This window comes from Nicotiana tomentosiformis, chromosome 6 (genome assembly GCF_000390325.3).
Source record: "Nicotiana tomentosiformis chromosome 6, ASM39032v3, whole genome shotgun sequence".
Taxonomy (NCBI): domain Eukaryota; kingdom Viridiplantae; phylum Streptophyta; class Magnoliopsida; order Solanales; family Solanaceae; genus Nicotiana; species Nicotiana tomentosiformis.
In genome coordinates this window covers 97,740,506-97,812,594 of record NC_090817.1, presented here as the reverse complement: position 1 = coordinate 97,812,594, position 72,089 = coordinate 97,740,506, and the positions used below count along the sequence as shown (strand labels likewise).

The 72,089-nt window shown below is 38.6% G+C and overlaps 1 protein-coding gene and 2 long non-coding RNA genes across 4 annotated transcripts in view; 1 reads left to right on the top strand and 2 right to left on the bottom strand.

Annotated features, from left to right (window-relative positions):
• Positions 1-25,565: 25,565 nt before the first annotated feature.
• Positions 25,566-26,185, top strand: LOC138894468 (uncharacterized). Its single transcript, XM_070179164.1, has 2 exons — positions 25,566-25,846; positions 26,017-26,185. Exons 1-2 carry the CDS (start codon positions 25,566-25,568, stop codon positions 26,183-26,185), a joined length of 450 nt encoding a protein of 149 aa, XP_070035265.1.
• A 5,392-nt stretch (positions 26,186-31,577) lies between these two features.
• Positions 31,578-33,989, bottom strand: LOC117277717 (uncharacterized). Of its 2 annotated transcripts, none has more exons than XR_011408754.1 (2): positions 32,923-33,989; positions 31,578-32,185 (listed from the first exon to the last, which is right to left on the bottom strand). It is a non-coding gene; the product is annotated as an uncharacterized lncRNA (long non-coding RNA). The 2 variants fall into 2 exon arrangements; XR_011408755.1 differs by having other exon boundaries at positions 32,966-33,989.
• A 37,481-nt stretch (positions 33,990-71,470) lies between these two features.
• The window catches only part of LOC104090054 (uncharacterized), a 2,859-nt gene continuing 2,240 nt past the window's right edge, over positions 71,471-72,089 (bottom strand). The window contains exons 4-5 of the long non-coding RNA XR_684851.4: positions 71,691-71,752; positions 71,471-71,568 (exon numbers count right to left, since the gene is read on the bottom strand). This is a non-coding gene — a long non-coding RNA (uncharacterized lncRNA). The remainder of the gene's footprint in view (positions 71,569-71,690; positions 71,753-72,089) is intronic.

Genomic DNA, 72,089 nt, shown 5'->3' with positions numbered 1-72,089 from the left:
ATTTACTTTAGGACTACAGAACAGTATTCTGGGAGATCCCCATGTTTTGCATATTTACTTTGGGATTACGGAACGGTAATTCGGAAGATCCCCATGTTCTGCATATTTACTTTGGGACTATGGAACGGTATTCCGGGAGACCCCCCTAAACTGCAATTACTTTGGTACTGTTTATGATATATGAGCGCCGTGTACGTGAGGTGACGAGTGCGCACACGGACTATTGTTGCAAAACTCCATTTTTCATTAAGTAAAATACTTGTTTTCCTTTAACTGAGCTACACTAGCATATGAATTTATCCTGTTTAGTCTAGAACAACATGTCTACGTGTCTTAATTTCTTATGTGAAATCTGTGCAGCATGCTTAGTGAATTTTCTGCCTTTTTCCTTGACTGTTACTTAGTCTAAATTGTAAGATTTCGTGATGTAATTGTATTTCTATGGTTTGCTCTGCATATTTACTTTGGGACTACAAAACGGTATTCTGGGAGATCCCCCTGTACTGCATATTTACTTTGGGACTACAGAACGGTATTCTGGGAGATTCCCCTGTACTGCATATTTACTTTGGGACTACGGAACGATATTCTGGGAGATCCCCCTGTTATGCATATTTACTTTGGGATTACGGAACGGTAATTCGGGAGATCTCCCTGTTCTGCATATTTACTTTGGGACTACGGAACGGTATTCCGGGAGACCCCCCTGTTCTGCAATTACTTTGGTACTATTTATGATATATGAGCGCCGTGTACGTGAGGTGACGAGTGCGCACACGGGCTATTGTTGCAAAACTCCATTTTTCATTAAGTAAAATACCCGTTTTCCTTTAACTGAGCTACACTAGCATATGAATTTATCCTGTTTAGTCTAGAACAACATGTCTACGTGTCTTAATTGCTTATGTGAACTCTGTGCAGCATGCTTAGTGAATTTCCTGCCTTTTTCCTTGACTGGTACTTAGTCTAAATTGTAAGATTTCGTGATGTAATTGTATTTCTATGGTTTGCTCTGCATATTTACTTTGGGAATATAAAACGGTATTCTGGAAGATCCCACTGTACTGCATATTTACTTTGGGACTACAGAACGGTATTCTGGGAGATCCCCCTGTTCTGCATATTTACTTTGAGATTACAGAACGGTAATCCGGGAGATCCCCCTGTTCTGTATATTTACTTTGGGACTACGCAACAGTATTCTGGGAGACCCCCCCTCCCCCGCACATTTACGTTTGGGACTACGAGACGGTATCTCGGGAGACCCCCTGTTGTTATTTCAGTGTACTGAGCTGTTGACTTGCTATGATTTCATTCTTTGTTAAATTTCAGTACTTATTTTACTGCAATATTTTATTCTGTCTTAGTTTATTTTATATATTCCAGTAGGGCCCTGACCTGATCTCATCACTACTCGATCGAGGTTAGGCTTGGCACTTACTGGGTACCGCTGTGGTGTACTCATGCTACTCTTCTGCACATGTTTTGTGTGTAGATCTAGGTACTTCTTATTAGGCCTGCTACTAGATGAGAGTGCTTGTTGTTATACGGAGACTTCAAGGTATATCTGTCGCGTCCGCAGAACTCGGAGTCCCCCTCTATTCCCTCTTATGTCATTTACCTTCCTTACTTCTGTTATTAGATTCTGGTGTATAGAGATACTAGTTTCTTTTTGTAGATTGTGACTTATGATGTTCCAGGTTTTGGGATTCTTTGTATTTTTGTATAGTTGGTTATTATACATGCCAGGCGGCATGGTACCCAATTATGTTGTTACTGCTACAGTTAGTTGTTAAATTTATATTTTTATTTTGTTATTCCGCAAATGCTAGGCTTACCTAGTCGTAGAGACTAGGTGCCGTCACGACGTCATACAGAGGGGAAATTTGGGTCGTGACAGTTTTACTCGGATTGAGGTAAGTAACACTTCTAAACTTGGTTCTGAGGGTATGAATCCCCGAATTTGGTGTTATATAAATTGCTAGGAGGTGACGCACACGATAGTTAACGAGCGTGTGAACGTGCACCATAGAAATTGTGACTTCAATAAATTCTGTGGAGTTAAAAAATTAAAGAATCATGTTATTATTCGTGTATCCTCCACGTGTTAGAAAAATTTAGTTGAGGCTCCTATTAAAGATCATGTTTAGTCTACGTACCAATATTTTGGGACCCATGGGGTCGAGTTGCTGTTGAATTGATTGTTTTAAATTGTAACTCCATACTTAGTCATGTTCATTCATTTCATATCATATCTCAGTCTATATTGCTATTTATTGATACATTATATTATCATTTTGGGTTGATTTTCATGACATTTTGAGCCCAAGAGACTAGAGAGATTGATGACTGAGTGAGGTTGAGGGCCTAATTGTGAGGATATTTATGGGAGCGAGCTGCGCGCCGCAACAGGCTATATTGGCTCTTTATATATATATATATATATATATATATATATATATATATATATATATATATATATATATATATATATATATATATATATATTATTATATGGATCGGGGCTGCTCGCTAGCAGCAGACCTTATAGGCTTTATTATTATTATTATGGGATCGTACTGCACGCCGCAGTAGGCCATATCGGCTTTATATAGCGTTTGGGCTGAAGGGCCCCCCAGAGTCTGCACACCCCTCAGTGAGCGCGGTTGATTTATTGTGCTTAGGCTGAAGGAGCCCCTCCGGAGTCTGCACACACCCACAGTGAGCGCAGTTGATTTATATTGATGGATGGATCTTCCCTGGGCATGGATCTTGCCTGAAGCATTTATATTTGCCCGAAGCATTTATATTGAGGGATGGATCTTCCCTGGGCATGGATCTTGCCCGAAGCATTTATATTGAGGGATGGATTTTTTCTGGACATGGATCTTGTCCGAAGCATTTATATTGAGGGATGGATCTTCCTTGGGCATGGATCTTGCCCGAAGCATTTATATTGAGGAATGGATCTTTCCTGGGCATGGATCTTGCCCGAAGCATTTATATTGAGGGATGGATTTTTCCTCGACATGGATCTTATCCGAAATATTTATATTGAAGGATGGATCTTCCCTGGACATGGATCTTGTCCGAAGCATTTATATTGAGAGACAGATCTTCCCTGGACATGGATCTTGCCCGAAGCATTTATATTGAGGGATGAATTTTTTCTGGACATGAATCTTGTCCGTAGCATTTATATTGAGGGATGGATCTTCTCTGGACATGGATCTTGTCCAAAGCATTTATATTGAGGGATGGATCTTCCCTGGGCATGGATCTTGCTCGAAATATTTATATTGAGGAATGGATTTTTCCTGGACATGGATCTTGTCCGAATCATTGATATTTGGGGATGGATCTTCCCCTGGGTTGGATTGGCCATATACAGTACTGAGTGATTGAGTATTTTAGATTGTGAGTACATGGAGTTTTCACTAAGGTGCATCACATATAGTATGTATATTGGCATGTAGATACAGAGATGTCATATTCCTCGTATTGTTCAGAATTGATCTGTTTTATTTGTACTGAAAGCAACTGTTGAATTTGAAAGCATGCCTACATTTCTGTATTGTTATTAATTATACTGGACTGTACCTGCAGAGCTCGTCACTACTTTTCAGCCCAAAGGTTAATCTTGTTACTTATTTAGGTTGTTGTACTCATACTACACTCTGCAACTCGTGTGCAGATCCAGGTGCTTTCGAACACAGCGACTTTTAGATCTCAAAGTGCTATCAGTTGGAGACTATCAAGGTAGCTACGTGGAATCCGCTGACCTTGACTCCCTTTCTTTCAGTTATTGTAGTGTTCTATACTTTCAGACTGTGTTTTGTCAATCAGACTTTGTATTCATATTAGATGCTCATATACTCAGTGACACCAGGTTTTGGGAGTGTTTATATATGTAATTGTGAGATTTCTTCTGCTAAATATAAATATTATGTTTTCAAACTTAAAAGATATGGTGGTTTATTGAGATTGTCGGCTTGCCTAGTATTGAGATAGGCGCCATCACTGAGATTTTGAGTCAGTGACACTATATAACTGAAATTCAGATTTAATTTGGTTCACCCTTGTTAGTAGACACGACACCGTGTGAAGCACGTATAAATATTCGTATTTTACTCAACCTATAATAACATTTTCGTCCCATAATTTATACTTTTGGTCTGTTAATTGATCACTAAAGTTTGAAAAACTCCATTTAATTTTTGTTCCAATTTTTTTTATAAGATACCAATTTGCCTAACAATGACAGCTTAATGAAGCATCGTATCCAGACATGTGAATATCCTGCAAAACAAAGCAACCAATAGTCCGAGTTCTCAAGTCTTCTAAGTAAAGGGTTAATTTATGGCAAAAGGCTCTGAAAGTGAGCATTTTGTTTTATTTTACTTTTTGTTTATGTGCAGGCTCTTTATTTATGGTAAATAATTTGCAGCTGCTATTGGCTTGTTTATCAATTAAAGGAAGTCATTGAGAGAGATAGAGTAAAGGCAGTTATTAACTTATTGATAATTTATTATTTCAAAAGACCACTCAAAAAGTCAATTATGTGACTATCTTTTTTGTATGTGCATCAGTGTTTTGAGTTAGATGTAATGACTTCCTACGTACTTTAGTATATCGTAATTCAAAATATTCCGATAACGTTTTTGAATATTATATTATGCCCCTCGTGTCTGCGTAGACTTTATCCCTACCTTAGAGAGATAAATAAGTTATTTTCAAAAGACCCTCGGCTCAAGGAAAGATGAAAAAGAAATTGTAGCAACAAACAATAACACCAACACTTCAATAAGAAACCCGAAGCAAAAGAAAAAACAATTAGTATAGTAGAAAACCATGACTAAGAAAATACAAGACGAACACTAACCTTCTACCCTAATTCTCGACCTCCACACCCTCCTTTCACAATGTTTTGAATATTAATTATATTAAGTTAGTTGGTTGAGAATTAAATTCTTCAAGCAGATTAACGCTGCTAGCTGTTGCCCTTGTTGTGGCTTGAATACATCTTACTTTTGAGCAAAACTGAATGATATTATTTGTTCAAAAAAACAGGAAGATAATACATGAGTCACTAGATAATACATGATAGTACTCACCAATTTACCTTGTAGATTCGCTAAGGTCTATTGAGTAGTATACCTTGTACGTAGGTAATTTTCAGAAGTCCACATATAATCATATTTTATAACAATGCAGATGATATGATTAGATAAAGGCTCCTACAAGCAGTTCCTAATTCAGAAGTATATATGCTCCCATCATAGAAACATAAATTCTACTCTATCCTTCCGTTTCAAATTAGATAAGATACTTTTCTTTTCAGTCTGTTCCAAAATAAATGACACATTTCTAAATTTGGAAATAATTCAACTTTAAACTCTTCATTTTACATATTTTACCCTTTATAAGAAGCTTTTATAACCACACAAAAGTCATGGCCCCACAAAACTTTTACCCCTTAAGCTTTTAAGACCACAAGTTTCAAAAGTCTTCTTTTTTTTTCTTAAATTCCATGTTAAGTCAAACCAGCTCATCTAAATTGAAACGGGGAGTACTATTTGAAGCAATAATCCCGTCAATAGACACTGAGGTATATGCTATAATAAAATCTATGCAGAAAAAAAGATAGAAAAATGTATGAAGTCTAAGAAAAAGACAGCGTAAATAATGGTATAAGCATGCTTGAACATTATTCAAGAGATCAATAGAGAAGAATCCATACAACTTATTAAAAGAGCAGAATAAAACTGAATTAAAGTATTGGATACCATACATCATGTTTTTTCTTTGGAAACTGAGCAAGGGACAGAACACAACCTATTGGCCCAAGTGAAGGTTAGTTTTGAAGATTGACAAAGAAAGTTCAGGCATAAACCAGGTCCACGGGCAGAATCAAGTATGTGGAATGCACGTGAAGGAGGTAAATTTAATTTGGCATAATTGATATCTACTGATCGAAAATGTTGCATAATTGAGAAGGAGAATGACTCCTCGCTCAAAGAGAACATTATCCAAGATAAGAGAGGAGTTAGAAGTTGAGATCAACTAGAACTCTTCCACCAAGAAAGATTAGCATTAGAACTCTAGTTATATTTTACTCTACTAACTCTATAAATCGCAGGATGTTCTCATTCTACACATAACACACAAAAGCAGAAGTTAAATATAAATTGAGAGAAAAATAGCAAGGCATTTTGCAAGCAGTTCGTGCGTGATTCAAGTGTGCGAACCTGAAGCTACATGAACCAGATAGAAGAACCAGTTCCAAGTGTCTGTCTTTTATTCTAGTTCAATTGTAGTAAGTGTTTTCATATTGTACATTTCAGCTTTATCTAGAGGCAATTGTAATAGGTACTCAGAGTATTCAAGTTAGAGTTAACTTGAAGTTGTCGCAACAGTTAGAGGTTGTGTGCCACAACGGGATTAGAGTTAATCCTAGGTTTACAAAAGTGTTTTGTAAATGCAGTTTTTGGCTCAGTGATTTAGTGAAGAGTTTTGAAAAAATCCTATTGGGAAGTAGGTTGTGGTTTTTTTACCTTTTGAGCCGAGTATTTTCCTTATAAAAATTCATGTGTTCTTTAATTTCTGCATTTATTATTCCGCAACAGTAGTATAAGGAACATATAGAAGAACCAGGTCCTTCTATAATATGTGCACACGAAAAATTAGACACCACACAAATTACCTCCCCTCTTGTGTGGAATTGAAGTTAAAATATCAATTGGTATCAGAGCGGGTTATCCTTGAAGAGGCTAACAGCTTAGGAGAAGATCAAGATGAGTGCACCACCTGAAAACTGGGAAGGGCAATCCACTGCTAGGCTACCATTCTTCAACGGCCAGTATTACTCTTCGTGGAAAAACAGGACGAAAGATCACATCATATGAGAAGACTATGAGCTATGGGATATTGTCACAGATGGTCCACTTGCTACCATAAAAATAAATACCAAAGGAGAAGAGATGCCAAAAAACAAGAGCTGACTGCACTGCTGACGACTTGAGAAAATGGGAGAAGAATGTTAAAGCCAAGAAATGGCTTGTTTGTGGACTCAGTTCAGATGAGTACAGTAGAATCCAAAGTTGTACCACTGCTAAGGATATCTTGGATACTTTGCAAGTGGCCCATGAAGGAACACCTCAAGTGAAGAGGTCCAGAGGAACACTACTATATTCTCAATATGAGAATTTCACCATAAAGGAAGGGGAAACCATCCAATAGATATATACAAGGTTCACCACACTAACAAATGAACTTAAGTCTCTTGGAAAGGTTATTCTTGAAGAAGACAAAGTTGAGAATATTTTGACAAGGGTTCTGCCAGTCTCATGGGAGATCAAAATCACTATTATTCAGGAATCAAAGAACATTGCCACTCTTAATTTGGATGAGCTAAATGGAAATCTCACTGCTTATGAACTTAGAAGGCAAACCATGAAGATGGATGTACCCAAAAAGAAAAAGAGCCTGGCACTCAAAATCATTGAAGGTTCTGATCTAGAGGAAGATGAAATGGCTATGATCACAAAGGACTTCAAGAAGTACCTCACGAGAGGAAAGGGTTCTTCAAGAAGTGAAGGCTACAACAAACCAAGGGTTCCCAAAAAAAAGACCAATGAGGGCTTCTACAAGTGTGGGAAGACTGGTCACCACATCAAAAACTACCCTCAATGGAAAATTGAATGGAAGAAGGAAAGAGCTGAATGAAGAAACAGAAAGAAGGAACAGGTTCATCGCAAGAAGAACAAAGGATCAACAAAGGCTATGGTTACTGCTTGGGGAGAAAGCTCAGATGAGGACTCAGATGATGAAGATGGAGATGAACAAGCACTTATGGCCATTGGAGAATATGATAAGGAATCTGAGGTAAGTGTAATTCATCTCAAAGACAAGATTAAATTTTTGTCTAAAGAATGGCTATCTGAATTACTTCTAGATTTCATTGATGAATCTGAGGATGTAAACAATGAAAACGAACAGTTGTCTAAGGAATGTGTGATTTTGAAAGAAAAGTGTAAGAACTTAGAACTTAGGGTTAGTGAGACTATAAGTGAAAATACTGCATTAAAGAACCAGTTTCATGCATTTGAATCAAATATCCTAGAACTTAGATCTGAAAACCTAAAACTGAAATTAGGAACAGGTAAGAAGACAACTGATTGCAAATAACTCACACTAGAAGAAAATGTAGGTAAACTAAAAGATGAGTTGTATAAGAAGGATGAGCAGGTTAGAATTTTTAAGGAGGATCTAGGCAAGTCAAGCATGAACTATACAAAACTTGTAAATGGAACAGGTCCTCTCATACACTTTCATGGCTACAGGAACATCATAGTAGCAATAGAAGAGGACTTGGCTTTGGGAATCTGTCACCTAAATGGAATCCCAAAAGCAAGTACCTTACACTTTCTGAGAACAAGATTTGTACTCACTGTGGTAAAACATGTCACTATAAAAGTGAATGCAATACAAAAGATAAGGCAAGCCAAAAGAACAAAGAATTTGTTCAAGGTAAGAATAGGCTACCAAGTTGGGTTAAAACGAATCTGATTCATCCTTTTGCCTATAGAAAGGGACCCAAACTATTTTGGGTTCCTAAGACTAACCCCTGATTTCCTATGGTACATGGATAGTGGCTGCTCAAAGCACATGACAGGAAGCAAGAACCAATTTCTTTCACTTGAGGACCTCAAAGGAGGTAATGTCTTCTTTGGAAATGGGAAGAAAGGTGAGATCATTGGGGTTGGTAAGGTAGGTAAGACTGACTCTCACTCGATTTAGAATGACTATTTGATAGATGGCCTAAAATACAATCTAATTAGTGTATCACAACTGTGTGATAGAGGTAACCTGGTAGCATTCACCTCTACTAAATGCTTTGTGATTAATCTTACCACTAACAAGATTGTTTTGCAGGGAAAAAGAGTGAACAATATATATATTGCAGATCTGTACACACTGTCAGAAAATGAACTCACTTGCTTAAGTATATTGGACAATGATCCCCTCCTTTGGCACAAGAGACTTGGACATGCAAGTCTGAGTAAACTCAACAAATTAGTATCTAAGGACTTGGTGATAGGACTGCCTAATATCAAGTTCAAGGAAGATAAAGTTTGTGAGGCTTGGTGATAGGACAGCTACAAAGTTAGATATAGATGAACCTGGTTCATCTAATGATCAGAAGTTGTATAGGGGAATGATTGGCCCATTGTTGTATCTCACTGCTAGTAGACCTGACATTGTTTTCAGTGTAGGCCTTTGTGCAAGATTTCGGGCAAATCCAAAGGAGTCTCACTTGACTGATGTCAAGAGAATTTTGAGATATCTAAAAGGCACCACTGATCTCTGTCTAAGGTATCCAAAAGGTAGTAATTTCAATCTAGTGGGATATGATGATGCTGATTATATAGGTTTTCTAGTGGATAGAAAGAGCATCAAGGGTATGGCACACTTTCTTGGCTCATGTCTTGTGTTTTGGGCTACCAAAAAGCAAAATTTAGTGGCCTTATCTACTGCTGAAGCTGAGTACGCTGCTGCTGCTTCATGTTGTGCTCAATTGTTGTGGATCAAACAATAATTAATGGACTTTGGAATTGATGTTGGTTGTATTCCCATTTTTTTATAACACTAGTGCTATTAGTATGACCAAGAACCCGGTTCACCACAAGAGAACTAAGCACATAGATGTTAGGCATCACTTTTTGAGGGATAACTATGAAAAAGGGTTGATCACTGTGGAATTTTGTGCTACTGACAAGCAAATAGCTGACATCTTCACAAAAGCCCTAAGTAGAGATCACTTTTAGGGATGATTAAGATCACCTAAAAGGACCAGTTTAGAATTCACAACGAAACAAATTGAAAATTTGAAAAAAAAAATTGTTTTTGGCTAGAAAATCTGAAAATGTGTATATAATTAGATTATTTTTTTCTCAGACTCATACTTTCAATAGTATACTCTTGTGTCATGTGTTAAAATAACTCATTAATCTCTAATGATATTTTCTCTATTTTGGAAAATTTAGACTTACACAAGAGAATTATCGATGAAGAACCTGGTTCATCAAGATAACACAGTATATTTTCTACACTCTGCATAATTTAAAATAATAATATTTGGATCATGAGCAGAGTCCTACTTAATTCCAAACTCCTTTTGGACTTATCCATTACAAGTGAACCAGTTGTGTTCAAAAGAGTCCCAACCGAATTGAAGTACCTAGATTCTAGGGATACACTCCAAAGTCTTTTAAAAATTAAAATTCAGTTTGATTAGACTTTCACACCCACTATCATCCCTTCCACCACCCCAACCTCTAAGAAAAGATTAAAGATTCTTGCTCTCAAGGTTGTTGTGGGGAGAGAACAAATCAAGAAAATAAATAAAAAATTAAAAGCGGGTAAGGAAGAAGAACCCCAGAAATCTGATGAATCATTCAAATCTGCTACTGAGGGGGAAGAAACTGTTTCTTCTGAAATTTAACAGGTACAAATTTGGAGAATAGATTTGTACTAGTAGGGTCTATGGCAGGTGTTGAAAGTACTGAATCTGGAGAAGTTTGTGGTAAAAATAAAAAGGAAAAAGAAAAAGAGAGCAAGGTAGTTAAGAGTGCTGTGAGGGGAAAGGGTAAAAGAGTGGTTGATTCTTCGCCCACTCCTGTTAGTTTAACCAAAGGCACATGTACAATGGTTGTTTGGGGAGAAAAATCTACTGAAGTAGAGGAGAGTGTAAAGAAAACAGGGGGAAGTGGGTCTGGCGAAGCTGCTGAAGGGCTGGTTCAACTTGGAAAAAATATAGATGAACCTATTTCATCTGAACAGAAAACCCTCACAGACCTACTAAAGAGAGTGACTGAAAGTTATAATCTAAAGAAGAAAGGGAGGTTGGTACAAGCAAGGATCATTTTGGGGCAAATACGCTGCTTGCTTGTGACTATGAAGTCCATGCCACTCCTAAAGAACCTAGTTCATCTAAGAAGGTACCAGTGAATAGAAAGGTGTGAGCCTTGGTGCAAAAAAGTGGGGCTAAGGATGCTGAGATTGAGAGGCTGAAGAAGAAGTTGGCAGAGGTGGAGACTGGGAGAGATGCTCTCAGAACTGAGCTGGCAAGAGAAAAGGAGAAGAATGATGGCATTCTTCAGAATATGCTGAAACTCCTCCAAGCCAAAAACCAAGCACCTAGTCCTTCCAGCCTTAAGCCTCCTAGCCTAGTATAGATCAACCAGTGACCCAGTTCGGGATTTTTTATTTCTTTTGCTTATGTTTTCAGTATTTTTATTTCTTCTTATGCTTTGTGGTAGAATCTTATCAATCATCAATGAAATTCACTGTCTTTTGCTCTAACTGTTTGTTTATATTTCTTTGATGGTTAAAATTCTTAGCTTGATCTATGATGATTAACCCATGATTGCATTTGAAGTAGCCTCAGTGGCCATGAGTAAGTTTTAAAATCTGGTTATCTTACTTATTTATGCAACTTTTCGATGATGCCAAAAGGGGAAAAAAGGTTGTGCTTTACACTTTGAACAGTGATATTTATAACCTAATGAACCTGGTCCTTGATGATAAGTGATAAAAAGGAAAAATGGTTCTAACATGTTTCTAGCATTGTGTTGATGTTGAGCTAAGTTGAAACATGGCCTAAGCTTATGAAAAGAACAGAGTTTTGTCATCATCAAAAAGGAGGAATTTTTTGGCCCAAGTGAAGGTTAGTTTTGAAGATTGACAAAGAAAGCTCAGGCATGAACCATATCCACGGGCAGAATCGAGTATGTGGGATGTACATGAAGGAGATAAACTTAATTTGGCATAATTGATATCTACTGATCGAAAAGGTTGCATAATTGAGAAGGAGAAGGACTCCTCACTCTAAGAGAACACTATCCAAGATAAGGGAGGAGTTAGAAGTTGAGATCAACTAGAACTCTTCCACCAAGGAAGAGTAGCATTAGAACTCTAGTTATTTTCTACTCTACTAACTCTATAAATCATAGGATATTCATATTCTACACGTAACGCAAAAAAGCATAAGTTAAACGTAAATTGAGAGCAAAATAGCAAGGCATTTTGCAAGCAGTTCGTGTGTGATTCAAGTGTGCGAACCTGAAGCTACATGAACCAGATAGAAGAACCAGTTCCAAGTGTCTGTCTTTTATTCTAGTTCAATTGTAGTAGATGCTTTCATATTGTACCTTTCAACTTTATCTAGAGGCAATTGTAATAGGTACTCAGAGTATTCAAGTTAGAGTTAACTTGAAGTTGTCGCAACAGTTAGAGGTTGTGTGCCACAACGAGATTAGAGTTAATCCTAGGTTTACAAAAGTGTTTTGTAAATGCAGTTTTTGGCTCAATGATTTAGTGAAGAGTTTTGGAAAAATCCTACCAGGAAGTAAGTCGTGGTTTTTTCACCTTTTGAGGCGGGTGTTTTTCACGTAAAAATTCTTGTGTTCTTTAATTTCTGCATTTATTATTCCGCAACAGTAGTATAAGGAACACATAAAAGAACCAGGTCCTTCTATCATCTGTGCACGCGGAAAATTGGACACCACACAAATCACCCCTCTTGTGTGGTATTGAAGTTAAAACATCACAACCCTTTTAAAAAGACTGCATACAATAAGAAACAAAGGGAAAAAGAAGAACCAAAGAGCATAATAAGGGTTTTTCTGTCTTCTTTTAGCTCTACAGTGTAAATAGAGCTCCATTCACGAACAAAGAATGTGGGATGAGTCATAGACCGACATTGATGGATATCCATGAAAACTGAATTTGATTCAATAAGAGAATTACAAGATTTTGAGATGCACTTGAAACGCATTAAAGATCTAATAGGATGCCATGAAAATATTTCAAAGATTATTTCTCGAGGAATTGCCATGATTTTCTACACATGTAAAAGACGGTACAAGTTTTGTACATATATACCTAAATTATTAATATTTGGCAGAAATTTGTAGAGAAACTTAATTTCGTCTTTCTCTTTGTAAAGTTTGGAAAACGTGCGTTACAAGTCATGCTCACTACAAATTATAGAGATAAACCCTGTGGCTATATTCAAATTTAAACCTTAGGCTAAACTACATCCCGATTCCTGACATCCCCTCAAGCAGGGTGCGGTTCCACGCACTCAATGGTTATTAGGATGCAAACCTAATTGTTAATTAATGTAAATAAAGTCAAACCCTACTTGCTCGGCTGCTCCCCCGTCAAAATCTTATGCATTCCTTTTTTCCCTTACTATTGCATGATTTATATTCAAAAAACCTAATATTTAATTTTAATGTCATAAAATATGTCTAGCTCAATCTTGCCCATGCATTTATAATACCAGATTATGTGTTACGCATGTAAACATTTCACTCCATGTCCTATTTGTACACTGCTAGCTATTTAACTTAGATGCACTTTTATAATTTTTTATTTATTTATACCCGGTACAGTTTTATTATAAAGTTTAAAGAGCATCCACATATTATGTGCCATAGAGATGGTAAAAACGTGTCGATCAACAAATTGTGGAAGAGGACCGAACTGCCTTAGCACTATTATTAATTAAACTAGTATTTATACCCCGTTGTACAGAGAATCTTAAATATAATTTTTCATAAGAAAATATTACTTGAAAAATACGATACACACAAAGAACAGTGTAAATGATATTATTTTATGAACATGTAAATGCACTGGATATTCATACATTCAAGTCTATCCAAATTCTACTATTTTTTTTTGAATTATAATTTTATTATTTAAGTACTTGAAGAAATTAAAAAAAATTTAGGATAAAGTTTGCATTTAAAATATTTAAGAATATTAATCATCTTTTTTATTTTCTTCAGAAAATTCTAAATAATATTATTATATAAATCCGTCAACTGATAAATATTGGTTCAACAATATGAAAATAGATCAATAATAATATACTAATTAATATGTTGAAAAGTGGCATGTTTTGATAGATATATATCCCTTGGAGAATATTTTGTCCGACCAAGTAGTGTCACGATCCAGAATTTCCACCCGCGGGATTGTGATATCGCCTAACATTTCACTTGCTAGGCAAGCCAACATTAGTTATATCTATTAACCATTTTTAAAAATTTTAAATTTAATGACAATAATAAAATTGGCAGTCTGCAATAAGGTGATAACCTAGAAAATAACAAAATCCAAAAAATAATTCTCGGAACTGATGTCACGAATACGCGATCGTCTAGAGCACTACCAATAATGGTTTGCAATAAACATAACTGTATGCATCAAAATAAAAAGCTAAAATAATGTAGAAGGGGACTTTAGGGCTGCGGACGTCGTGTAACTATACCTCAAGTCTCCACTGATAGCTAGATCCGAGCAAACCTCACTCAGCGCAGCTGAGACCAACTCCGGTATCTGCACAAGAAGTGTATAGTGTAGTATGAGTACAACCGACCCCATGTACTCTGTAAGTGTCGAGCCTAACCTCAACGAAGTAGTGACGAGGCTCAGACGGGTCACTTACAATAACATGTTATAACGATCCGGTCGGTTGTTTTGAGTGTTGTAGTCCCGTTCCCCTATTTACCACTTATTTTATACTTAATTCTTGTTATGTGACTTGCTAGGGTGGTTGGTTCGGTTTCGGGGATGTTTCAAAATGGATTGGGACACTTAGTCCCAAGGTGGGAAGCTTAAGTTGAAAGAGTTGGCCGGATGTTGGCTTATGTGTAAATGACTCCGGAATTGAGTTTTGAGGGTTTTGATAGCTCTGTGTGGTATTTTTGGACTTAGGAGTGTGAAATGATATTGATTTGGAGGTCCGTAGGTGATTTTTGGCTTGTAATGGCAAATGTTGGAAAATTAGAAGTTTGGAGGATTGAGAAGTTTGACCGAGAGTTAACTTTATTGTTATTGGGCTCGGATTTTTTGTTTCGGAAGTTGGAATAGGTCTGTTTCGTCATTTATTATTTGTGTGCAAAATTTGAGTTCAATCGGAGTTGATTTGATAGGTTTCGGTATTGAATGTAGAAGTTAGAACTTCATAAGTTTATTAGGCTTGAATTGGGGTGCGATTCGTGTTTTTTATATTGTTTGATGTGATTTGAGGCCTCAACTAAGTTTGTATGATATTTTAGGTCTTGTTTGTATGTTTGGTTGAGGTCACGAGGGTCTCGGGTGGATTTCGGATGCTTATCAGAGCGGAATTTAACTTGGAAGTTTGCTAAAGTTTTCTGGTGTTACAGGTCTGGTTTTCTTATACGCGATCACGTGGGAAGGTCCGCGACTGCGTAGGCTTATTTTGGGCAGCTGTAATTTTTGTTCTATGCGATCACGATTTGAGGATTGTGTTCGGGAAGCTTTGGCTAGCAGTGCATCGCGAATGCGTGGATTAAGTCATGTTCGCGTAGAGGAGAGGAAAGAGCAGGGGATTCCGCGCGTTGTTCACTGCGATCGCGTGAGTCTGTCCATGATCGCGTAGGTCACGAATGTTTGGTCTTCGCATTTGCATGGGCCTATACGTGTTCGCGTAAAGTTAAATTTTGGCAGCTAGTTTTTGTGCTTCGCGATCGCGAAGAAGGGACTTCTGGGCAGATTATAAAATATCAAAAATGAGGGTTTGAGCCATATTTCATAATTTGATTTTGGGAGCTCGGATTGAGGGAATTCTTTGAGAGATTTTCAAGAGAGTGATTGGGGTAAGTGATTTTAACTCGATTTTGGTTAAATTAAATAAATATATTATTGTTTTTATTATTTAATTAGTTATTTGGGATAAAAAAATTTAAAAGCAATTGTAGAAGCTCCATAGGCTTTAATTTGGGGATTTGAAGGTCGAGTTGTGATTGGATTTGAGTAATTTTGGTATGGTTGGACTCATAGTTGAATGAGTGTTTGGATTTTGTTAATTTTGTCGGATTCCGAGATGTGAGCCTGGGATTGACATTTTGAGTTGACGTTTTGACTTTTGATTAAAAACTTAGCTTTTTCATATGGAATTGATTCCTATAGCTTGTGTTGATTGTATCGAGTTCTTTGTGGCTAGATTCGAGGCGTTTGGAGGCCGATTCATGAGGCAATGGCTTATTGGAGTAGAGATTTGTACGGTCTGAGGTAAGTAACACTTCTAAACTTGGTTCTGAGGGTATGAATCCCCGAATTACATGTTATGTGATTGGTGTTAAGGTTACACACATGTTAGGTGACGGGCGTGTGGGCATGCACCATAGGAATTGTGACTTGGTCGAATCCGTGGAATTGTGTAGTCATATAACTTATTATCTTCCACGTATTTCCCATGTGTTAAAGAAATTGGAACTGTGACTCATGTTAGAAATCATGCTTAGGATACATGCTGGTACTGTTGGGACCCACAGAGTTCATGTTGCATGTTGAATTATTTGCTTAATTTATAATTATGTACTCAGTCATAGCTATATTTGCATATCATATATCAGTCTCTCCTGCCATTTATTGATACATCATATCATCATTGTTGGGATGCTTATCATGATACTTGTGAGCCCGAGAGACTGGAGAGATTGATGACTGAGTGAGGCTGAGATCCTGATTGTGAGGATATTTATGGGACCGGGCTACACGTCACAGCATGCTTTATTGATTCATGCCATGATTGGCTTATTATAGCTCTTGGGCAGGATCCTCCCCTCTGGAGTCTGACTTATCAAAAGTAAGTGCATGTACCTACTGAGTGCGAGTGTGATTGCCGAGTACGAATGCCGAGCGTGAGTGCCGAGCGATTGGGAGGATTGAGTGGTTGTGAGGACTGAGTGACTGTTAGAAATGAGTGAATGAGAGGACTGAGTGATTTGATACTCTGAGAGTATGCATATGACTTCATCAATATTCTGCATTACAATTGGCATACATAATTAACATATAAATATTGAGATGTATCATTCCTCATTTCAATTAGACTTTGCATATTTTACCTGTTTGAGCTTTAGCTGTTGAACTTGAAAGCATGTCTATATTTCTGTATTGTTTTTCTATAATTGGATTGTACCTGTGAAGCTCGTCACTGCTTTCAGCCTAAAGGTTAGACTTGTTACTTATTGAGTTGGTTGTACTCACGCTACACCCTGCACTTCGTGTGCAGATCCAAGTACTTCTAGGTACGTTTGTTGCTGACTTTGGAGCTATTATTTAGTAAGGAGATCCTCGAGGTAGCTGTTTTGGCGTCCGCAGTCCTTGACTCTCCTCCTTTATCATTTAGTTCTATTTGTACTATTCTACTCTCTTAGATAGTGTTCCAGACTATGTTATTATAAAGATGCTCATGTACTCAGTGACACCCGAATTTTGGGGAGTTGTGTAATGAGTTGCGGTATTTTTCATATCAGATATTTTAAAAGATTTTTACTCTTAAGTTTCATTTATTATGGTTTCAAATTTAAAAAATACGTGTTTTATTGTGAATGCCGGCTTGCCTAGTATTACGATAAGCGCCATCAAGACATGTGAGATTTGGGTTGTGACAAGTTGGTATTAGAGCCTAAGTTACATAGGTCTCACGAGTCATGAGCAGGTTTAGTAGTATCTTGCGGATCGGTACAGAGACGTCTATACTTATCATCGAGAGGCTGTCGAACCCTTAGGAAAACTTCACTTTCTTGTATTCTTGTCGTGCAAAATTTTTGAATCCAGGAACTAAACTTCAATTATTCTATTCTCTCACAGATGGTGAGGATATATGCTACCAGACTGGGTGGACGACCACCTGTACCACCAGCTAGGGCCACGAGAGGTCGGGGCCGCGGTAGAGGCCGAGGTGCAGCTCGTACAACAGCTAGAGCAGCACCTGTAGACCCTCCAGTCGCTCTAACTCATGAACAAGTTCCAGATATGGTTGAGCCGGTGGGGCCAGCTCAGGCACCAATTGTGCCCATTGTGATTCCAGGCCTTCAAGAGGCTTTGGCTTAGATATTGACTGCTTGGGCTAGCCTTGCTCAGATGGTTTCTTTTCAGACCCTGCCAGCCACTTCTCAGGCAGAGGGAGGTACTCAGACTCCCGCTGCCCGTACTCCATAGCAGGTGGTGCATGGAATTCAAACACCGAAGGTACTACTAGCCCAGTCGGTTACAGTTTCTCAGGCCCAGGTGGGTCCCATTATCAGTGATGAGGAGCAGAAGATACTAGAGAGGTTTGGGAGGCTCAAGCTTCCATCATTCAGTAAGGCTGAGTCAGAGGATGCTCAGGACTTCATGGATAGGTGCCAGCAGATTCTACACATGGCGAGTATTCTAGAGACTAGTGTTGTCTCCTTTACTACTTTCTTGCTAACGGGGGCAGCCTTTAGATGGTGGGAGCACTATGAGAGGAGCAAGCCAGCCGATGCTGCACCACTTTGATGGCATAAGTTATGTGTTCTATTCTTAGAGAGGTTTGTGCCACCGACCCGCTGGGAGGAGTTGCGTATGCAGTTTGAGCAGCTGCGCTAGGAGGGCATGTATGTGACCTAGTACGAGATGAGATTTTCTGAGTTGGCTCGTCATGCAGTTTGGTTGGTTCCCACTGAGAGGGAGAAGATTGGGAGGTTTATTGATGACCTCAGTTATTAGTTGTGTTTTATTATGACTCGGGAGAATTCATCAAGTGCTAGGTTCGATGAGGTGGTTGATATTGCTCGGTGGCTGGAGTTGGTCCGTAGTCAGGAGCGTGAGGAGAGGGAAGACAAGAGGCTTCGTGGTTCGAGTAGTTTCAGCGATGTTCCTTTTGGGGGGGAGGCAGTCCTACCACAGCAGGGGTCATCCTTATAGGCTCACTCAGATTGCTCGTCTAGTTCATCGTGGTGCATCAACTAGCCATGGTTCATACAGTGCTAGTCCAGGTCAGTCATCTCTGAGTGCACTCCCAGATCAGAGTTCATCCCACACTCTATCGGTTTAGGGTTCATCTATGTCAGGTCCTTCCAGCAGTTATTCTGGTTCTTGGGGCCCGATTCAGTTCCCACCACTAGCGGGGAGTTGCTTCGACTGCGGGGAGTTTGGGCATGTGTGGAGGAAGTGTCCTCGTTGCTTTGGAGGTCCAGTTCAGCAGAGGGGTCAGGCGGCGACTTTCGCACCAGTTACTTCACCACCCACCCACCCAGTTCGGGGTGGGGGGCCAGGTAGCTAGAGGTCACCCTAGAGGGAGAGGCCAATCAGGTGGCTGTCAGGCTCGATTCCATGTTATTCCTGCCAGGCCAGAGGCTATTGCTTCAGATATAGTGATCATAGGTATTGTTTCAGTGTGCCATATAGATGCTTCCATATTATTTGACCCTGGTTCTACTTATTCCTATATATCCTCCTATTTTACTCATTATTTGGATATTCCCCGTGAGTCCTTAGTTTCACATGTTCATGTATCTACGTTGGTGGGCAATACTATTATTGTGGACTGTGTGTATCAGTCGTGTGTAGTGACTTTTGGGGGATTGTATACTAGAGTTGATCTCGTATTTCTTAGTATGGTTGATTTCGACGTGATCTTGGGTATGACTTTGTTGTCTCCATGTCATGCTATTCTGGATTGTCACACTAAGACAGTGACGTTGGGGATGTCGGAGTTGCCATGGATCGAGTGGAGAGGTTCTCTGGATTATGTTCCCAGTAGGGTGATTTCTTATTTGAAGGCCCAACGGATGATTGGGAAGGGGTGTTTGTCATATTTGGCCTTTGTGAGAGATGTTGGTGCTGATATTCCTAATATTGATTCTGTTCCAGTAGTGCGAGACTTTCCGGATGTGTTTCCTGCTGACCTACCGGGCATGCCACCCTATACGGATATTGATTTTGGTATTGACTTACCGGGCACTCAGCCCATCCTATCCCTTTGTAAAGTATGGCACCAGCAAAGTTGAAGGAGTTGAAAGAGCAGCTTAAGTAACTTCTTGATAAGGGGTTTATTAGGCTCAATGTGTCTCCTTGGGGTGCATCGGTTATGTTTGTGAAGAAGAAGGATGGTACTATGCAGATGTGCATCGACTATAGGCAGTTGAACAAAGTTACAATTAAGAACAAGTATCCTTTGCCTCGCATTGATGATCTATTTAACCAGCTTCAGGGAGCAAGGTTGTTCTCTAAGATTGATTTGAGATATGGGTACCACCAGTTGAAGATTTGGGACTCGGATATTCTAAAGACGACACCCAGGACCCACTATGGTCATTCTTAGTTCCTTGTGATGTCTTTTAGGCTGACCAACGCCCCGACAATATTCATGTATCTGATGAACAGTATATTTCAGCCATATTTTGATTGGAGGGTTTCTGGCTTGGGTGGATATTATCGTCGCTTTGTGGAGAGTTTTTCATCCATTGCAGCACCTCTGACCAAATTGACCCAGAAAGGTGTGCCATTCAGGTGGTCATATGAGTGTGAGGAGAGCTTTCAGAAGCTCAAGACTGCCTTGACCACAGCTCCAGTTCTAGTTTTGCCTTCAATGCCAGGCTCTTATATAATGTATTGTGTGCTTCTCGGATTGGTATTGGGTGTGTCTTGATGCAAGAGGGTAGACTGATTGCTTATGCTTCGCGCCAGTTGAAGCCTCATGAGAAGAACTACCCTATTCATGATTTAGAGTTGGCAACCATCATTCATGCATTGAAGATTTGGAGGCACTATCTCTACGGTGTGTCTTGTGAAGTATTTACGGATCATCGGAGTCTCTAATACTTATTCAAACAAAAGTATCTAAATTTGAGGCAGCGTAGATGGTTGGAGCTACTAAAGGACTATGATATTACCATTTTTTATCATCCAGGAGGGCCAATGTAGTGGTCGGTGCCTTGAGTAGAAAGTCGGTGAGTATGAGTAGCCTTATATTTATACTGATAAGTGAGAGACCGCTTGCATCAGATGTTCAGGCCTTGGTCAAACAGTTCGTGAGATTAGATGTTTCGAAGCCCAGTCGGGTTCTAGCTTGTGTGGTTTCTTGGTCTTCCTTATATGATCGCATCAGATAGCGCCAACATGATGATCCCCATTTGCTTGTCCTTAAGGACACAATTCATCACGGTGATGCTAAGGAGGTTATTATTGGGGATGATGGGGTGTTGAGGATGGAGGGTCGAATTTGTGTGACCAATGTGGATGGGCTATGTGAGTTGATTCACGAGGAGGCCCACAGTTCGCGGTATTTCATTTATCCAAGTGCCGCAAAGATGTATCAGCACTTGAGGCAGCACTATTGGTAGAGGAGGATGAAGAAAGACTTAGTGGGGTTTATAGCTCAGTGCCTAAATTGTCAGCAAGTAAAGTATGAGCATCAAAGACTGGGTGGATTGCTTCAGAGGCTTGAGATTCTAGAGTGAAAATGGGAGCGCATCACCGTGGACTTCGTAGTTGGGCTCCCACGGACTTCGAGGAAGTTTGATGTAATTTGGGTGATTGTGGATCGGTTGACCAAGTCGGCGCATTTTATTCCAGTTGGGACTACGTATTCTTTGGAGCAGTTGGCTGAGATCTATATTCGCGAGATTGTTCGCCTTTACGGTGTGCCGGTATCCATCATTTCAGATCAGGGAATGCAGTTTTGGATAGCAGTGCAGCAAGATTTAGGAACATAGGTTGAGTTGAGTTACAACATTCCACCATTAGACGGACGGACAGTCCGAGCGCACTATTCAGATATTGGAGTATATGCCATGTGCTTGTGTCCTAGCTTTAGCGGGTTCTTGGGATCAGTTTCTATCGCTTTTCGAGTTTTCATACAACAACAGCTACCAATCGAGCATTCAGATGGCTCTGTATGAGTCTTTGTATGGGAGACGGTGTCGGTCTCCAATGGATTGGTTTGAGCCGGGTGAGGCTAGGCTATTGGTACTGACTTGGTTCAAGATGCTTGGACAAGGTTAAGTTGATTCAGGATCGGCTTCGCACGGTGTAGTCTAGACAGAAGAGCTACGTCGATCGTAAGGTTCGTGATGTTGCTTACATGGTGGGGGAGAAGGTACTACTCAAAGTTTTGCCCATGAAGGGTTTTGTGCGTTTCGGGAAGAAGGGCAAGTTGAGCCCTCGGTATATTGGGCCTTTTGAGGTGCTTGAGAGGATTGGGGAGGTGGGTTACAAGCTTGCCTTGTCACCTAGTCTGTCGAGTGTTCATATAGTGTTTCATGTATCCATGCCCCGAAACTATTTCGGCGATCCATCTAATGTTTTGGATTTCAGCACGATTAAGTTTGATGGTGATTTGACTTATGATGTGGAGCCGGTGGCCATCTTGGATCGGCATGTTCGAAAGTTGAGGTCAAAGAACATAGCTTCAATGAAGGTGCAATGGAGAGGTCAGACAGTCGAGGAGGCTACTTGTGGGACCGACCGACAGATGTGGTGCAGATATCCATGCCTATTTGAGACTCCAGGTATGTTTCTAGACTCGTTCGAGGACGAACGTTTGTTTAAGATGGGGAGGATATAAGCCAGTCATTTTGAATGTTGTAGCCCTGTTCCCCTATTTACCGCTTATTCTATGCTTAATTGTTATTATGTGACTTGTCGGGGTGGTTGGTTCGGTTCCGAGGATATTTTGGAATGGATTGGGACACTTAGTCCCAAGGTTGGAAGCTTAAGTTGAAAGCGTTGACCAGATGTTAACTTATGTGTAAACGACTTCGAATTTGAGTTTTGAGGGTTCCGATAACTCTGTGTGATGATTTTGGACTTAGGAGTATGACCAGATATTGATTTGGAGGTTCGTAGGTGATTTTGACTTGAAATGACGAAAGTTGGAAAATTAGAAGTTTAAAGGGTTGAGAATTTGACCGAGAGTTGACTTTGTAGTTACCGTGCTAGGATTATGGTTCTGAAAGTTGGAATAGGTCTGTTGTTCATTTATGACTTGTGTGCAAAATTTGAGGTTAATCGGAGTTGATTTGATAGGTTTCGACATCGAAGATAGAAGTTAGAAGTTCATAAGTTCATTAGGCTTGAAATAGGGTGCGGTTCGTATTTTTGATATTGTTTGATATGATTTGAGGTCTCGACTAAGTTTGTATGATGTTTTTGGACTTATTTGTATGTTCGGTTGAGGTCCCGGGGGCCTAGGTGGATTTCGGATGGTTATCAGAGTGGAATATAACTTGGAAGATTGTCGAAGTCTACTGAAGTTTTCTGGTATTACAGGTTTAGTTTTCTTATACGTGATTGTGTGGGAAGGTCCGCGATCGCGTAGGCTTATTTTGGGCAGCTGGAATTGTTCTTCTATGCAATCACGATTTGGGGAATGCGATCGCGAAGTTTTGGCCATCGGTGCATCACGAATGCGTGGGTTAAGTCGTGTTCGCGTAGAGGAAAGGGAAGATCAGGGGATTTCGCGTGTTGTTCATTGCGATCGCATGAGTCTGTCCGCGATTGCGTAGGTCAGAGATGTTTGGTCTTCGTGTTCACGTAGAATTAAATTTTGACAGCTAGTTTTTGTGCTTCGCAATCGCAAAGAATTTTTCGCGATCGCGAAGAAGGGACTTTTGGGCAGATTATAAAATATCAGAAACGAGGGTTTGAACGATATTTCATAATTTGATTTTGGGAGCTCGGATTGAGGCGATTCTTAGAGAGATTTTCAATGGAGTGATTTGGGTAAGTGATTCTAACTCAGTTTTGATTAAATTAGATGAATATATCATTGTTTTCATCATTTAATTAGTGATTTGGGTGAAAAAAAATAGAAAAACAATGTAAATGCTTCATAGGCTTTCATTTGGGGATTTAAAGGTCGAGTTGTGATTGAATTTGAGTAATTTTGGTATGGTTGGACTCGTGGTTCAATGGGTGTTTGGATTTTGTTAATTTTGTTGGATTCCGAGATGTGGGCCTAGGGTTGACTTTTTGAGTTGACTTTTTGACATTTGATTAAGAACTTAGATTTCTCATATGGAATTGAGTCCTATAGCTTGTGTTGATCGTATCGAATTGTTTTAGCTAGATTCGAGGCGTTCGGAGGCCGATTCGCGATGCAAGGACTTATTGGAGTAGAGATTTGCACTGTCTAAGGTAAGTAACACTTCTAAACTTGGTCCTGAGGGTATGAATCCCCGAATTACGTGTTATGTGATTGGTGTTGAGGTGATGCACATTCTTGGTGACGAGCGTGTGGGCGTGCACCGTAGGAATTGTGACTCGATCGAATTTGTGGAACTGTGTAGTTATATAACTTGTTATCTTCCACGTATTTCCCATGTGTTAAAGAAATTGGAATTGTGAGTCATGTTAGAAATCATTCTTAGGATATATGTTGGTACTGTTGGGACCCATAAAGGTCGTGTTGCATGTTGAATTGTTTTCTTAATTTGCAATTATATACCCAGTCACATCTATCATTTGCATAGCATATCTCAGTCTCTGCTACCATTTATTGATACATCATATCATCATTGTTGGGCTGATTATCATGATACTTGTGAGCCCGAGAGATTGGAGAGATTGATGACTGAGTGAGACCGATGGCCTGATTGTGAGGATATTTTTGGAATCGGGCTACACGTCGCAGCATGCGTTATTGATTCAAGCCATGATTGGCTTATTATAGCGCTTGTACAAGGTCCTCCCCTCCGGAGTCTGACTCACCAGCAATGAGTGCAGGTACCTACTGAGTGCGAGTGCCGAGCACGAGTGCCGAGAGCGAGTGTGTAAGGCCCCGTAAAATGTTACCTAAAACCTAGGGTTTCGTTGTGCCGAAGTAGACTTAAGCGTTGAGGAGTTAAAGAAAATTTTGGAAGTGTCTGGCGTTTCTGCGGCCTATAGTGTTGAATCATCGCTTGTTGTGGAAGTCAAGAAAAAGCAATACAACGACCCATTGTTGGTACAATTGAAGGAGGGGATTCATAAACATAAGACCATGGCCTTTTCTCTTGGCATGGATGATGGTACACTAAGGTACCAAGGGAAACTATGTGTTCCAAACGTGGATGGTCTCCGAAAAAGAATCATGACCGATGCTCACACTTCTAGGTATTCCGTGCACCCAGGTTTTACAAATATGTACCATGATCTTAAGGAAGTCTAGTGGTGGAATGATATGAAGAGGAAGGTAGCGGCCTTTGTGTCAAGATGTCCAAATTGTCAGCAAGTGAAGGTCGAACACCAAAGGCCTGGTGGGTTAGCTCAGAACATAGAAATTCCATTGTGGAAATGGGAGATGATAAATATGGACTTTGTGGTAGGACTACCTCGTACTCCTTGCAAGTTCGACTCGATTTGGGTGATTGTGGATCGACTCACAAAATCAGCACACTTCTTACCTGTTAAGTCTACCGACACATCAGAACAATATGCTCAGTTGTATATAAAGAAAATAGTCAGGTTGCATGGCACTCCAATTTTTATTATCTCAGATCGAGGGGCGCAGTTCACGGCTAATTTTTGGAAGATGTTTCAGCAAGGTTTGGGTACTCAAGTGAATCTTAGTACAATTTTTGACCCGCAGACTGACGGGCAGGCAGAGCGGACTATTCAGACGATCGAGGATATGTTGTGCACTTATGTTCTTGACCTTCAAAGGTAGCAGGGATGATCATTTGCCGCTCATAGAATTTGCCTACAACAACAGTTATCATGTTAGTATCCAGATGGTACCATTCGAGGCTTTATATGGTAAGAGATGTAGATCTCCTATTGGATGGTTCGAGATTGGGAAAGCAGAATTGATAGGACTGGACCTCATGCATCAAGCTATGGAGAAGGTTAAGATCATTACAGAATGGTTGAAAACTGCTCAGAGCCATCAAAAGTTCTATTCGGATGTGCGTCGCAGGGATTTGGAATTAAAAGAAAATGATTGGGTGTTCTTGAAGGTTTTCCATATTAAGGGTATAATGTGGTTTGGTAAGAAAGGAAAATTGAGTCTGAGGTATGTCGGACCGTACATAATCATTTAGAGGATTGGCCAGGTGGCTTATAGGCTAAAACTACCTCCAGAGATGTCTTTAGTGCACCCGGTGTTTCATGTATCCATGTTGAAGAAGGTGATTGGAGATCCATCGCTTATTGTTCCTGTTGAGACTACTAAGGTTAATGAAGAACTGACGATGAAGAAATTCCAGTTGCCATTCTTGATAGGCAAGTTCGAAAGTTGAGAAACAAAAAAATTACTTCCGTGAAAGTGTTATGGCGAAGCCAACAAATCGAAGAGGCCACCTGGGAAGCTGAGGAGGAGATGAAGAAGAAGTATCCTAATTTATTTGAATAGCTATGTAATGGTGTCCATGATGTTGAAAGCTAACTTTCTATAAACTATGTTTCCCATGTACGACTTATGTTGAGGGTGCTCCTTCTTGGTAATGTAATGTTTAATGGCATTGTGGCCGGTGTTGTTTCCCCTATCATTTTATATCGTTGTGTTATGGTTATGTTGTTAGGAATGGTTTTGGGATTCCCTGGAAGGTGGATAGCCCAAGTTACGGGGGAAACTCTAGCGAAAATTATTAAAATTTGGGGAGTTAGTCAAAAATTGAAACAGTTGGTGTGTGTTATAGCAGCTGAGTCACATTGGGTGCTAATGGTGAGTTTTGACCCTCATTCGAGAATGAATGATCCTAAGTGGGGGAGGATGTAAGGCCCCGTAAAATGTTACCTAAAACTCGGGGTCTTACATCCTCCCCCTTGAACAGTGCATTGGGGAGTTGAAGAAAATTTTTGGAAGTGCCAGGCATTTTTGCGGCCCATTCTGCGGTCGCATAACTGATCTACAGATCGTAGATCTGCCGCAGACTAAGGCAGAAAATCGGGGCAAATGTTTGGACCATTAAGCGGCTGCATAATCATTTTGCGGGCCACATAACCCATCGCAGACCCAACACAAAATAATTCTGGAGGGCAGTTCTGCGGCGCATTATGCGACCGCAGATCGGTCGCAGAGTAAGGCAAGGGTGCCCAGTTCCGGAAGGCCATTATGCGGTCGCATATGCAACCGCAGATCTATGTCGGGACTTTATTTTTACAATTTTATAACCCCGATCCCTATTTCATTTATCTATCCTAAGGGTTCATTTTTGGGGAATTACCTGACATTTTAGAGAGAGGAGAGAGCTATTTTAGAGAGAGGGAAGGGAGGACTAAGGATTTCACTACTCTACTTTGATTAAACCTTGAAATTCCATCAAAAGGAACTTGCTAGGGCTTCAGAAAGGTAAGAATTTCTCCACCCGCATACATTGGGATGAGGTGATAGGGCCGCTTTGTGTAGAGTTTATGGTATTGTGATTGCACCTCCACCCGCATACGTTGGGTGAGGCGGCAGGGCCACTTTGTGTAAAGGTAGTTGTAGAGGATCCCCGACTTATGAATTTATAAATGTTGTTGAAAGCTCTTAATAAATTTGCTATGGCTTTAACGGCTAACAAAGCCTTTTATTGTTACCATGATTCATCATATTCATGTTATATTTCCAAGTCCTTGTATAGGTGTTTGGTTTTCGTACTAGTACTCTTCGATATGTACTAACGTCCCTTTTGCCGGGAGCATTGCATCTTTAATGAATGGAGATGGTTCTATAGCAGGTAGTATTGATCAGTGATAGCAACACACTCACTCCTCAACTGACTTGGTGAGCCCCACTTTATTTCGAGGTCATGTATCTCTTGTTACATGTACATAGTATTTTGAGGTATAATCAGGGCTTTATTGCCTGCATTGTCGTAGCACTCTTTTGTTTCTGTTAGAAGTTCCGTAGACATAGTGTGGGTTGTATCCTGTTTTCGGAAGGTTGAACTAAACTTGGTGTAATTGTATCATTTGTCCCACTTTAACTACGAATTTATAGTGTACTGTTTTGGGAACTTGTTAATGACGTAACTAATGGAAATAAACTGATGTTATTCACATGACCTCTTACTCTCTAATTAATGAAATAAATTTTTCTCTTTATTCATGGGTGAGTTGGGTAGAAGTATTGTACGGGCTTGCTCGGCCGGGGTATCTCGGTTAAGGGCTGGTCATGCTCCTCGAGGTCGGGGCGTGATAAACTGCAGAGCGATTGGGAGGATTGAGTGGTTGTGAGGACTGAGTGACTGTTAGGAATGAGTAATTGTGAGGATTGAGTGAATGAGAGGACTGAGTGATTTGATAATCTAAGAGTATGCATATGACTTTATCATTGTTCTGTATTATAGTTGGCATACATAATTGACATGTAAATATTGAGATTTATCATTCCTCATTTCAATTACACTTTGCATATTTTACCTGTTTGAGCTTTAGCTGTTGAACTTGAAAGCATGTCTATATTTCTGTACTGTATTTATGTAATTGGACTGTACCTGTGAAGCTCATCACTGCCTTCAGCCCAAAGGTTAGACTTGTTTCTTATTGAGTTGGTTGTACTCACTCTACACCATCCACTTCGTGTGCAGATCCAGGTACTTCTAGGTACGGTGGTTGCTGATTTTGGAGCTATTATTCAGTTCGGAGATCCTTGAGGTAGCTGTTTAGGCGTCTGCAGTCCTTGACTCTCCTCCTTTATCATTTAGTTCTATTTGTACTATTCTGCTCTCCTAGATAGCGTTCCAGACTATGTTGTTATATAGATGCTCATGTACTCAGTGACACCCGGATTTTGGGAGTTGTGTAATGAGTCGCGGTATTTTTCATATCAACTATTTTAAAAGATTTTTACTCTTAAATTTCATTTATTATGCTTTCAAATTTAAAAATGCGTGATTTATTGTGAATATAGGCTTGACTAGTATTACGATATGCGCTATCACGACATGTGAGATTTGGGTCGTGACACATGTACGCAATATTAACAATAACAGAAAAGACAGGAATGAGAATAAAGCAGTTAATTCATAACAACGAACTCAAAATCCAACTACCAGAGAGCCTAGAATAACAAGTCACATAAACTCATCTCAAATACCGAGGCAAATCTAATAGTCCCAAACAAATATAACTTTATACAATTCACTCGATCCCACCATATCATCATCTGTCAATATCATAATCCGTCCTTATTCCGCCATTGTAATTCATTACCTTTTAATTTCTGTTGCGCCGTGCAACCCACTTCCCAAATAATTTCAATCAACAATCAAAATTTACAAGGAGTTCTACATCAAGAGAGTAAATGTACGAACATCGCGAACATCGCAAATGCGATGTTTTGTTTGCAATTGCGAACATCGCAAATGCGAGACAAGGGTCGCAAATGTGAACCTTGTCTCTCAGCTACAAAAGTTGCAAATGCAAAAATTGGTTCGCAAATGTGAGTTCCCAACCTTCGCAAATGCGAAGGTAATCCAAGAACACACTGAGTCGCAAATGCGACGACTGTACATTCGCAATTGCGAACATTTTTCTCCCAATGCGAGGCTACCCAGTCCAACCCATGCTCGCAAATGCTAACATTTGTTTGCAAAAGCGAGGCTTGCAGTTGCGAGCCATACCTCGCAAATGCAAGATCTGCAGCAGAGCACCAGCACCAGAAGTGAACCAGCTATTCCAACCTTAACCAAACTCATCTGAAACACGTCTGAAACTCACCTGAGCCCTTAAGGCTCCAAACCAACCATGCACACAAGTGTAATAACATCATACGAATTTGCTCGCGCAATTAAATCACCAAAATAATATCTAAATCTACAAATCAATCCTCAAAACGAACGAACTTTCAAAGTGAAACTCAAGAACACTAGAATCACATTTAAGCGTCCAAATCATGTCAAATCAATTCCGAATTGAACAAAAATTTGCAGACAAGTTTCAAATAGCAATACGGAACTATTCCAAGTTTTAACATTAAAATTCGAACCCGTTAGCTAAGAAGTCAACTTAAGTCAAACTTAGTAATTTCCAACTTTTAAAAATGCTAGTTTTCTACAAAATGGGTTCAAAACAAGTTAGAGACTTCCGAATTCAATTCCGGGCATACGCCCAAGTCCTAAATCATGATACCGACCTATCAGGATCGTCAAAATACCGATCGGGGTCCGTTTACACAAAAATATTGACCGTAGTCAACTCAAACTATTTTAAGGTACAAATTCACATTTTTTTTAATTTTTCACATAAAAACTTTTCGAAATGTGACACGAATAATGCACGTAAATCGAGAAATGCTAAATGGAGCTAATCGAGGTCTCAAAACACGGGAGTAGAAGCTAAATCTCAAAATGACCTATCGGATCATCACAAGTAACCTTGCTATGGTGCACAATTCCATTTGTATATTCTTCGTACCGATTGTTACTGTTTGTGAGCATGCTAAAATATGTTGGCATAGTTTGGATCAGATAGAAATTCTGGAAATAATAGGTTTTTAATTAAGAAGATGCTGATGATGGAGTTAAGGGCAGTAGTTCTTTTTTTAAAAGAAATAGGTTTTGGGATTAAGGTGTTTTCTAGTAATAAGATTAATTACTTATCTTTTGAAATTTAAATGTTAAATTAATTTCTTAGGCATTTTGCTGCTTGGATAATTTTGCAGATTTTCGTGTTGATAGTTATAAAATTACATTCAACTTCTACATAATTTAGCAACAAAAATCATTAAAAAACTTTAATTTCACGTCTAATGTAATCAGAAATGTCGCATTTCATAATTATTAGCAAAATTAACCACATTAATTCTAAATTGACTAATTTTATTATATTATTTATTTATCTTATCCTAATATCACCAATTATCTTGAGCAATGCCAAGTGACTTATTATTAGGCTGCCACTTGGCTTAATGTGGATACCTGAAAAAAGAAACCGCATAATAATTATTTGCATAGGAGAACATGGATAAGAATCAATTATGGAGGTAGGTTAAAATTGTTCTTCCAAGCCCACATTTGGGAAGACATCAGTAGTGGAATTTAATTTTCAGGTGATTTATTTTTCTTCCTTTTTTCTTATTTCTGTGTAAAAAAATATTTAAGTATATAAATAAATTACAAACTGCAGCACACAAAAAATACCAAAGAAAATTTTAATTTCTTTTTGCATTGGAAGGTTTAATAAATAAATAAAAAAACTGTCAAACAAACGTGGGAGGAAGTATTAACTTTTAAAATTGACATGTTTAATTTTTTTATTTTAATTTTCTATCTTCTATTTTAAAATCTTGAAATTTTCATTGGAGTTTTGTCCTAAAGTACGTCTATTTCATACTTTAATCTTAAACCAAATCAAATTATGGAAGAGGACCCAACTACTGTAAAATTAGCACTACTATTAATCAAATTAGGCCTTATCAATCTTGTGATCTATCGGGTGCCTCATATTAACTCATTTGGCACATGTTCTGGGAGATACAACACAAACATCAGGAAGGCTTTAAGATCTGAATAATATTTTTCAATTGCTGAATATTATTTTTTCTTCCAATCAAATGCAGACAACGCAATTTCAATAAAGATACAACTACTTCTTGCTTCAAACAAAAGCAGACAACACAATCTCAACAAAAAGTACCTATTTGTTCTTACAAACAAAAGCAGATGAGCAATTAAGAGTAATTTTTTTTTCCAGAAAAGATTTTTTTAATTGATTCTGCAGTATGGTGGCAGCCCCCTATATAACAAAATAGAAAGTTATATAAGAATAAGAGTATGTATTTCAACACAATCCTCAAGAGAGATAAATGGACATGCCCATTCACATGACAAAAACTTGTTAGCACTTCACAAAATATGAACTTTCTCCTACAACTTACAACCTTCATGTACACTTGCAATACAGTCAAAAACCAGCAGGTACAGAAATGTATGAGGGTTGGCACCTTCCATTTATCCAATCTAAAACATACCAATGCTTCATTGGGTAAGTCACCAATATAAAAAAATAATTAGGAGTAATTGTTCTTCACTAACTTCTTTACTGTTGGAGAGGGAAATACTAGTAAGCAAAAATTCATTTAGGCTAACAGTAAGTAGTTGTTCTTTACCTAACTTCTATATTAATGCTTTACTCTTCAAAATTCTTGTTCTTCACCACCTCCTCTCCCATCCTTCATTAAGAAGTTGTACCACTCCCTCTTTGTATCTTCTAAGAGTTGTGTTAGAAGTTCAATGTAAGAGTTGAATTCTTTTGTCTCATCTTCAAACTTTGTAAAGTGTCCTTGGGTCATGAGTACAAACATATCTATCCTCAAAATATCCTTTCTATACGAATCTCTTCTATCTCCATATCAACTATACGAAGCTCTTCTACAAACTTATTGCGATTTTCATCCATGGACTATCATCCGCCATTTTTCGATTATCTAAACAACATTAAAGAAATCTGTTAGAAATAGAGAACATTCAAATCATAAATAAATAGTTAACAAAGAAAGATTTGATTTGAATGAAACATTAGCAAAAACGAGCAAAATCAAAAGAATCATTATCATCTTGCCATTTTCTGATTTTAAACAACATTAGAGAAATTTGTGAGAAATAGAGAACATTCAAATCACAAAATGAAAAATTAACAAAGAGAGATTTGATTTGAATGAAATATAAACAAAAAAAATGAGCAAAAACAAAAGAGTCATTATCATCTTGTCATTTTCTGATTCTAAACAATATTAGAGAAATCTGCGAGGAACAGAGAACATTCAAATCATAAATGAAAAATCAATAAATAGAGATTTGATTATGAAAAATTAACAAAAATGAGACAAAAAAAAGAGACATTAGCATCTGTCATTTTCTGATTCTAAACAACATTAGAGAAATCTATGACAAAATAGAGACCATTTACATCATAAATGAAAAATTGACAAAGAGAGATTTGATTTGAATGAATCATTAACATAAACGAGAAAGAGGCATTGTCATCTTTTATTTTCTGATTCTAAATAACATTAGAGAAATCTGTGAGAAATAGAGAATATTCAAATCATAAATTCTAAACAACATTAGATAAATCTGTGAGAAACAGAGAAGATTCAAATTAAAAATGAAAAATTAACAAAAAGAGATTTGATTTGAATGAAACATTAACAAAAATTTTAACCCGGCTATCTCTAAAATCCTACTACCGTTCCTCCATTTCATACTTGAAGAATGCAAAATCCTCAACCATCTTTGCAGCAAACAACTCAAATCCCTCCAAAACCGCCGGATATTAACAATCATATACCCACCAACAGTAGCCCCATGGCTACACACGACTCTACTCCAACTTTTAAAGACAAGCTACTATCAGATATGCACTCGAACTTTATCTCTATGGAATGATTTGAGGATCTAATTGCACCTATGGAGATACATGAGCTAGATGACAAAGGTATTGGCGGAGATGAATCAAAAAATGCAAATCACATGGTCACCTTATCTGTTGAAAATATGCATTGGATCTATCATCCCTGGAGGTACTCAGTAATTATCAAATTAATGGGTAAGCGGATCCTCCATAACTATCTTCGCAAGAAAATTCAAGACTTATGGAGGATTAGTGAAAATTTTCCGTTAATTGACTTGGGTGCTGATTATTACATAGTAAAGTTTGGTACAGAGAAAAATATGAACAAGGCATTACATGATAGCCCCTAGTTCATAAATGGGCATTTCCTCTCAGTACAAAAATGGCTACCAAACTATGTTGCTTCTCAGGCAAAACAGCAAATTGCCGTTGTATGGGTGCGTCTCCCACAATTACCAACTGAGTTTTATAATGCCATTATATTAAAGAAAATTGGTAGGAAAATTGTGCGTTTATTAAAAGTTGATGCATGTACATCAGCAACCTTGAGAGGACACTATGCAAGACTTTGTGTGGAAGTCTCTTTAGATCAGCCAGTGAAGTCATATATTTTCATCGGTTCTCATAAATAGCAAATATTATATGAGGGTGACAATTTCTTATGCAAACTATGTGGAAGATTAGGCCATTCATCCCTACAGTTCCCCTACTCTATTCCAGAAAAATCAAGAAATAATACGTTGCAACAAAGCTCTCCACAAATGTCAAAAGAAAGAGATGGTGAAAATTGGCAGACAGTGGTGTTCTCTAAAAGAAAGAAGAATCCTCCAAGAACAAAGTCTGAATCAATCAGGAACACACATGATGCAGGTATTAATGTCAAAATCTTTGATACTACCGCCTGTAAGTATTTTAATACTCAAAAACTAAAATACAAAGGAAAATATCCTCTACCAGTACATGACACAGGCATAAGGAAATCTCACCCAATCCCTGCTAATATTTCTTGTTCATCTAATTCTGATCATCATCATATAAATAATAATTCTAAATTACCTTATAATCACCAGCCCACTGTTTTGGAAAATACCACCCATAAGGTAAATCCACTTAATGAAACCAACCAATGCATGTCAAGTTGGCAGGACACACAAGATAAGAATAACAACCATGTGGCTAGATCCTACAATGACAAACTTAGTCCTACTACTGATGCATATACTACGCTTAATGATAGTAGGGATAAAAATCATTTGGACTAAACCAATGAAGCTTCTCAAAGTAGTAACAACAACGTAACTATTAGTCTTAATAATGATAATATGGACGCTACTTCCTACAAGGCTAATATCCATCCAACTCAACAACACTTATCTCTTGATAATCCTAGCAATGAACAAGTGTTGATTGATATTAACCAATTGTCTAGTACAATATTTGAACACTCTTTTGAGTCCTCTAGCCACGAACATGAACACAATTCTAATCCAGAACATACAGAACTTTTGGAACCTTCCTAATCTCTTCAATCCATTCCTACCGAAGGACCCTAATCCATTAGGATCGAAGGAGCCCGCCAATATATTCCTATTTCTCATACCTTGGGATGCCTAGAACAACCTGGCACAGATTCAAAAACAAAATAGCAACCAAGCCCCCATGAAAATGCAGCCCCCTCCACCACCCAATGCTTAAGAACTAAGAATAAAAGTAATGGAGGAACTAGAGGAGATACCTCCTCCAAACAGGGGGTTGAGAATCGAGTTTTCAAACATAAAAAAGTCAAAGTCTCACTCTTCTAGGTGAGGCACGACTTGAGGCATGTCTTCAGTTGTCCAATTGCACTATACAAGTGCACAATGAACATAAAGACACCACAAGATCTAACAGTAGGAAAGTTGGCAATAATCATAATACCATGCCAATGGAGAAACCTATCTTCTCCTATGGGGGAGGAGGGGAGTGTCAACCTACAGAACCCAAATCCCAGGATGAATAGAGCTACAACTATTATCATTTGGGACACTAGGGGTGCTAACAATGAGAACTTTCGTAGGAACTTTAGAGATATGATAGACACCCATAGGTTACTTTACTTGAAACTAAGATGTCTACTTACACCTCCCTTATTAATGATTTTAATTTTACGGATATGATCGAGGTCCACGCAGAGGGAAGATCAGGAGGATGGTTATTCTGTGGGATCACAATATGGTCACTGTCTAAAATTCTATTAGGCGAGATCAGGAAATCCATGCTATTGGTTGAGATACTTCCTAAACGCTACTCTTCGATTTTTTCTTCCATTTACGCTAGTACTAGTAAGACTAATAGAAATATACTTTGGAAGAACTTGGAAAATATTAATGACTCCTATAAAGGCCTGTGGTTAGTAGGGGTAATTTTAACGACGTTTTAATGGCTGAGGAGAAATTTGGTGGTAAACCTGTTAGTCTCAATAGGTCATGCAAATTATGGTCCAGCATAAATTATTGTAACCTCTTTGACTTGGGATTTAAAGGGAGTAAATTCACTTGGTCAAATCATAGGAAAATGAGGAAAAGTCTAATTATAGAACGATCAGACAGAGTGTTCTAATGATAAATGGGCTACTCTTTTTCTTGAAGCCTCAGTTACCCATCTTCCCAAAACCCACTCCGACCATAGACCTTTGTTGATCAAGTTGAACTCTATGCCTAGTGGGAACTACGAGAAACCTTTTAGGATAGAGACAATTTGGTGCTCACATACTGATTTTATTAATGTGGTTAATTCTGGTTGGAAAGATAATGACTGGTATAATGCTGCTCGATGTTTTAGAAACGATATTTTGGAATGGAAAAGAAAAACTTTTGATGATCTCTTTCACAGAAAAAAGAGACTCTTGTCTCCTCGACTCTCAATACTATTTCCAATCATGCCATGCAATATACTCTTCTCCCACAAAAAATTATGAATGTTATTGATCAAATCCAAAGGAATTTTATATGGGGTAGCACTGAAAGTAATAAGAAACTCCACTTGCTTAGTTGGAAGGTAGTCACTAGTAGTAAATCCAATGGGGGTATGGGAATCAAGAAGGCTAAGTCAAAAAACTTGTCCCTCGTTATAGGTCTTACATGGAGACTACTAAACTTTCCTCATTCTCCTTGGTCCAAGCTCCTTATTGCTAATCATGCTACGAAGGCCAAGAAAGCTAACACTTCTTTCATTTGGAGTGTTGTCGTAAAATGTTGATACTATTGTAATAAAGGGATCCTTTGAACTATCAATGAAAGGTCTGTGATTGACATTTGGAATTCCAGATGGATTCCTAACACTCCTTGTCTAAGAAATTCCATTCAAAGGCCTCTCAACAAGAGTGATCACAATCTAAAAATTAGAGATCTAAGGAAGAAGAATTTATAAAAATTTTCTAAGTTGTCTTTTGACCTCCCCAATTGTATTACTGATAACATTATGATCTTAAATGTCCCTCAATATGATAATACTCCTGACATTCCTATTTGGTCACTTAGTAGAAATGGCAGGTTTACTATAAAATCATGTTACACTCTCATTGATGGTCATGAGGAAACTGACAAAGATTTCACTTGAATTTGGCATCTCAACTGTCCTAACAAGATAAAATTTCTCCTGTGGAGTTGTTTTCATGATAAACTACCATGTAGATCTTATCTTAGGCATATTGGTATGAATATTGACTACTTGTCCAATGTGCAAGATTGAGGATGAGACCATTATGCACATTTTCCTTAGTTGTCCTATAACTAATGCATTCTGGAAGAATTTAGGCATTACTCACCTCTCATTCAATGGTATAACTCACTGGCTTCTTGTAATAAAAAATTTGAACTTTATGTTAAAGCACAAATACCTTGACCGGGAGGATCTTTTTTCTTTTGTTATCTGGAATATCTGGATGAATAGAAACAATAACATTCATAACAATACTAACCATGCTCCGTCCTCCAAGATCATTTTTCAACAGGCTATGGAATACAAACTCCTCACAGACAAAGAGTCAAACCCAAATACAAAGAAGACCATCAGAATAAGATGGCATATGCCCCCTGATGGTTGGTACAAACTTAACATAGATGGGGCATTCAAAGCTAAGAAGTTGCATTGTGGTCTAAGTGGAGTAATTCGCAACAGATCGGGAGATTGGGTTGTTGGTTTCTATAATTACACACATGCAGCAACCCCTCTACAGGTAGAACTATTGGCACTGAAACATGGCCTTCAACTCGTATGGGATCTCCAGCTGAAACCCTTGAAAATCGAAACAAGCTCAACTGATGTGCTCAAATGCGTTGATCATGGTTATCCAACGTATAATATCATTATTTTTTATTGCAGGTGGTTGATGCTCTAACTGGAGAAAGTAACAGTCAGGCATAATTTTAGGGAAGCAAATCAAGTGTCGCACCTTTTAGCAAAGGAAGCTTCCAAGCAGTCCAACCTAAACCAAGTCAAGAATTTTTCTCTTCCTCCTCCCTTTGTTGAAACTCAGTTTTTGGCAGATAGAGGCGGAACTTCCTATGTCAGACTACTTTCGGATAATATATGTACTAAGTTGGATGAACTTGGCAATGATAATGCCGTAAGTGGCATATCTATGGCATGTAATGTGACTAGTTCTTAGTATTAATAATAAGTATTCCAATTACTCAAAAAAAAACATTAACAAAAATGAGAAAAAAAATAAAAGAATCATTATCACCTTGCCATTTTTTGTGTTGGGATAAAAACTAACAAGGCCTCATGCTGAAGCTAATAAAATAAACCTTGGTGACAATAAATCAGACGACAAATAAAATATTCTAAAGAAGCATAATATTATAATATGATTTTGGTCAAGTGACCTACATATGATTTACTAATATAAAAGCGAGAAAAAAAACTTATGAGCTAATACAACATTCAGTTTTGCATATTTATATATGTTTATACAATTATTTTAAGTGTTATTTGATTTAAGTTACTAATCTCTATTTGAAGATTTTCTTTGAGATTAATATTTTAATAGCTAACCATATTATGAGCATGTTTGGTTGGGAGGCCGAATTTTCATTTTGGAGAAAATTACGCGATACATCAAACATATATACTATATTTATCATTCGTAGCTATACTTCAAATTTATCATTTGAACCTATATTTGAATTTTATAGCAAATCCATGAAATAAGAAATTAATTGATTTGAACTAAAACAAGAGAGCAACAAGCTCTCGTTGCTCAGTTGGTTCGAGCGCCCGCTTAGTTAGCGGAGGTCTTGGATTCGACTTTCAACAAAAGTATTTTATTTTTCTGTATATCTGTATTTCGTCTTCGTTGTATTCGTTGCGCGAACGAATACAGGCGATACATGTTGTATCCTTTGTATACATCCTTGTATACAGTCGATGTAGATTGTATCCTTCATATACACCCTTGTATTTTGCCTTAGTTGGTTACCGTTGATACATGGTGTATTTGTTGCGTGAATGAATATAATTGTGCGAACGAATACAATTGATATAGGTTGTATTTATTGCACGAACGAATACAGATAACACATGTTATATTTGTTGTGCGTTTGAATACAAGTAATACAAGCTGGTTACAATTGAACAGTAGTTACGAAAGGTAATTAGGCAAACTATAGTTACTAGGCTCTAAATTAGTACTTTATAAAAATTCTTTTTTTTTTGTATGTGTGTGTCTGTAACGACCCGAACGGTCATTTTAAGTATTAGAGCTCCATTCAGTGGCTTAAGGCCTTGAGCAGCTCTATATTATGTGTTATGACGTGTGTGCATAGTCGAGTTCAGACATGGGATGATTCGAGGCAGATGTGGAAAAAGGATTCGTGTTTTAGAAACTTAAGCGGTAAGTGTAACGACCCGACCATTCATTTCGAGCTCTAGCATGTCGTTAAGCTGTTTGAGGCCTTGAGTAGCTTCACTTCAGGTATTATGACTTGTACGTGTGGTCGGAATTGAATTTCAGAAAGTTCGGAGTTGATTCGGAAAGCAAATTCTAATTTCGGAAGCTTTAAGTTGAAAGAATTGACTAAGATTTGACTCTTGAGTAAACGACCTCAAAATCAAAATTTGAAGGTTCCTATGGGTTCGTATGATAATTTCGGACTTGAGTGTATGTTCGGATTAAGTATCGGATCATCCGGGAGCATTTCGGTACTTATTATTGAAGTCGGCATTTTGAAAGTTTAAGAATTTATTAAGTCTGACTTAAAGTAGATTTTAATGTTATCGATGTCCGTTTGGGATTTCGAGCCTTGGAATAGGTTCGTATTGTGATTTATGACTTATGCGCAAAGTTTGGCGTCATTCTGGAATATTTTGATATGAATCGGACGAGTTCGTTGAAGTTTGAAAGTTTAAAGAAGGATTTCGATCATCGATTCGTAGTTTTGATGTTGTGTGGCATGATTCGAGGTTTCGACTTAGTCTGTATCGTGTTACGCGATGTGTTGGTATGTTTGGACGGGGTCCCGGGGGCCTCGGGTGCGAATCAAATTTGAAACGGATCGAGTTTGGACTTGAAGGACTACTGAAGCTTAAGGCTTCTAGTGCGATCGCACCTGTGAGGTTATGGCCGCAGGTGCGAGACCGCAGAAGCGGCCCAAAGGTCGCAGAAGCGGTAGGGAGTGAGGGTGGATGGATTCGCATGTGCGAGGAATTTGCCGCACCTGCAGGCTCGCAGATACGGGCGGAGGAGCGCAGAAGCAGAAATGGTCTGGTACTGGTTGATCGTAGGTGCGGGTGTTGTAGCGCACCTGCGAAGCCGCAGGTACGGTCATGGGCGCGCAGGTGCGGTATGGTGCTTGAGCTGGGGAGTCCGTAGGTGCGGAGGTTTTCCGCAGAAGTGGATACGCACCTGCGGTTGGATGGCGGCAGAAGCACAAAAAGCTGGCCTTGGGGGATGCCGTATCTGCGAGGAAGCTTCCGCATAAGCGGCTAATGTTCCGCAGATGCAAAAATGTTGTTGGGCAAAGGACTTGATTTTATACGGGATTTGGCCCATTTTCTTTCATTTTCACTTGGTTGTGACAATTTTTGGAGAGCTTCAAGGGAAAATTTTCATCAAGCAACATAAGGTAAGTGATTCCCACCTATTACAAGTTAAATATATAGTTTGTATATGGATTAAAATATAAAAATTAGTAGAAATTTGGAATTTTGGTAGAAAACCTAGATTTGGTATTTTTGGATTTTGACCACGAAATTGGACATGTTATTAGGAATAAATTATATATTTAAGTTCGTGGTGTTATTGGTAATATTTATCTTCAAACAATTTCGGAATACAGGCATGTGGGCCTGAGGGTTGACTTTAATGACTTTTAGAGTGGAGTTGGGATTGTTAGGAATTGATTAATTATAAGCATTGGAGTAAATTTTGATTGAGCTGCACATTGTTTGACTAGTTTTGGATTGACAGGCATCGGTTTGAAGTGTTAAAGAGGCTTTGGAGTCGGTTAAGGAACTTCGGTGCGAGGTAAGTCTCCTGTCTAACTCTGCCAGGGGAAAACTACCCCTAGGTGATGTATTTGATATGTGCTACTTGTTGTGGGTGCTACGTACGCACGAGGTGACGAGAGTCCATACGTAGCTAAAGCATGTTTATGTTCGGGTAGACTTAGGATCTCATCATGTAATAATTGAATTATTTGGACTCGTTCTGCTGGCTTAATTAATTAAAGTTATAACTGAATTTGATTTAGAAATAAATATATGTATAATGGGCCGAGCCTTAACACTTGAGTGTTGGGCGAGTTATTTGAGAAATGATAAAGATTGTATACATTTTGTGCTCATGTACTGTATTATAAGTACGTGTCTCGTAATTCAATAACTTCTTTTCTTTCTTGTGTAGCGGGCTGAATGCCTCGGCAGTATATAGATACATCTATGGTTCATGTCACACGACCCTTGGCAGTGTACAAATTATTCTGGATCAGGCCGAACGACCTTAGCAGAATCGTGCGTTATATTGCTAATAGTCCGAATGCTCACGAGATGAACCTACTGATGCCCGGCATTTAATGGTATTCCTTATTTATTTGTTATTGATACTTGGCATTTTTTGAGCTATTAAGGTAGAATACAAGATCGAGAAATTTATACTTAAAAAGAAATAATTGGAAAATTATGAAATCACAGGTTACTCCGTTATTGTTGTGCACGTCATATCTGTTATGAATTATCATATTATTTATTTAGACCTCTAGTAAGTGTCGATATCGACCTCTCATCGCTACTTCTCCGGAGTTAGGCTAGATACTTACTGGGTACGCGTTGATTTACGTACTCATGTTACACTTCTGCACCAAATGTGCAGGATCTGACAGGTCATTTGGTAATCATCTTGGTGTGTAGCCGCATCTGTTGAGGAGACTTTACGTGACCTGTAACTCAAGCTACGCATCGCAGTCCATCGAGTCTCCATCGTACTATTTTTTTAATCGTGTCTTATTTACATTCTGGACAGATGTTGTATTATTATTGTACTCCTTAGAAAATGCTCATGTACTTATGACAGCGGGTTTTGGGGGTTCTTACGAGTTGTTCGTTATTGTAGTTGTGTAAATATTATCATTTACCCTGTAAATTCTATTTCATATGATTTAATTAAGGAAAATTATGATTTCAGAATACTAAAATGAGCAATTAAGTTGATCAATCGCCGTTGGCTTGCCTGACGGTGGTATTAGGTGCCATCACGACCTTTAGTGGATTTTGGACTATGACGTCTTGGTATTAGAGCGTAAGGTTCACTTAGGTCTCACGAGTCTTGAGCGAGTCTAGTAAAGTTTTGTGGATTGGTATGGAGATGTCTGTACTTATCTTCGAGAGGCTACAGGGCTGTTAGGAGCACTTCCCTTCTTGATTCCTCATTTGTGCGATATGATTCCTTTGAGGCTTATGCCTTTATTTCCTTCCTACTCAATCGTATGCTATGTGGAACGCTTGTTATCAATTGGGCCTCGAGGAGTTGTGGTGGTACCGCAGACGTGGTGCAGGATATTTTTCCCTACGTGTTTGGGCGGGCTATTATCGTCGCCTTGCGAAAGGATGTTCTGTAGTTTTGGCTCAATATCTGTATTCCATATAGTTTTGAGGCTATGAACAGGTTGCTATGATGTTAATACGTTGTAATTGTACAGTGTTGGTGTAATGGTAGGGTGCGTTTTTATGTGTCAAGTCAGTGAATGACTTGAAAGGAGGATTTCTCAGTACGTTTTTTAGAGGTTCAACATTTAACTCCAGCAGAGAAAAGGCAATCGGACTATAGATGTCTAGGTTTGTTTGATGAAGTAACGAGATTTGATATTTTTGAGCGTGGTGGAATTCTCATTTGTGATATGGTGTCAGTATCCTTGTTCGAACGTATTAGGGTTCCCCGTTGTTATGGTCTTCTTTGATTTTGCCTTCGGGCAGGGTGTTGTGAAATGGTGCCTGAGAAGAGGTTGTCAGAGATAGCGGAGTGTAGCGGTTTCGGAATCAAATTGGTATTTTTAATGTTGATGGCTCGAGAAAGATGATCTTCTAGGAGTTTCAAAGTTGGTAGCAATTCATTGGTTTAGGTGCTACATGTATGGATTTGATTTGAGGCAATATTTGGGCAGCGAAGTATGAGGAAGGACATGGCGGGAGGTGTCTCGCGGTGGTTGAATTACTAGCAGGTCAAGTATGAGAAGCGGGGGTCGAGAAGTTGCTTAAAGGAGATGGTTTAACCGAAGTGGTAGTGGCAAAGTAGCGTCTGGATTCTGTGGTAAGATGGACACGTACCTTGAGGAAAATTAGAGCGATTTGGGAGGCATGGTGGAAAGTGACTAGGTCCACGGATTATAATTGGAATGGTGGTTACTGTACGGAGAAAGATTAAATATGGCAGAAAGGAGTTTGCTTGAATTAAAGTGGGGTGTGAAGATTTGACTATCGCTTCAGATGCAACATAGCTTTGAGTTTGGAAGGTATTTTTTAACTTTAAGTTTATGTCAATGGGGAAGGAAAAGACTTGTACAGGTGGTGGATGAGCACGGGCTCAGGAGGGTCTACTGATTGCGTAGTAAGAGTGGGTGACTCCCAACTGCAGTTCTAATGGGTTTGTTATGCGGCTGGAAGCCGGGATATTTGTAGCAGAGTGTGAAGAATACTTGGTGAATTTTCTATGTTATCATTGGGTCTGCGGGGCAGTATTAGAAAAGTGGGAAAAATAGCTTTAGATTAGCAGAAGGGCTTGCAGAATGGGTGTTCCAGTTAGAGATGCTATTGTGCGCTTGAGAAAGGTATGAGATGATTCATCGATATTGAGACGATGTGGTCTCGCGATTCGGGTCACTTGGGATAAGTGCGGATTGAGTTTGTTATATTGTGAAGGGATCTATTTTATTTCTAAGTCAGGTCAAGAGAAAATTGAAAGAAGTTAGGTTGGTTGGTAATGGTTGAGTAGGCATGATTGTGGCAATGATCAGTTCCTTCGGTGTGTGAAGTTGTACATGTGGGTTGTGGATGTACGCGCGGGCTTGACAACCACCATAACTTGATTGATTTGGGAGGTATTTGATTCAAATGGCCTTGTTGTGTGAATGGATTCCGGAAGAGTCATGGTGATTTAGATCACGACTTGAGATTTATATTTTCTACGGTTTGGGAATTCAGTTGCATGTTGCATTGGTTCTTCTGAAATGAGCTAAGTGAAAGGTTTCTAGCCAATGAAGTAGTTATTCTACTAGTAGTTCAAGGGTTATGGTGAATACGTGTATTATCGTGTAGCGGCATGATAGGTGCAGTGAGCGGCATGGGAATTTGAAAGTTGAGGATCAAGGTTGCGGTTCGGCATTGTCAAGAATATCACGAGCTCGGATGAGCAGGGGAGAATTCAGATGTTCAGAGTAAGTTGTCATTTTCTTTAGTGTCACTTGGGAACGGCGTTCTGTGTAAGAGGCTTTGTGTATTGATTGGCCGATTCTCGATTTGCTTTACAGAATTAGGATGGTTGGTGGTATGGATGTGCAGACTTTGCTACCTGAGCGGAAGGTCATGGGAGCGTACCCCACAGGGAGATTTTTATAAGTGTGGCATGTTAGTCACCTGATTGTTAAAGATTAAAACCAAGTATGGAGATTATGGTAATATCGCAAATGCGAGAGTTTATGCGTGAGAGGCGTTCTATTCCTTGGGCTGTGGGGCGTATGAGTTTGTTTCAAATTTAATGGCTATTCTTCTGTGTCATGAATAGGGCCGTTGTGGATCTTTAGAAGGTATTGGCCCAGTATGGTATGATCAGACTCAGTTTGAGGTCCGTTGGTGGGTCTAATGTGAGTGTCTACTCTACGTCAGGTCGGATGTGTTTGTTCGTCATAGCATTGTTTACGGAGGAGGCGTCGAGCATTGGATGTTATTCCTGTCGTCAGCTATTCCATGTAAATCTCTATTGTGCCATATGGGCTGTGAGATGGCCTGATTATTTGCACATATATTGAGGTCTCATATAGCTTGTGGTGTTTTATGAGCAGGATGGCTCTCGAGATACATATCATTTCTTTCACCTTAATTGTGCTTGGGTTCGCAGCTTATGGCATTGTCCATCTCCCCAAGATTTGTATTATGCACTTGGCGTGCTTGCGGTCGATATTCGAGCATTTCGTAAGTATAAGTGTTATGATTTGATGTGTATGTTTTCTTCTTGATTGTTATGTGTGGATCGGGGGGCACGCCGCCACGTGTATATTGTTTGGATCGGGTTGCACGCCGCAATAGTGTGTTGAGCATAATTCCTTACACTTATTTTGTGTGCCTCTTTTTCATCCTTGAGGTAGGTTCATAGCATCTACTCGATCGTTTTATTCGTTACACAGGCTGGGTAATTCCCTGTCAGAGTTCGTTCTTCCTTATGAGTTATATTCGAGTGGTAGCTTATTGGCGCTTTAATGGTGTTGCATAAGATCATGGTCAGTGTTTGAGGTGACTCATTGCCTGAGCAGTTTGTAATGGGTGAGACGAGATTATTGGACCTGAAATTTAGTGCAATCAGATTTATATAAGGTATATTTAAGAGCAAATATCGTTATTCATTTCAGAATGAGGTAATGGTCCTTGTTAGGAGGAGAGACTCCATGATTTATTGATTTGGCAGGTGGTTATGAGCTTCTACACGTCTCTTTCACCGTGGCAGTATTGCGAGAATTGGAACATAGCTTATATGCATCATGAGATGTATTACGGGCATCAGATTCTTGGAATTTCAGCTAGTGTGCTCGGATGGTGTATTATGGGCATTTGAATTATGCGGTGCATGGTGTGAATTCAGCAAAAGTATAGGATCATGTTTTGGTACAGGACGTGGTTATTGATACAGTGTTCGTATGTTGGAATCAAGTCTTGTAGAGAAATTCGGAAGTTAAAATTTGGTTCTAAGTCTTATTGACTAAATAAAAAGGGATGATCTTCAGTCTGACTCGAGCTAATGTGCTCAAATGGGTTGTGGTGGCACGGGTAGGTGTGCGAGGTGTTAAACAGTGATTTTGGACAACTCCAGAGCAGTTCTTAGCACGTTCGAGGACGGATGTATGTTTAAGTGGGGGAGAATGTAACGACCCGACCGGTCATTTTGATCTCTAGCACGTCGTTCAGCGATTTAAGGCCTTGAGTAGCTTCACTTCAGTTATTATGACTTGTACGTCTGGTCGGAATTGAATTTCGGGAAGTTCGGAGTTGATTTGGAAAGAAAATTCTAATTTTTGAAGCTTTAAGTTGGAAGAATTGACTAAGGTTTGACTTTTGAGTAAACGACCTCGGAATCGGGATTCGAAGGTTCTGATGGGTTCGTATGATGATTTTGGACTTGGACGTATGTTCGGGTTAAGTATCGGATCACCCGGGAGCATTTCAGTGCTTATTATGGAAGTCGGCATTTTGAAAGTTTAAGAATTTCTTACGTTTGACTTGAAGTGGATTTTAATGTTATCGATGTCCGTTTGGGATTCCAGGCCTTGGAATAGGTTCGTATTGTGATTTATGACTTGTGCGCAAAGTTTGGCGTTATTACAGAATGTTTTGATATCAATCGGACACGTTCGTCGAAGTTTGAAACTTTAAAAAAGGATCTCAATCGTCGATTCGTAGTTTCGATGTTGTGTGGCATGATTCGAGGTTTTGACTTAGTGTGTATCATGTTGGGGGATGTGTTGGTATGTTTGGACATGGTCCCGGGGGCCTTGGGTGCAAATCGGATTGGAAACAGATCGAGTTTGGACTTTGAAAGATTGCTGAAGCTTAAGGCTTCTGGTGCGATCGCACCTGCGAGGTTATGGCCGCAGGTGCGAGATTGCAGAAATGGCCCAGGGGACGCAGAAGCGGTAGGGAGTGAGGGTGGATGGATTCGCAGGTGAGAGGAATTTATCGCACCTGCGGGCTCCCAGATGCAGGCAGAGGAGCACAGAAGCGGAAGTGGTCTGGTGCTGGTTGATCGCAGGTGCGGGTGTTGTAGCGCACCTGTGGAGCCGCAGGTGCGGTCATGGGTGCGCAGGTGCGGTGTAGTGCTCGAGCTCGGGAGTCCGTAGGTGCAGAGATTTTTCGCAGAAGCGGATGCGCACCTGAGGTTGGATGGACGCAGAAGCAGAAAAAGCTGGTCTTGGGGGAAGCCACATCTGCGAGGAAGCTTCCGCAAAAGCAGAGCCGCAGAAGCGGCTAATGTTCCGCAGATGCAAAAATGTCGCTAGGCACAAGACTTGGTTTATACGGGATTTGGCCCATTTCTTTCATTTTCACTTAGTTGGGGCAATTTTTAGAGAGGTTCAAGGGGAGATTTTCATCAAGCAACACAAGGTAAGTGATTCCAACCTATTATTAGTTAAATACATGGTTTGTATATGGATTTAAACTTGGAAATTAGTAGAAATTTGAGATTTTGGTAGAAAACCTAGAATTTGGTATTTTTGGATTTTGACCACGAAATAAGACATGGAACTAGGAATAAATTATATATTTGAGTTCGTGGTGTTATGGGTAAGGTTTATCTTTAAAAAATTTCGGAATTCGGGCACGTGGGCCCGAGGGTTGACTATAATGACTTTTAGAGCGGAGTTGGGGATTGTTAGGAATTGATTAATCATAAGCATTGGAGTATATATTGATTGAGTTGCATATTGTTTGACTAGTTTTGGATCGACGGGCATCGGTTTGAAGTGTTAGAGAGGCTTTGGAGCCGATTAAGGAACTTCGGAGCGAGGTAAGTCTCATGTCGAACTCTGTGAGGGGGAAACTACCCCTAGGTGATGTATGTGATATGTGCTACTTGTTGTGGGTGCTACGTACGCACGAGGTGACGAGAGTCCGTACGTAGCTAAAGCGTGTTTATGTTCGGGTAGACTTAGGATCTCATCATATAATAATTAAAATATTTGGACTCGTTATGCTGGCTTAATTAATTAAAGTTATAACTGAATTTAATTTAGCAATAAATATATGTATAATGGGCCGAGCCTTAACACTTGAGTTGTGGGAGAGTTATTTGAGAAACGATAAAGATTGTATCCATTTTGTGCTCATGTACTGTATTGTAAGCATATGTCTCGTAATTCGGTAACTTCCTTCCTTTCATGTGGAAAGGGCCGAACGCCTCGACAATATATAGATGCATCTATGGTTTGTGCCGCACGACCCTCGGCAGTGTACACATTATTTTAGATCGGGCGGAACGACCTCGACAGAATCGTGCGTTATATCGCTAGTAGTCTAAATGTTCATGAGATAAACCTTCCACTGATGCCCGGTATTTTATGGTATTCCTTACTTATTTGATATTGACACTTGGCATTTTTTGAGCTGTTAAGGTAGAATACAAGATCGAGAAATTTATACTTTAAAAGAAATAATTGGAAAATTATGAAATCATAGGTTACTCCACTATTGTTGTGCACGTCATATCTGTTATGAATTATCATATTATTTATTTGGACCTCTAGTATGTGTTGATGTCGACCACTTGTCACTACTTCTCCGGGGTTAGGCTAGATACTTACTAGGTACGTGTTGATTACGTACTCATGCTGCACTTCTGCACTAAATGTGCAGGACCTGACATGTCATTTGGTGATTATCTTGGCGCGTAGGCGTATCTGTTGAGAAGACTTTACGTGAGCTGTAACTCAGGCTACGCATCCCAGTCCACCGAGTCTCCATCGTACTATTTATTTTATCCTGTCTTATTTACATTCTGGACAGATGTTGTATTATTATTGTACTCTTTAAAAAATGTTCATGTACTTGTGACACCGGATTTTGGGGGTTCCTACGGGTTGTTCATTATTGTAGTCATGTAAATATTGTCATTTACCCTATAAATTCTATTTCATACGATTTAATTAAGTAAAATTATGATTTCAGAGCGTTATCTTCACTTAGGTCTCACGAGTCATAAGTGACTCTAGTAGAGTCTTGCAGATCGGTATGGAGACGTCTGTACTTATCTTTGAGAGGCTACAGGGCTATTAGGAGCACTTCCCTTCTTGATTCCTCATCGTGCAATTTGATTCCTTTGAGGCTTATGCCTTTGTTTCCTTCCTACTCAATCTTATGCGACGTGTAGCGCTTACTATCAATTGGGAGTCGAGGAGTTGTGGTGGTACCGCAGACGTGGTGCAGGATATTTTTCCCTCCGTGTTCGGGCAGGTTATTATCATTGCCTTGCAGAAGGATGTTCAGTCATTTCGACTCAGTATCTATATTCCCTATGGTTTTGAGGCTATGCACCGGTTTTTATGATGTTCATGCATTGTTATAGCACAGTGTTGGTGTAATGGTAGGGTACGTGTTTATATGTCGAGGCACTGAATGACTTGAAAGGAGGATTTCTTAGTGCGGGATTTAGAGGTTCAGCATTTAATTCCAGCAGAGGAAAGGCAATCGGACTATAGATGTCCAGGTTTGGTTAATGAAGTAATGAGACTTGATATTTTTTAGCGTGGTGGAATTCTCATTTGTGATGTAGTGTCATCGTCTTTGTTCGAACGTATTAGGGTTCCCCGGTGTTATGGTCTTCTTTGATTTTGCCTTCGGGGCAAGGTGTTGTGAAATGGTGCATGAGAAGCGGTTGTCAGAGATAGCGGAGTGTAGCAGTTTCGGAATCAAATTGGTATTTCTAATATTGATCTCTCGAGAAAGATCATCTTCTAGGAGGTTCAGAGTTGGTAGCAATCCATTGGTCTAGGTGCTACATGTATGGATTTGATTTGAGGCAATATTTGGGCAGCGAAGTATGAGTTAGGACATGGAGGGAGGTGTCTCGCGGTGGTTGAATTACTAGCAGGTCAAGTATGAGAAGCGGAGGTCGAGAAGTTGCTTAAAGGAAATGGTTTGACCGAAGTGGGAGTGGCAAAGTAGCATATGGATTCTGTGGTAGGATAGCCACGTACCTTGAGGAAGATTAGAGCGATTTGGGAGGTATGGTGGAAAGTGACTAGGTCTACGGATTATAATTGGAATGGTGGTTACTGTACGGAGAAAGATTGAATATGGCATAAAGGAGTTTGCTTGAAATAAAGAGGGGTGTGAAGATTTGACTATCGTTTCGGATGCAACATGACTTTGAGTTTAGAAGGTATTGTTTAACTTTCAGTTGATGTCAAAGGGGAAGGAACAGACTTGTACAGCTAGTGGATGAGCACGGGCTCAGGAGGGTCTACTGATTACGTAGTAGTTGTACCTAGTGCAGCGCCATTGGAAGATGTCGGCATGGAATTCCACATATGGGTTATCTCCTGTGAGCAGGTTAGCGGTTACGGGTTAACGATACGGGGTCATGGTAATTGATAAAGAGGAATCGTTGTGGGCTCTACGTTATGTGATGGTAGCTTAAAGCTAAGTGGGGGAGCTCCACCATCTACGATTGGATCACGTGGTCCTCTACTTGTGCGGTATTCTGGTTATCGGTGTGTTAATGGATTATTTATGGCTAAGAAAAGAAAACATCAGGGGTAATTCGAGCAAAGGATTTGAGGAATGTATGCTATATTTTGGCCTTATCGATTCATGTTCAGGTTTTTGGGAAGACTTAAAGTTTATGCTTCTCGTACATGTGATGTACAAAGAAAAATAATTCATCCAGTTGTTTCTTTGGGAGTGATCATGTGCTGACAACGCACTAGAGTTTCGCTTATATTCGGGGCCAAGTCAGAGTGGGTGACTCTTAATAACGGTTCTAATGGGTTCGTTACGCTGATGGAGGCCGGGATATTTGCAGCAGAGTGTGAAGAATACTTGGGGAATTTTCTATGTTATCATCGGGTCTGCGGGGCAGTAGAGAGAGGACAGGGAGGCTAAGAGGTCTCTGACGAGCGCAAAACACACACTTAAATATGCTCGCCAGTCAAAGATAGTATAGTATAATATCGTGTTCACAGGAATTGGATTTAAACAGTGTTCTCGTAAATTGTAGCTAGACTACTATCCAGGAGAATCAATAATTGATATTTATATGATTAATAACTAAAATTAACTAAGAATCTAAAGTTATTGACTAATGACAATTGCAACAAAGGTAAACAAGAAAATTATCAATGGGAGAAAATAGGGTTTTGACGGAATAAGTGCACGATAATTGTCTAGGATTTAACTCTAGATAATTCATTTCTAATGTTCAAGTGAGTCTCTCGAATTCACTTAATTATCAGTAGAAATGTCTAGTAGAAACTCCTCTCTCGATTAAGTTTCAACCTCATAATATGAACCAAATTAAGCTCTGTGAAGATATGCAAGAATGTGTCGTGGATCGGTCTTTAGGAAAACCTCTTTCGATTATTCTCCTAACTAGATTTAATTAATGATTCAACTAGACTCTTTCGATTACTTAGAAGAATCTATGAACTCAACCAACAATATAGTGCAAGGATATAACAAGTTATGCCTCTTTGGATTACAAGAACAAGTGAATATAGATGCAATAATTAAATCTTCCAAAAATGATTCAAATACATAAAAATAGAGTTATAATCCACAAACAATCATCAATACACCAAATCCATCAAAACCCAAAAGAATCTACTCCTTAGACATGGAGAAGTTCTTCACAAATATAACAAAAATATAGAAAAATATAAATTCAATCCAAACCCGGATCTTGAGTGAGGAAGGAATGATGAAATCCTTGTGCTTGTGTTCTTCTAACTCCTCCTTAGCCTCCTTGGCCTCCTAAGGTCGAAATCTGTCCAAAAGTCTCGAAAATGATATTTTCCTATGTATTTAAGACACCCCCAATAATCCCTGGATGAAAATACCCTTTTTTAGCAGAAATGGGAAGATACTCTAATATTTTTGTACTACCGCGCCTCATGACGCACCGCGGCATGCGACGCACTTGTGGGAAATTCTAGTACGATTTGCAAATCATTTTCTGGGCAGAATTTGCACGGCCGCGCCGCACTAGGCGACGCAGCGTGTGTCGTGTTAGTGGAATTTTCCAACAACTTTCAATTTGCACAAAATTGGTCAAAAACCTTTGTCCCCCACGTATGCAGAAATGCTAATTAGATATGACTCTTTAATGCTTTGTCCCCCAAGAATGTTCACTTTAATGCTTTTTTCCTAAATTTTCATTATCTCTTTCCTTTCCCAATTATTTGTGTTTGTCTTCTAATATTAGCTTCAATCCTTTGCATTGTGCATTTTTCCACTAGCACCTCATTAGTCACGTACGCTTGCACCATAATTTCATCTAGTTTCTATGCATACTCAGTTTTTGACCCCGAACTCGATCCCGACTTAATCCCTTGGGCCTTTACTCAGACTTCAAAACTTCAAATAGCTTGAATTAGCTCCGTAAAATCTAAATAACTCGGGATCACTCCTATACGGCATAAAACACATAATAAGTACAAAACACTACTAATTAAAGCTCAACATAAGTAAAGTGCAGTGAATTAGAGTGCAGTAAGCGACTAAAACACGGGATTATAGCCGATCATCAACAACCCATACTTAAACCATTACTCGTCCTCAAGCAATCAAACTACACTTCACATAGATACAGCCTTTTTAAACAACTCTCTTAACTCATCACACCAAGAATAATAGAGCAGATTAAGCACAATACAGTAACATCCGCGCCTCAAGAGTTGACTCAACAGCACCACGTATTTTTCACAACCTGGTCACTTACTCTAACATAGAGGTTAATGACATTACCTTTCCTTCATGAATTAAGTGCCCTCATACAACAATAGAGAGTACTTCCACACACAATAAAGTTTAAGAACAATTAGGAACTTAAGATAGGAAGATTTCGCTCGCTCTCAGAAGCAACATTCATGTGCCACAAAAGAAGTACCATAAGCTTTTTCGTAATATACTACTCTACTAATTAAGCTCATTCAGTCAAGGATCAAGTAGGACTTTGTTTGGTTGCAATGTAAGCTGCGGGATGGGTAGGATATATTTGATTGACTACACCTCCTTAAGCACTTTAATACAAACAATTTAACCATTTAAAATTCCATGCTTATGTCAAACCACAACTCTACCTTCACATCTGTATATGTCAACTCCCAACTTCTTTAAGCACAAATGCATCAAAAGTTACCACTATCAATCAATATTTGTACAACAATGCAACTATATTGTTTTTTCAATACAAGTGGTTCTTAATTTTCTTTTCAGAACAGTGCACCTTTCTCCTTATTTCATTAGTTCCACTCAAAATCCAAACCAACACCCCACACTTTAACTTTTACGAGGTTCATAACAATTTCAAGTGCTCGCGAGAGATAAAATGGGTAAAGCTTGTAATGTGGTTGCCAAAGAAATAGGATTACATGATCAAAGAGGTTAACTAAGATACATAACAATTAGGTGGGTACAACATATAGCTGGCTCAACAAAAAAATGCATATATCACTTTCAAGACTGAATGAAACTACTATTTCACTTTACAAATACACGGGGTAAGTTCTAGATATCAAATGCAATGCACAAAATACACAAAGTCTCACACACACATGGAACAAAACTCACTCAGGATCGGACTCATCAAAACACTCTAATCAAAGTAGTTAAGCAAAGTTAAGATCATATAATTTAAGGTGCTTATACAAGAGTCAAAAATCGAGCTTAAGCGTCACAACTAAAGCACTTACTATTCTCAAGGCATAATATAGTCAAGAGATATTGCTTTCTTTTCAAATCACAACACAAGGTTTCGTACTCCTAAAAAAAATAAAAATTAACTACACCCGATTCAAATAAAACTCTTGAAAAAGAACCGCGAGATAAAGAAAAATCAGGGGGGATTATTATACTACCTAAAGAAAATAATATATTTTATTTAGATTTTAAAAAATTCGATCAAAAGAAACAAAAACACACACAAGAAACAAAAACAAACAGTTATTTACATATTTACATCCCCACCCCATACTTCAAATTGCAGCATGTCCCCATGACACACAAATAAAAAGCAAGAGGTAAAAAAACTCCCCTGGACTTTTTTCGTTTCCGAGAACTTGTGAACTCCACCCCTAATTCTGAATTCATTTTTCGTTTTCGCTCCTTCGGATTCTTTATGGAGCTCATCAGACCAAATTCCTTTAGGGATATTTGAAAGACCCGCTCTATTATTTCTTTCTTGGCCTTATTTTGAGCGGTGGATTATTCTTATAGGATCATACTCAACTTGTTTCTACATTCATTTAAAAGATCAATTCATGCATATTCCTGTAAATCCCCAAAAATGAAATCCACATGATCAAGGTTAGAATAAGAAATTGAAGAAGAAAGGTCATGTGAGTACTCCTCTGGTAAGTCCAAGACCATTTGTTCCTCATTCTTTTCTACTAAAAATTGCAATTGTGGATAGGTGGGTGGGGGTTTGAATTCTTATTGTATTGCTTCATAATCAACCAAAGCCTCATTTTCGATCATTTCAGTTGAAACAAAGTCCTCTTGCAGAGTGAAAAACTCTATCTGTAGATGTTCATCATCTCGGTCAGGCTCATTCTCAGTGGGTGTCTCCTCCATATATTCACCTTCACAATGCAATGAGCTTTCTGAATGTGTACTTATTATTTTACTCACTTGCATTGTTAGGTTGTTAATGGCTTCATCATCTTGTGTAAATCTATCTTCCGCCTTATCTATGAACTTGTACATAAGCTCTTCTAAACTACCATTATCACCTTGAGGTGGTTGTCTCACTTCGCATTCATTCCAGTCATAATAAGGGTATTCATCCCAACCAGAGTTAGAATTGTACCCATATGAATCCTCATACTTGTACGGACTAGATACAAAGTGAGAGTGTTCAAAAAATAAACCATAAGAAGAATACATACCTGTTTGACAATCAACCCATAGATGATTTTCACCGCATTTAAAACACATAGCAGACCGCTGACAATGTTGAGCTGCTAACTCTTCAACCATTTTCTTAGGCTGGTTGTACTCTATATTTACAACATTTAGAATTTGGTATCAAGAATATGCTCTTCAAGATTTCTTCAACAAAAGAAATCTTGAAGAGAAATTACCACTAAAAAATAAAAAAATAAATAAAAATTAAAAGCTAATTCCTGAATTAGCACTACAAACTATTTCAAATACTATTGATTGCCAATCCCCGATAATGATGTCAAAATTTGACGAGCGCAAAACATGCACTTAAATATGCTCGCTAGTCAAAGATAGTATAGTATAATATCGTATCCAAAAGGATTTTATTTAAATAGTGTTCTCGTAATTTGTAGCTAGATTGTTATCCAGGAGAATCAACAATCAAGATTTATATGATTAATAACTAAAATTAACTAAGAATCTAAAGTTATTGACTAATAACAATCGCAACAAAGGTAAGCAAGGAAGTTATTAATGGGAGAAAATAAGGTTTTAACAGAATAGGTGCAAGATAATTGTCTGAGATTTAACTCTAGAGAATTCACTTCTAATGTTCAAGTGAGTCTCTCAAATTCACTTAATTATCAGTACAAATGTTTAGTAGAAACTTCTCTCTCGATTAAGTTTCAACCTCACAATATGAACCAAATTAAGCTCTGTGAAGATATGCAAGAATGCATCGTGGATCGGTCTTTAGGAAAACCTCTTTCGATTATTCTCCTAACTAGATTTAATCAATGATTCAACTAGCCTCTTTCGATTACTTAGAAATATCTATGAACTCAACCAACAATATAGTACAGGGATATCACAAGTTATGCCTCTTTGGATTACAAGAGCAAGTGAATATATATGCAACAATTAAATCTTGCAAAAACGATTCAAATACATAAAAATAGAGTTATAATCCACCAACAATCATCAATACACCAAATCCATCAAAATCCAAAAGGATTTACTCCATAGACATGGAGAAGTTCTTCATAAATATAACAAAAATATAGAAAAACATAAATTCAATCCAAACCCGGATCTTGAGTGAGGAAGGAATGTTGAAATCCTTGTGCTTGTGTTCTTCCAACTCCTCCTTAGCCTCCTTGGCCTCCTTAGGTCGAAATCTATCCAAAAGTCCCGAAAATGATATTTTCCCGTGTATTTAAGACACCCCCAATAATCCCCGGACGAAAATACCCCTTTTAGCGAAAATAGGAAGATACTCTAATATTTTTGTACTAACGCGCTGCATGCCGCACTGCGGCATGCGACGCGTTTGTGGGCAATTCCAATATGATTTGCAAATCACTTTCTGGGCATAATTTTCATTGTCGCGTTGCACTGGGCGACGCGGCGTGCGTCGCGTTAGTGGCATTTTCCAGCAACTTTCAATTTGCACAAAATTGGCCAAAAATCTTTGTCCCCACATATGCAGACATACTAATTAGATGTGACTCTTTAATGCTTTGTCCCCCATGAATGCTCACTTTAATGCGTTTTGACTAACTTTTCATTATCTCTTTCCTTTCCCAATTATTTGTGTTTGTCGTATAATATTATCTTTAATCCTTTGCATTATGCATTTTCAACTAGTTTCTCATTAGTCATGTTAGCTTGCACCATAATTTCATCTAGTTTCTATGCATACTCAATTTTAGACCCCGAACTCGATTCCGACTTAATCCCTTGGGCCTTTACTCGGACTTCAAAGCTCCAATAGTTCGAATTAGCTTCGAAAAAGCTAAATAACTCGGGATCACTCCTACACGGCATAAAACACATAATTGGTGCAAAACACTACTAATTAAAGCTCAATATAAGTCAAGTGCAGTGAATTAGAGTGCAATAAGCGACTAAAATACTGGATTATAGCCTACCATCAGTGTCGCAGATCGGGGAGATCTACTGAACCTTATTTTGGAGGTAGAGTATGGCATGGTAGAGGTTTTGTGGGTCAGCCAGTTCAGTTTGCACTTCACGATTCGTAAAGTATTTCAGGTGCCCATGGGTCTCAAAGTACCCGTACCGCACAGTTTCCACAGCCACGTCAGCAGAGAGGTTTCTTTTTTGGAGATACCAGCCACATGGTGAGGGATTGTCCCAGACTCCGGATAGATATGTCACAGTGGGTTATCCAGGCTATGAGTTCGGTTCCAACTGTTAATATCCCTGCATCGCCAGCTTGGGGTACAGGTCAGGCAGTAGAGGACGCGTAAGAGGAGGAGGCCCGGCCCGTTAATGTGTTTTCTACAGTAGGCCTGAGGTCGATGCACTAGATGATGTCGTACAGGTATGGTTTTGATTTGTCATAGAGGAGCATCATTCGTATTTTGTTTCGATTCTTCTTATCGGGATGAGTCCTCCTATTTTGCTTCACATGTGAGTGAGTTTTGTGATTTAGTACTCTGCTTATGTGTTTATCCCTGTTGGGAGATTCCATAGTGGTAGACTGTGTCTACCATTTTGTTTTTATTCATTATTGAGAGTTATGAGATTTTGAGTGGCTTTTTTCCTCATTCGGTAGTTTTGATGTGATTTCTGGGTGATGGGTTACGACTTGTGATTTAGATGCTCTACCGGTGTGAGAGTTCAGTATGTGTTGTGATTTTATCGACGGAATTGAATTAGTGGAAGGTTTCGGTTGGTATGATATGTATGCTACCTGCGATTTAGAGCTGAGGATGGGATCCTCGAGTCTCCATGTGATTTGATACGTTTGAACCGGGTTGCGGGCCACGATGGAGTGATATTAGGATGAGGTCCTTGTAATTATCCCTTGTGAAATTGATTCGTAGTATGGTACTGATAGAGGGTTGTGCTTGTCGGGCTTGTTTGATAGTTCTCTCATGTGTTTCTATTTACATATTCAGTCATATTCGCATTGTGCTTATTGGGTTTTAGCTTGAGAGGTGTGTGCCCAGGTGGCGTTAGATGTAATATGTTGATTCGGGTGAATAGTTGTGAGGTCTTCATGTTTATTTGCATCATTTTCAGTGTTGTGAAAGTTTGAAATAGGGTTCTATCGGATATGAGGCCAATTGCTAGTACTGGATTTGATTACGGGCAGCTATGGTGATCAGAGATATTGTTATGGGCATATCTGTGATATGTTATCTCGTGTGGTTGTACCTTGTGGGTGTAAGCATAAGTTGTTGCAGCTGGTGGAGGCTAATATCGGGTGTGGATGTAGGAGTCAGGTATTTTGGAGAATGGTGAGAATTTCGGTTCTAAGGCTTATTGATATTGGTGGATGGGGTAAATTTCAGTCGAGGTGGCGTCGTTGGACCTATGTGGATTGGGGTGACGTGGGATCACCCGCGGGTGTATGTAGGATAAATACATTTAGTGATTTTATGACTTCTGGACGATTCTTAGCACGTTCGAGGACAAACGTTTGTTTAAGAGGGGGAGAATATAACGACCCGACCGGTCATTTTGAGTATTAGCGCTCCATTCAGTGGCTTAAGGTCTCGAGCAGCTCCGTATTATGTGTTATGACGTGCGTGTGTAATCGAGTTCGGAGTTCGGATGATTCAGGATTGATGTGGAAGAAGGATTCGTGTTTTAGAAGTTTAAGTGGTAAGAGTTGACCGAAATTTGACTTTTGTGTAGACTACTCTGGAATGGAATTTTGATGGTTCCAATAGTTTTGTATGGTGATTTGGACTTAGGCGTGCGTCCGGATTTGGATTTGGAGGTCCGTAGGGTAATTTGAAGCATTTCGGCAAAAGTTGGAAAGTTGAAGTTTTTGGAAGGTTGAGGGGTTTGACCGAGAGTTGACTTTGGTGATATCGGATTTGAAATTCGATTTCGAGAGTTGGATTAGCTCTGTTATATCATTTGGAACTTGCATGCAAAATTTGACTTCATTACGGGTTGATTTGATGTGTTTCGACATGGGTTTTAGAAGTTGGAATATTCAAAATTTCATAAGTTCGATTCGAGGTGCGGTTCGTAGTTTCGACATTGCTTGATGTGATTTGAGGCCTCGAGTAGGTCTGTGTTATGTTATAGGACTTGTTGGTATATTCGGACGGGATCCCAAGGGGCTCAAATGAGTTTCGGATCAATTGGAACATTTTTGGGTGAGGCTGATTTGGGCTGAGTCTGGTGGTCGCACTTGCGAACCCTGGGCGCAGGAGCGATGGTCGCAGGTGCGAGAAGGGATGGGCTTGGCAGTCCTTGTAGATGCGGAATATTGGTAGGCATCTGCAGCTCTGCAGAAGCGGAATATTGGATGCAGAGGTGAGCTGGAGCGCATAAGCGATATGGGCATCTGCACCTGCGGTTGCACAGAAGCGGAAGGATGTCCGCAAGTGCGAGAGGGAAGTTGGTCAGTGGGCTTCGTAGATGCGGTTCTTTTGTCACAGAAGTGGCTAATTATGTCGTCGTTGCGGTCATACCTGGGCAGAATCATATAAGTCGAGAGTTTGGGCATTTTCAACATATTTGAGTTGTAGACCTCGGTTTTGGGAGATTTTTCGTGGGTTTTTCAAGCAAATCACTGGGATAAGTGTTCTTCACCCGAAATGTATTATATTCCCTAATACCATCTTTATTTTATTTTATAGTTAGTATTTTGAGTTGAAGAAAATGGAAATTTTTGAAGAAATCTTTCAAAATATAAAATGATGATTTGAAGGACGAATTGAGGTCGAAAATTGATAATTTTGGTATGGTTGAACTCGATATCGAATGGGTGTTCGATTTTTGTAATGTTGGTCGGGTTCCGAGATGCAGGCCTGGATCGATATTTTGGAGCAATTTTCTAATTCTTAGCTAAGATCATTATTTAAATTAGTTTCATATAGTTATAATTATAGTATGAAATTATTTTGGCTAGATTCAAGTCGTTCGGAGTTGGAAATTGAGGGAAAAGGTCTACTAATCGATTGATTGAGCGTGGTTTGAGGTAAGTATCTTGCCTAACTTTGTGTAGGAAAAATTACCCCTTAGGGATTGAGTTGGGTGCTAATTGTGTCATGTGAAGTCCGTGTACGCGAGGTGACGAGTACATGCTCGGGCTTATTTGTGGAAAGTTGACCTTTTAGGGCTCTTAGGTTCTTATGCTTATTAGATATGAAGTTGTTTTGTTATGCTAAGTTCCCCATTTATTAGTTTCACCTCTGCGTGTCTTAATTTGAATTAATTGCTTTCATGTTCCACTTTTATTGCCTATTTGACTCTTATGTGCCTTAACTGAAGTTGTTGCCTCTTCGATTGCCATGCTATCCTTTCCTAATTACTTATCCTTAATTGAATTTGTTGTACCTCTTCGTAATTGCTGAACCCTAAATGAAGCTAGTTATCATTTATCGTAGTGGCCTCATCCTTATTTGGAATTATTGACTCATGTTATCTCCCTTGATGTCGGATTGTACTTTTGTGGAATCATTTGTTACATATAATTTCTCCCTTGTTGAGCTGCTCTTATTGAAACTAGTATTTTCTATTGTGTTTATTCTTTGTGAGCTCGTTCTACCGCTTCTTTATGAACCAAAGCTCTTGAGTTGATTTACTTGTCGTATTCTCGTGCTATTGTTGTTGTTGTTGTTGCTGCTGTTGTACTCAGTTTGTTGAGCCGAGGGCCTTGCGCGGTTGTGGTATTGACATTGTTTAGATGAAATATTGTGGAATATGTGCACATGTTGTGAAAGTCATATTGTGATGTTGTGTTTTTGGCGCGTGATATTGTTGGGAGGTTTTGTTCGGGTATTTGCACGAGGTTTCTGCCGTGCTGTTATTACTATTGATATATGCACATGTGGCGTGACAAGGCAGGCTATATATGTGGGTTTGCGCATGTGGCGAGACAATGTGAGAATATTATTATGCGCGTGCGGCGAGACAAGGCGGGCATTTACTTTATTATTGTGCATATGGCGAGACAAGGTGAGCTATGTCGGGGATTGATTTGTGATGACTTGTGATGGCCTGGGGGCATTGTTGTTGTTGATATTTGTATAATGGTGTGCCTAACCTGTGTGAGTTTTACTTGGTGCAAATTGTGGGGATCGTTCCTTATGTGTCGTTCATTTTTCTCTACTCTTTTTCGTTGGCCCGAACTGTGATAGAACACTTGCACAAGCACACGCGTACTTTATCACCCTATCAGTTTAAAAAGACGAACACTGATGCTACCGATCATTTGTACGTACTCCGTCTACTTGTCTTATATGTGAGATAGGGTCTATTGGCACGCGAGTAGTCCATGCAGTTATCAGTTGTAATGGGGGCACGAGATGCCAAGTGATTAGGGTTCATGAATTGGGACCCGTGAATTATGTGAGTTTTGAGGTTCGGTACCTCGTGGGGATTATTCAATAAACCTGGTGCCAAAGCGGTTATTCTTATTAGGTTTCTACTTGTCTTTCCTTCATTTGTTTTTCACCGAATTTAAACTGTGTCCAGCTCATTCTACTGTGTTATTACTTGTGGTATCCCGCTGTAAATTGTTGCTTCTATTTCCTACTGTGAGCACCATATTATTGTTGTCATTATGCGTAGTTCTGTAGAGATATCATAATATGTTAGTTCTATACCTATACTCAGGTTATCTAGTCCAGTAGGTGTCTTAATTGTCCCTTGTCACTACTCCACTGAGGTTAGTCTTGATACTTACTGGGTATCGTTGTGGTGTACTCATACTACACTTCTGTATATTTTTATGCAGATCCAGATAATTCGGAGTCAGTCGTTCGCTAGCTGGCTGTACGGATCTTGATGTGGAGACTCGAGGTAAACCTGTTATTGCGTTCACAGGCCTCGGAGTCACCTTCTGTTATTGTACTTGCACTGTTTATCTCTATTTCGAAACAGTTATATTTAGAGGTTTTTGTAGCAAACTCAATAGGGCTTATGACTTGTACTACCGATTTTTAGGAATTGTAAGTTGTGTAATAAGGTTCTATTTCATAATTATTAATTGTTGGTCAAATTCTTCTATTAATTCAGTAAGTGTTAGGCTTACCTAGTCTTAGAGACTAGGTGCCGTCACGACATCCTACGAAGGAAAATTTGGATAGTGATAGTGTCAAAAAATACTTTTTAAAAAATTTGAGGTGTTTGGCTAAACAACAACCTAAGCTGTTTTTCTGCTTTTGGGGAGAAGTTACAAATTGTAACTTCTTCTAAGAAGGAGAAGAAGAAAACTAATTTATTCAAGACAAAACTAACCTTACAATAAATTTATATTTCTAAATTATCCCTTATTAACTTAACCTTTTTCTTTTTCTTTTTATTTCTATCGTACCTTTATTCTCTTTTTAATTTCAATCATATTTTTATGCTCTTACTCCCATTCATATTTAGAATAGTCTCACTAGAGTAGATTTTCAATTTATATTGAATGATGTATTTTAATATATTTAAATTATCATGTAAACAATGAGTAAACCCAGATACTCAAATATTATTTTGGGATAGCTATATTTTATATTAATTAGAATCTTTAATTTCTATTTTTACTTTATGTTTTATATTTTAATTGAATTTTTTATAATAAATATTTAAATTTATTTCTCTTTTAAATAATAATAATTGCATACTGAATCTTTACTATTCTTTTTCGAAATTTGATACATAAAAGTACTTTTGAAAAGATTGGTCAAATACAATGTGCTTGCAAAATGCACGACTCAAATGAATTGGCTAAACACAAATTATTATTTTGTAAAAATACTTTTTTAAGCAAAAATACTTTTTAAAATAAGCAGTTTTTGGTAGCTTGGCCAAACGAGCTCTTATTGGAGGACAATCAAATGTCGTGAAAATTTTCTAGATTTTATAAGGTTTTGGGAGTATCCAAAGTAGCCTGAAACCGTACAGTGTTTATTTTTGGAGAATTTCATGCACAATATGACACTGAAATCTAAAATGTCAATGTTAAGAAAATTTTCATTTAACCTTATATGATTTTAGGAATAGCAAACACATCCTAAAATCATAAGGTATTGGATTGTGAAGAATTTCGTTTGGAATTGAATATGACATTGAAGTAAAGGATTAATATCATTTTCTTAAATCTAAGGTTTTAGTATTGTTAATACGTAGAGGTATAAGGTATTAGATTTTAGAAAATTTCATACGGAGTATGACGTTAAAACAAAATACTAATACCAAAGGTTACACGTCTCTTAGCAGTAGTGTATAGGTTCAGTAATTTTCTAAAGTTGTCTGTACTTAGGGTACTAATTAAAGACAACAGAGATACATTTTGAACCACCTTGAGCTAGATAGTGATTTGCATTTTTAGAGGGTAAAGTTGCAGCCCCCGTCCCCGCTCCACATTTGTTCTCTCTTAAATAATGAAAATAAAGATGGTGTTTTAGCTTTAAAAAAATTAAACAATCTTAAAGAATCACCAAATTGCATGATATAATAAACAAAAATTGGAAATTTAATTAGATCCCAATCCACAATTACCAGTGAGACGAAAGTTTCGCAAACCTAAAAGCAGGAAGCTCGCATATTTAACGTTAAGATCCATTGCTTTTATTTTTATGGAGTTTTGAATGTTTAGAGCTTTTTTTGTTGTTCCCTCTCCAAAGTTACAAGGTATTGGACTTGGACACATCTTGTGCCGCCTTTTACAAGGTGGGAAAAACATGGCAATTCCAGAAGAAATACTCTTTGAAATATTTTCTAGGCTTCCAGTTAGGTATTTAATGCGTTTCAAGTGTGTTTCAAAATTTTATAATTCTCTAACTGTATCAAATGCAGTTTTCATGAATATTCATCAATGCCGCTCTATGAATTGTTCCAAATTCCTTGTTCGTGAACCGAGATCTATTTGCGCTATAGAACAAAAAGAAGATGGAAACGTCTCACTTTTTCATATTTAGGAATTTGATAAACTAGACATCCGTCAGCATTTTTGTTTAATGTGCGTTAATGGTTTGTTTTGTTCATGGTATAAATCGTCGCAACCTGTAGCAATTTTCAATCCGAGTACAAGAGAAGTAAGATTTCTTACTGAAGTGGACCATGTTGATGATTCAAAATTTTACTTTTCATTAGGATTCGACCCTGAAGAGAAGATGTATAAACTTTTGATGACCTCCACAATTCCTATGGGATTTGCAAATCTGCAGAAGGAAAATGTTAAATATAGTAGGCGTGAGGGAGTGAAACTCCGCCTATAAAAGGAGAGCTTCGGCTCTCATTCTACACACCAATAAAAAGAAAGAAAGAGTGAGTTTTCACAGACAGGATGTAAGAAAATAGTCTGTGAGAAAAATAGAGAGTGAGCGATATTATAGTAATGTGGGAATATCAAAAAGAGGTTATTTCTTTTGAGTATTGTAGTGGTCTTTGGAGTATTTTACTCGGACCTACAAAGTGTAAAATTCCTTGTTATAGTGATATCAGTTGCTCGTCTCGGGACCGTGGTTTTTTCCCTTATTCAAAAGGGTTTTCCACGTAAAAATCTTGGTGTCGTTGTCACTCTTTTATTCTTGTTAATTACCGTATCTCGGTGCTACGTTATTATTCCACTTTTATTACCGTAAATATTATTTCTGTAGGGGGTTTATTCCAACAACTGGTATCAGAGCACAGGTTCTGTTCGTTCATAGAAATACTATTCACTGTCGGTAGTACTATACTCGGTGAAAAATAAAAATGTTCGGAGTAAAGTACGAGGTAGCAAAATTTAACAGAGATAGTGGTTTCTCAATATGGCAAAGAAGGATAAGGGATTTGTTCATCCAACAAAGATTACACAAGGTACTAGATGCTGATGCCAAAAAGCCTGATACCATGAAAGCTGAGGATTGGGCTGACTTGAATGAAAGGGCTGCTAGTGCAATCAGGCTACACTTATCACATGATGTGGTAAATAACATCATTGATGAAGACACCGCATGTGGCATTTGAACAAGGTTGAAAAGTCTATACATGTCCAAAACGTTGACAAATAAATTATACCTGAAGAAGCAGCTATACGCCCTACACATGGGTGATGGTACGATTTTTTTGTCACATTTAAAAGTGTTTAACGGACTAATCACACAGCTCGCCAATCTCGGAGTAAAAATTGAGGAAGAAGATAAATCCATCTTGTTGTTGAACTCGTTGCCATCTTCGTACGATAATTTGGCAACAACCATCCTGCACGGTAAGACTACCATTGAGTTGAAAGATGTCACATCGGCTCTTCTACTCAATGAAAAGATGAGAAAGAAGCCTGAAAATCAAGGACAGGCTCTCATCACAGAAGGTAGAGGCAGGAGTTATCAAAGGAGTTCGAGCAACTATGGTAGATCTCGAGCTCGTGGGAAGTCTAAGAACCGATCCAAATCAAAAGCTAGAAATTGCTATAATTGTGATCAACCAGGTCACTTCAAAAGAGATTGCCCAAATCAAAGGAAGGGCAAAGGTGAAGCTAGTGGCCAGAAGAATGACGACAACACAGCCGCCATGGTGCAAAATAATGATAATGTTGTCCTTTTTATAAACGAGGAAGAAGAACGCATGCATTTATCAGGTCCAGATTCGGAATATGTGGTTGATACGGCAGCATCTTACCATGCCACACCGGTAAGAGAAATTTTTTGCAGATATATAGCATGTGATTTTGGAACTGTAAGAATGGGTAACACGAGTTACTCAAAGATTGCGGGGATCGGTGGCATTTGTATCAAGACAAATGTCGGATGCACATTGGTTCTAAAGGACGTGCGGCATGTATCTAATTTGCGGATGAACTTGATCTCGGAAATTGCTTTAGACCGAGATGGATACGAGAACTATTTTGCAAATCAAAAATGGAGACTCACCAAGGGATCATTAGTGATTACAAAGGGAGTTGCTCGTAGCACGTTGTACAGGACAAATGCAAAAATATGCCAAGGTGAATTGAACACGGCACAAGATGAGATTTCTGCAGATTTGTGGCACAAAAGAATGGGTCATATGAGCGAGAAGGGATTGCAGATTCTTGCCAGAAAATCACTCATTTCTTATGCCAAAGGTACAATGGTAAAACCTTGTGACTACTGTTTATTTGGTAAGCAGCATAGAGTCTCATTTCAGACATCGTCTAAAAGAAAATTAAATATACTTGATTTGGTATATTCTGATGTTTGTGGTCCAATGGAAATTGAATGGATGGGCGGTAACAAATATTTTGTTACTTTTATTGATGATGCTTTACAAAAATTATGGGTTTATATTTTGAAAACCAAAGATCAGGTGTTTCAAGTTTTTCAGAAGTTTCATGCTATGGTGGAAAGAGAGACAAGTCAAAAGCTAAAACGTCTCCGAAGTGACAATGGATGTGAGTACACTTCAAGGGAATTTGAAGAGTATTGTTCAAGCCATGGGATCAGACATGAAAGACAGTTCCTGGAACCCCATAACACAATGGCGTAGCCGAAAGGATGAACCGCACCATTATGGAGAATATGAGAAGCATGCTCAGAATGGCTAAACTGTCTAAGTCATTCTGGGGTGAAGCAGTTCAGACAGCCTGTTACCTGATCAATAAGAGTCCATCAGTTCTGTTGTTGTTTGACATCCCAGAGAGAGTTTGGACCAACAAAGAAGTGTCCTACTCACATCTGAAGGTGTTCGGTTGCAGAGCTTTTGCACATATACCAAAAGAGCATAGAACAAAGCTGGATGATAAATTTATTTCCTGCATATTCATCGGATATGGAGATGAAGAGTTTGAATACAGATTGTGGGATCCTGTAAAGAAGAAGGTCATTAGAAGCAGAGATGTAGTCTTTCGAGAAAGTGAAGTTGGAACTGCTAATGATATGCCAGAGAAGGCCAAAAATGATATAATTCCTAACTTTGTTACTATTCCTTCTACTTCTAACAATCCCACAAGTACAGAAAGTAGGACCGACGAGGTTACCGAGCAGAGGGAGCAACCTAGTGAGGTTATTGAGTAGGAGGAGCAACTTGATGATGATGTCGAGCAAGTGGAGTACCCCATTCAGGAAGAAGAACAACCTCAACCTCTGAGGAGATCAGAGAGGCCAAGGGTAGAGTCATGCAAGTACCCTTCCATAGAGTATGTCCTCATCAGTGATGAAGGGGAGCCATAAAGTCTTAAGGAGGTATTGTCTCATCCAGAAAAGAACCAGTGGATGAAAGCCATGCAGGAGGAGATGGAATCTCTACAGAAAAGTGGCACGTACAAGCTTATTGAACTTCCAAAGGGAAAAAGACCACTCAAATGCAAATGGGTATTTAAACTCAAGAAAGATGGAAATGGCAAGCTTGTCAGATACAAAGCTCGATTGGTGATAAAAGGCTTCGAGAAGAAAAGTGGTATTGATTTTGACAAAATTTTCTCACCTATTGTCAAAATGACTTCTATTCGAACAATCTTGAGCTTAACAGCTAGCCTAGATCTTGAAGTGGAGCAGTTGGACATGAAAACTGCATTTATTCACAGGGATTTGGAAGAGAAGATCTATATGGAGAAGCCAGAAGGATTTGAAGTAGCTGAAAGGAAACACATGGTGTGCAAACTGAATAAGAGTCTTTATGGGTTGAAACATGCACCAAGACAGTGGTACAAGAAGTTTGACTCATTCATAAAAAGTCAAACTTACACAAAGACATATTCTGATCCATGTGTATACTTCAGAAGTTTTTCTGATAATAACTTTATTATATTGTTGTTGTATGTGGATGGCATGTTGATTGTAGGAAAAGACAAGGGGCTGATCACAAAGTTGAAGGGAGATTTGTCCAAGTCATTTGATATGAAAGACTTGGGCTCAGCATAACAAATTCTCGGTATAAAGATAGTTCGAGAGCGAACAAGCAGAAAGTTGTGGCTGTCTCATGAGAAGTACATTGAACGTGTACTGAAACGCTTCAACATGAAGAATGCTAAGCCAGTAAGCACACCTCTTTCTAGTCATCTAAAGTTGAGCAAGAAGATGTGTCCTAGAACAATGGAGGAGAAATGGAACATGGTTAGAGTTCCTTATTCTTCAGCAGTCGGAAGATTGATGTATGCAATGGTATTCACTAGACCTGATATTGCTCACGCAGTTAGTGTTGTCAATAGATTTCTTGAAAATCCTGTAAAGGAACATTGGAAAGCAGTCAAGTGGATACTCAGGTACCTGAGAGGTACCGCGGGAGATTGTTTGTGCTTTGGAGGATCTGATCCAATCTTGAATGGCTATGCAGATGTTGATATGGTAGGTGACATTGATAACATATCCAAATCCAAATCCAAATTCGAAGCCGAAGCCGAAGCCGAGCCGAGCGAGCGGCGACGATGACGGCGCGAGACTTGCTTTCTTCTTAACTCTTTAAGAGCTAGAAGAAGAGCAATAGTATATATACCCATCAAAAGCCTTTTTGTTACAACCCAAATTCGCGTACCTTAGATCACGCCGTAAGTTAGTTGACGTAAATCCAATAAGATATTATCTTTGAGATGATAAGAAGTTAATCCTATTGGTCTTAAACCATACAAGGGTGTATAAGAGTGGTTAACAAGTATTAGAAGTTAAACGAATCAAGGATGTTGTAACCCGTATTTTCGGGTAACACTAGATGTGATTAACTGTCCTAAGAGGTCTTGTTTTAATGTATTTGAATCATATAATATCCGTATCATAAGTCTTGAAGTCAAGCGAGTTATGAAACAAAAGTCGATAAAAGTTGTCGCAACTTAGGTTTATAATTTTACTTAAACTTTAGGTCAAATGTTACTGCATTTTTCTCCCAATGTGCTTGGAATTATGGGGTGATCTACCTATCAAATTGAAGATCTATGAGTCTAGTTTCCAACGCATTAAACCGTTTGTCGATACAATCTTGGAATAGAGAGATATTCGCGTTTTTGCGAGAGTGCTCCAAGCTGCTCTCTATGGGGCCCACAAAGGCGGTTTAAGACATATGGACATATATAAGATACCTCAACCCCATTTTAAGTCATTATTTTTCAGTATATTCAGACTTTATATCCCTAAAAACAGTCTCTCAAGGTTCTCTCATGATCCAAGACCCAAACAAAGGGCAAACAACACAAATCAAGTGTCGGGAATCCCGTGGCGCTAGTAAGTTTCTTGTTCTTCTTGTTGTTGCTGATTTTTGTGTTGTTCCAGCTCGTGTGGGAGGTTGTTTTAAGTGTTTTATGTTCTGTAAATACTCCTTCAAGTTTTTAATATCAACTCTAGGTGATTTCAAGTCTTCTAAAGTAATTCTAGTGCCGAAAAACCCGAATTAATTGCTAGTTTCGCTTCCTTGTTCTTGTGGCAGAATTGAAGGGATATTTCGTGGAAAATTAAGGTCAAATTAGAGTTTTTATTTCTTTTTAAAGGTAAGAAACCTCTTACTCTATATATATTTAAGATTATCCAAGTTGTGGCTAAGTCGTTGATGCTAGAACTTGTGAAATATATATCGAAAGGCTTGGTAGTAATGTTGTTAGTTGGTGGACTGTTTTGGAGGCTCAATATGATTATTCATGATGTTGTTTGGGCTGTTTGGTGATTGTATTGACTTGTGGGAAGTCATATAAATAGGGGAGGTGATGTCCGTTTCATCGTAAAATAGGTTGCGGTCGATACATAATAGTTACGACGCTTAAACGATAATGATAGTGTCATTTCTCTTATTGTAGACTAAGGAGTCGTGACATTTGCATAGCTTGAGGTTGGGAAGTATATACAAGGTATGTGAGGCTATCCCCTTCATTCTTTTACACGACTCCGATTGTACATAATGTAATGAACGAGCTCCCAAAGATACTCTACTCTTAGAAGCTAGCAGTACTTACATTGCTGCCCTTCTTATGAAACAATTGATATTGATGTTACTTCTCTTATTCTTATATTATCAATGTTGTTGGTAGTTCCTGATTCTTATAAGATTCTTGATGAAGAGTTAATCCTAATAACGTGTACGAAGGATACCGACCTTACGTCACTCCGAAAGGTTCAAAATGTGATTCCAATGAGTCCAGCATGCATCATATATATGTATCTATTTTACTCTACCGAGCCGCGCTATAGTCGGCCGGGTATGGCACCTATTGTGCAACCACTGATCAGTTGGGTTTTACCGAGCTCCACGTGGCCGGGTACGATTCTACCGAGCCCTATGATGGCCGGGTACGTTTTACCGAGCCTATTATGGCCGGGTATGATATGATGATGATGATGCCCACAAAGGCGTATGTTTTAAAAGTTTATGTATATATATATATATATATATATATATATATATGTATGTATCATGTATTTCATGTCAGTAGCCCTCAGAGGTACCCAGATGTCACAGGTTGTATATTCCCTATCACTGTTTACATTATTGTTCTTACTTATGCTTTCCTGCCTTACATACTCAGTACTTTATTCGTACTGACGTCCTTTTTATTTGTAGACGCTGCATGTCGTGCTGCAGGTCCTGATAGACGGGTAGACGCAACTCCCCCATCACAGTAGGCTATCCGGTTCAGCGGTTATTGGCGAGATCCCTTCTCCGGACTTGCCGTGGTCTTGGTATGCATTTTTGTTATAGACATTATGGGTATGTCGGGGCCCTGTTCCGGCAATGTTGTAGCACTTATGTTCTTTTAGAGGCTCATAGACAGGTGTCGACTCATGTATGGTTTGGAATGCCTTGTCGGCTGATTTTTGTTGTATAGTCTTTCATGGCACCATGGTAGCTCGTACCTTATATATAGTTTCTTGACAGTCTTGTCGTCCCATGTTACGTATGTTCATGACATTATCTTTCATTGTTGGATGTTCATGATCCATGTCTACTATTTATATTGGTCTTGTCGGCCCTTAAAGATAATAAGGAAAGTTAGATAAAATGTACGTTAGTGCTCGGCAAGTATGGCCCGGGTTCTAGTCATGACCTTCCAGTTGGGTCGTGACAAACTTGGTATCAGAGCAAGTCCGTCCTAGGGGTTGTCTATGAGCCGTGTCTAGTAGAGTTTTGATTATGGATATGTAGCGCGCCACATTTATAATCAGGAGGCTACGTGACATCTAGGGTTGTTACCTTCTTCCTGAATCTAGATCATGCGTAGAGTTGAGTCGTAAGTGTTCATATCTAATATTCACCTTGTTTTCTTTCAGCGATGCCTTCGACTAGGAAGCAAGCGATTAGTAAACGGCTTGATACAGCTGTGGGAGAGGGTAACATTCAGGTGCCTCCAGCCAGAGCAGGCCAAAGTGAGGCTCAGAGTGAGATGCCGTCTCATACCTCTCTGTCTCCTCCCGAGGATATTAGGAGGCACCCAGTACATCCAGTTCCTCCGTCTGGCACTACAGACCATGATATGCGCAGTAAAATTCATATTTCGTCACAAAAAACTTTTTTTGACGAAAATATTTTTGTCAATCATTCGTCCTTAAATGCACGTCACTAAAGGTATACAAAGACAACTTAGTGATTCGTCACTAAATAAAATTATATTAACTACGAAATTAATTTTTGTCCCCAAATGTATAGTATTTGTGACAAACTTATTTGTCAAAAAAAGTATTAAAAAATTGTAGTTGATAGTATGTTTTCGTTACTAAAGAAGTCATCAATATCGACGAAACTACCTTGTCACTAACTATTTAGTTTAATTAGTGACAACATTAATTGTCTCTAAAGTTATATGTATTTCGTAGTAGAACAAATTTAACTCTGTCACTAAAAATTACCTATTATATACAAAAAGATATTTCGACCCTAAATATAAAAATTAGTGACAAATTTGCTTTAATAAAATTGGCTTACAATTTTGTAGCTAAAACTATCATCTCATCGCTAAAAACATTGCTATTACTGACAAAATAAAATTGTCACTATAAATTATCATGATAAATGACAAATAAAATTATCATAAAATATAAAGTTACTTTGTAGTCAATAAAGCAGTTCTGAGAAATAGAAATATATAAGAACCTTTCATTGCTAAAAAGTCAAACAATATAAAGTATTCTAATATACATTATAATACATTTTCTATGTATATATACATGACCCAAAAAATAACATAAAAGATCTCCAAACTGTTCCTTTGCCTTCAAACTCCTCCTAGTATGTGGTTGACGTCATTTCCTGTTGTTGGAAAACTGTATCCTTCATATATTAAAAAAAAATAGCAAAGGATCAAAAGAGAGAAAGAAATTAGAAAATTCTAATAATAATCCAATTATAATTTATCAAAACAATCAAATGCAGAAGTAAAAGATAGCACATACAATGGCAATCAGATGTTGGTAAGAAATTCAACAAGACCTTAAGACTTGACAAATATAATTTCCTGTAACCATCAAAGATTAGCATTAGTATGAGATAATTCTAACAAGGCTACTTAATGAGTTTACTTAATGCTTATATAGTGGTGTTACTAATCTAAGCTTGCTGACAACAAGAACATCTAATTATTTTAAAGATAAGATGCAGCTCTTACATAGTTAAAATTGAGATATGCCAAAATTTCACAATGGTGATAATGCTTAAACATCAACAAAGAGAGGATTGGCGTATCAATAATCCAAAAACATCCTCTTTATCAATCACATAATACAGAGACACAAGTTCTTAATTGTGTAACAATCAAGCATTCATTATATTGAAACCATATAAAATTTGCTCTA

What these genes read in the sequence shown, in the direction of transcription:
- LOC138894468 (XM_070179164.1), top strand. Translation starts at nt 25,566, where the DNA reads ATGGTACCATTCGAGGCTTTATATGGTAAGAGATGTAGATCTCCTATT. An exon ending in AAAGGAAAATTGAGTCTGAG is followed by an intron (nt 25,847 to 26,016) that starts GTATGTCGGACC and finishes AGGTTAATGAAG; the next exon opens with AACTGACGATGAAGAAATTC.